The 72,089-nt window shown below is 39.6% G+C and overlaps 2 protein-coding genes across 2 annotated transcripts; both read left to right on the top strand.

Moving 5' to 3' along the window:
- Nucleotides 1-733: 733 nt before the first annotated feature.
- POC1B (POC1 centriolar protein B) lies at nucleotides 734-50,105 on the top strand (the record flags this gene model as incomplete). The annotated part of the gene is given in 16 exon segments (XM_080612932.1): nucleotides 734-790; nucleotides 793-852; nucleotides 1,046-1,130; nucleotides 8,431-8,602; nucleotides 8,992-9,171; nucleotides 10,470-10,577; nucleotides 11,540-11,655; nucleotides 12,006-12,139; nucleotides 12,854-12,922; nucleotides 16,820-16,972; nucleotides 23,529-23,612; nucleotides 25,073-25,133; nucleotides 25,136-25,185; nucleotides 25,187-25,204; nucleotides 48,607-48,789; nucleotides 49,985-50,105. Coding segments are annotated over 16 exon segments (1,635 nt in total). The 3' UTR covers nucleotides 50,090-50,105.
- On the top strand, nucleotides 1,632-3,383 carry GALNT4 (polypeptide N-acetylgalactosaminyltransferase 4; the record flags this gene model as incomplete). Its single annotated transcript, XM_080612919.1, has 1 exon — nucleotides 1,632-3,383. The coding sequence occupies one exon, from the start codon at nucleotides 1,632-1,634 to the stop codon at nucleotides 3,381-3,383; it is 1,752 nt and encodes a 583-aa protein (XP_080469045.1).
- Nucleotides 50,106-72,089: the final 21,984 nt, after the last annotated feature.

The raw sequence follows: 72,089 nt of genomic DNA on the forward strand, positions 1-72,089 counted from the left end.
GACTGGCTTTTCTGTTGTTGCTGTTGTTTGGGTTTTTTGAACAGCTCGTTGCAGTTTACTAGAGCATTAAAGGAGTGATTAAAGACAACTCTGTAGGATACAAACGTGAATGCTGACTTGGAAACCTAGAAAGTATTAATGGGCAAAGAAACAACAGGCAAAAAAAGACAAAGAGGCAAACTACCTAAGCTGGTTTAATACACAATCAGTCTGAGGTGCTAGAGCTATCCTGCATCCATTTCACAGAACCACAGCATCATTAGGGCAGGAAGGGACCTCTGGAGATCATCTGGTCCAACCCCTTGCCAAGGCAGGGCCGCCTACAGCAGGCTACGCAGGAACTCATCCAGGCAGGTTTTCAACGGCTCCAGAGAGGGAGACTCCACAACTCCCCCGGGCAGCCTGTTCCAGTGCTCACGGAAGTTCCTCCTCATGATGAAGTGAAGCCTCTCGTAAGTCACAAAACCGAGGTAACACGGGCCAGACCACCACTAGCTTTGAAAGCTTTGCTTCTTCATGTTTGCCTCCAGCTAAGCCGCAGTAAGAGGCCGCAAGCACAACGCACACCACCATGGCCGGGGCAGCGCCTCAAGCAGCCCTGCCCCGCGGAGGTCATGCCGCGGCCCTACGCCTTTAAGAGGGAGCCGAGCACCTACCCCGCGATGTGCGGCCCCGCCCCGAGCGGGGCGCCCTGCGAATGGGCGGCTCGAAGGACGCGGCATTGGCGGGGCGGATGAACTCGGGGCTCTGCCGGCCGCGCCTGGAGCGCGGGGCGTTTGACGGGTTGCCGTGCCGCTAGCGCCGGCACTGCCGTTGCGGCGGCGCCCCACTCCGCTCATGGCCTCCGCACTGGTAAGGGCTCGGTCCCGGGCACGGGCGGTCCTCGGGTGTCGCCCGGCGCCCCTCGCCCCGGCGGTGGGAGCGCTGAGGGCTCGGGGTCAGCTCGCCGCCCCGCTTTTGCTGCATGCGCGACTCTAACGGCTCCCGAGGGGGTGGTCTATGTCATTCCCCTCCCGGAGGCTGACAGTACGCACCCTCTCCCCAGGAGGACCCCGTCTTGATCCGGCCCCTCCGAGGCCACGGAGCGGCGGTGACGGGCGTCGCCTTCAACGCGGACGCCGCGGGGCTGGGTGAGTGCGGGGACCGGGCGCTGTTTAGCTTTCAGAGCGGAGCGGTTCGCTCTCTCCTTCCTCCTTCTCCCCCTCCTTCCAGCACGGAGCCGCCGGGCAGTTCCGGGCGGGGAGGCGGGGCGGGCTCCCGCGCCGGCCGGGCGGGCCGAGGAGTCTCTGCCCCTTCCTTAAGCGACAAGTTTTAGAGCAAACCACAAGGCGGGAGGAGGGGTTTGTCCCGCGGCGAGAGAGGAGGAGGAGGAGGAAGTAAGTGAGGGGAGGGCCGAGCCCGAGCCCGGAGGGGCGGGGGGTTGCTTCGTGCCGCTGCAGCAGCTGCTATCCCGCTCCCGCCGGGGTCCGCCGGGAAAGCTGTGGGCCCGGCAGCGGAGGGACGGTCTGCGAAGGAGGGAGGAGCGCGGAGCTGCAGGAGCCTGCAGCCTGCTCCGTCCTGGGGGCGCGGCGGGGAGCCGGCGCTAGTTCACGGAGCTCCTCTCTGCTAGGAGCTGCTGTTAATCACCTACCATGAGGATCCGTCTGGCGAGAAGATGGACGTGGGTCCACAAAAGCTGCGTGTTTTTCGGCTTCTTGATGATCGCTTACTTTGTGGTGGAGCTGTCGGTTTCTTCCTTCGGTGCTTCTCTCGCCGGGGAGAGCATCACCAAAGGGAAATGGGAGAGGCGCTTTTCTGACAGAGCAGAAGAAGCTGTGGATTTGGCTCGCCCGGTTTATGACAAATCCGCGCCTGAGCCTTATGCCCCAGGAGAATGGGGCAAGCCTTCTCGCCTGCAGCTGAGTCCTGAGGAAAAGAAACAGGAAGACGATCTGATTGAGAAGTATGCAATTAATATTTATTTGAGCGATAAAATCTCTCTCCACCGGCACATTGAAGATAATCGGCTGAGTGGGTGTAAAACCAAGTTTTACAACTACAGAAAACTGCCCACAACATCTGTTATAATCGCTTTTTACAATGAAGCCTGGTCAACGTTGCTGCGGACAATACATAGTGTTCTTGAAACGTCACCTTCAGTGCTTCTAAAAGAGATTATACTGGTGGATGACTTGAGTGATAAGGTGTATTTGAAGACTGAACTTGAAAAATACATAAGCACTCTGAAAAGAGTCCGTTTAATAAGAACTAACAAACGAGAAGGATTGGTTCGTGCACGCTTAATTGGCGCTACCTTTGCAACTGGTGATGTCCTCACGTTTCTAGACTGTCACTGTGAATGTGTGTCCGGCTGGCTGGAACCACTGCTCGAGAGGATTGCTGAGAACGAGACTGTTATTGTTTGTCCTGTCATTGACACCATTGACTGGAAAACATTTGAATACTACATGCAGACGGCAGAGCCCATGATTGGGGGGTTTGACTGGCGGCTGACATTCCAGTGGCACTCAGTACCTAAACATGAGCGTCTCAGGCGCAAATCTGAAACTGACCCAATCAGATCCCCAACTATGGCTGGTGGTTTGTTTGCTGTCAGCAAGAAGTATTTTGAGTACCTGGGTACCTACGATACAGGAATGGATGTTTGGGGAGGGGAGAACTTAGAATTGTCATTTAGGGTTTGGCAGTGTGGGGGCATGTTGGAAATTCATCCGTGCTCCCACGTAGGTCATGTGTTTCCAAAGCGTGCACCCTATGCTAGACCAAATTTCCTTCAGAACACAGCACGTGCTGCTGAGGTGTGGATGGATGAGTACAAAGAGCACTTCTACAACAGAAACCCTTCAGCAAGAAAAGAAAACTATGGGGATATTTCTGAAAGAAAGATACTAAGAGAGCGTTTGAAATGCAAGAGTTTTAACTGGTATTTAAAGAACGTATTTGCTGAGTTGCATGTACCAGAAGATCGTCCTGGCTGGCATGGTGCTATCCGCAGCACGGGAATAGCTTCAGAATGCCTTGACTATGTCTTACCAGAACATAATCCTACTGGGGCTCACCTTTCTCTCTTTGGATGTCATGGTCAGGGAGGCAATCAATTTTTTGAATACACATCAAATAAGGAGATTAGATTTAACTCTGTAACTGAGCTATGTGCTGAAGTCCCTGAGCATGAAGACTTCATAGGCATGAGAAACTGCCCAAAAGATGGATCTCCTGTCCCAGAAATTATTATATGGCATTTCAAAGAAGATGGGACTATTTATCATCCTCATTCAGGAAAGTGCCTTACTGCTTATCGTACGACTGAGGGGCGTGCTGATGTGCAAATGAGAACTTGTAATGCTGCAGATAAAAATCAGATTTGGAAATTTGAGAAATAATCACTGCTGGGAGTACAAATTGAATGGACTGTAATCTCCAGGGGTTTTATGTGTGTGAGCAGATAGCAATTTTGGTTGTATTCCAAGGTATACAGTTATGACTTCATAACTGAACTTCACATCTGAATGTCTTCAGATGCATTTGTAGTGGTGTAGAAACTGTATTTTTTGTGGTGAACGGTATGGAAAGCAGAAGTAAATACTGGGGTTTAGTTTCTAAATCACTGAATACAGATCTAATGCCTTTTGTTTTTGTGAAATTTTGATCTATTATTTTCTTACTTTGATCTGGCTTGATTATGGTAAAACAAAGGCTTTTGAGTGGACTGAGGAGGGATTTTAATTCTTAAAAAAAATTATGCACATTACCTTGTAGGTTTAATGTTACATGAAAGTAAAGAATCTTTACTTACCAGAAGTAAAAGTTCAGGTTTTTGCGGTGGAATTAACTGACCTATGTTGCAGATACATGATAATATATGTGTCTAACACCCTAAGTAATGCTACAGTAGCATGTGATTGAACCAACATTGATGTGGAAAGTTGACTCTTGAGCCTTTTTTGTATCCTGCAGTTTTCTGTGAATCTACATACTCTTAAGGGTTTCAGAGTGACCGCTAGCTATATTGCAATGAAGAAAAGGAAGGCTTTTTTAGTAGATGGGCTTTGACATTGCTTTGCAGTCGTGTGCCTATTCTGGAAAACATATAGAGAAAAGTGTGGTAGCAGCGGAACCAAGGACATGCTGGTGGTACTACAAATGGGAAGAAATAGGGATGACTGCAAAGAAGAATTCTGTCTAAAGGTAACAAAAGAAAACAAGCACAGAATTGCATTAGCTACTGCTGTTTCTTGGCTATATATTTAACATTTATGGTGCCTCTGTGTAAGCTTTCCTGTGTTAAGCCTGGCATCCTAGGGACACATAGCTTATGTGACTAAGATTGGACTGGGCTTTGAGCAACCTGGTCTAGTGGAAGGTGTCCCTGCCCATGGCAGGGGGGTTGAAACTAGATGTTCTTTAAGGTCCTTTTAAATCCTTAATTATTTTATGATTCTATTACTGTACCATGTATACTTTTTTTGTCTGTTAGTGGGGTAGAGGAAGGAGACAGAGGAAAACTTGGGTGTTTTTGTTTTATGTTGTGTATTTTGGCATCAGCCTTAGGTGGAGTTTTGAAATAATGCAGCATATGCCACCTCTTTCTAATTGCAATAGTACCATGGAAGACCTTGGGTGAGGTTGGGAAGCTGGAGTTCCTGAAATGAGGGGAGTTGAAAAGACAAAGGGCAGCTTGAAGCAGACCAAGATTTGTCAGTTCGGTGGTTCAAAGAACAACTTATTTAGAATGTTTTCTGTATCCTGTTACGCTGACTTTTGAGGAATGTTGGTTCTTGAATTGTGTCACTAATCTGTTTTGAGTGATTATAGTCAGTAGATGGAATTGATATGTTGTGTACTTCGAGAAAAAAAAATCTTGTGTTAGTATCTGTTTTAGCTTTATGTGATTCAAGTTGAACATCTTAATATTTTGGGCATTCCAGCTTTTTTGATTAGTTTTCACTGAAGTGATTAATGTTCTTCAGTAGCCACAGTGTAACAGCTCTTGACATAGGACTGGTAGGTAGGAACTTGAGCTAGTAAGCATAAAGAATCTGAATACTCAAGGAAGGTAGTAGGTGTGCATTTGCTGCAGATCTTAGTAGGTAGAAGGGTTAAAAGGGAGAAGTGAGACATAGAATAAGTGAAAATTTTCCAAAAAGAGTAAAGCAGGAGTAAATTCAGATGGTTTTAAAGAGTTGAGAGGTTTGGGTGAAAGCAGGCTAAGGTAGAAGGAGAACAAGAAGAAAATTTAGAGGTGGGGATGTAGCATTGAATCTTGGTAAAAAAAATGCTCTCCACTGTGTGGCATGAGCTTTTTAAGTTGATAACTTATTTTTAGGAGGTTACTTGCAGTCTTTTTTTTTTTTTTTTTTTTCTTTTTTTAAGGGAATCTCTTTGCTGTATAAGGGAGACATTCCTGAAAGATTCCATTCCGCTCTGTAGCAAGGAATTCTTTTGTGGACCTACAAGATACGAACCATTTATCAAATTTTAAAAGGCCGCCAGTCATTATGTACTGGGGGCAATAAATGACATAAACTATGCGCTTTTGTGAAAAGCTTGCTGTAGACTGTTACACTCATGATAGAGTGTACACTCATGATAGACATCACAGGAAAAAGGCCCGGGTTCTCCTACATGGTAGAGCATAAGTCGTATGTGCAGTCCATGTTTCCTCAGATGAAAGTAATTAAATGGTGTGAATATAAACTATGCAATGTTTATACAATTAACTTTTTTAGCACTTGGCAAAAACTACATTTCATATGAAGAGCTACTTTCATGTAACAACTGACATTCAAAGTGTTCCTTAACTATTTAAGCAATAATTCTAAGTAAATCTGCCTTTTGACCTTAACATTTCAAGTTCCATTAGTTCTGAACTGAGCTTCAGCAATTCTACAGAAATGCTCTGATCCAATTGTTTTACATGTGTACAGATTTCTGGAAAATCTGAAACTGTGAAAGATTTTCTATTCTGTTAGACTTTTAAAATTTGGGAAACACTTGTATATATTTTAAACTACTGATTTTAAGTGACTTAAAAGAAATTGAATGTAAACTTAACACTGAATAAATATGGGAGGGGTTTGGAGTTTCTTTTGAAAAAAATAAATAAAACTCAGAATGATAATTAAATGTTGGCTAGCATGCTGACTCTTTTCAGTTCTCTTCCACCTGTGTAAGTACATTCAGCATACAATAGAAATTGCCATGAACTTGAAGTTATAGGAGTTATTAAAAGTTCCTTGTAATTAGTCCACTGTGCTTAGTATTCCAGATTGACTCCTTTGACAGAGGTTCAATTAGTAATTGTTTTCCTCCAAGTAGGAAATCTTGCAAATTTCTTATAAATGTGTTTGTACTGGGATGTTACACCTTATCACACTGAGATTTGCGGAGTTCCTGTTAAATGTGTGTTTTGGATTGGTGGTGGTGGTGGTTGAATATTCACACACATACATCATGTACACAGTCCTGTACTGCATCTGACCTGTAATTCTTGCACCGAGTTAATTAAATTGGGGTGTCTCAGTATTTTGGTATGAAAAAAGGAGACCAAGAGGTATATTTAGCTGTTAAAGCCTGGCTGAGTATGTCTCTTCTGATCTGTGCACAACTTTCCTATAGTCAATACTGTGGCATTGTGAGGAATGGGAGTGTAATGGTAATTCCGTATTGTGGCAACTTGAGTCTTCATATGTACATGTGTACATGTCAAAGTGTATGCCATCAATATTCACAACTTATAAATTGAACTTTGTTTCACTGCAAATACCATAATTTTTTTTTTTTTTCATGGCATATACAAAGCCCAGATATCTGTTTAGAGAACTGCGGCAAAGCCATGTGTAAACTTGGCCTTTGCATAAGGCTAAGGCTATTCTTTGGTGTTCAATTCTGTTATGACTCATCACCAGAAAAGCAAATTAGCTACTGGTGTGTCAGCTATACTTGGGTGTGTACAGAAAGAGCTGACTTTAAGAAAGGGGGGCGGGGAGAAAGGCACTTAATTTATAAACTAGATTACATTTTAAATTGGAGTCAGCTCAGTGTGAATTTTCAGCTTGCTTTCTAGTTATGTTTTGGAGTTGATCAAATATTTTCATTACTACAGCAAAGACAAATTTTGTTTTTCACCTCTAAACTTGGTTCTGGTTATGTTGTGGTTTCTCCGAGGAGCAAGTGCAACAGACCTATTTGTGGTACGGCCCATCCTAATGAAATTCTTCTGAACCGGTGTTCCTTTTGTTTCAATTCCAGTACTTTAAATTAGCCCTGGAGATCTGCTGTGGACCATTTACTGGTGGTCTGGTAATTGAAAGTCGGACTGTAGGTTGGTGGCATACTTAGCAGGCACTGGCAGCTCATCAACTGAGTCTGATCTGCATTGCTGTAAGACCTCATGTGTAATCTGCTCTGGATGGTCCTTGTTCTACTCCTTTTGAACATTTAAATGCATGGACAACATGAACTCAAAGGGAGAAAGATGCATAAAGGGTTGGTGCCTGAAAGAGGGTGGGAAGAGAAAAAGCCATCATTTTAACGTCCTCTTCAACTTCCTGGAGGTTACTGTTCTTCTTCTGCATCCATTTCTGTACTAGGTGTAGGGATTTTATAACAGGGGTAGGAGTGAGAATCCCATGTTTTCCCTTGTCCTGCATGCTAGCACTTAGCACAGATGAAGATAATAGGGGTGTAGAAATATCACACTTGTCAGTTTAATTGAGCTGCTCATTGTTATTGCTGCTTATAGTTTCCTGAAAATGATCAAGTTCTGGTAAAAGCTATGCCTGCCTTCTCAAATGCAGATGGCATGGTCCACCTCTACAATGACTGAAAAATTTCTATTATTAGACTGACAACTTTATATTGTGTTTTGAAATAGACAAATGTTACTATAAAAAATTGATACTAAAATAGGATTATAGAATTTGGATATTCATTTCTGTATAGAAATCTGTAGCGTTAGAAATGATATCTTGAATTTAAGTTGGCTTGTCTTTTCAAAGTTAAATGTTTGATGCTTGAAACAAATTCCATTTTGGAGATCAAAGGGAGATCACTGAAGAATTTGTTCTTAATATTTAGTAATGCTAAATCTGGATTCATACTTAATGACATGTGCATGATGTTCTGCTTTGTATTTTTTTTGTTCTATATCTTTAGAGTACTTGTAAGCCAGTTTGCCTAATATATGGGAGAGTTACTTGTTCAGGATTGTCGTTTACTCCTCCCTGTCTTCTGATATCCCTCCAAAAGCCTGGTGTTGGCATTGCTGGCTGCCTGGCTGCTACTTTGGACAACTATCTATTACAACACAATAACTGCTTCCTCCCTTAATACCCAGTCAGTTCACTGGGTATTCCAAATCCATAGGCATTAGCCCTGATTTTTCTATTAAGAGTGAGTAGACTTATAGTATCTTTAATTTCTTGCCAGCTACCTCCTCTTTGGATAGGTTTCTTATGGTGTGGAAGCTGAAGGCACAATGCAGAGCTTACAAATTTGTAGGCCATGCAGAAGCAGTGACCAGCGTACAGTACTCGCCAGATGGGCAGCTACTTGCTTCCGCTTCTCGGGATCGTACTGTCAGACTATGGATTCCTTGCATGTGAGTATAACTAGGCAATGCTGGCTATGTGTTTCATTAATGTGCGATATGAATAATTGACTCTTTACCCAAGAAAAGTTTCTATCTCCTTCCCGCATCCTTGGGCTTTGATGGAAACAGACATTAGGGAGCATAAGCAAGTATGGAGGTTAATGTTGCTAGTGAATTGCACCGTTCTCCAAAATTGGTCATACAATTACTTTGTCTGTTATTCTAATAATTAATATTCAAATAAGGCAAAAATATGGGCAGAACTAAGATTAAAGCTGTATACATTGGTTTTCATTTGCATAAGATGCCAATGTGTTAACTTTGGGTTTTATGGGGTTTCAGTCAGTTCAGTATAATTGTGTTTTGTGTCTTGGGTTTTGTTTTTTTTCCCCCACTAGTCATGGAGAATCATCAGTACTGAAAGGTCATACAGCATCTGTTCGCAGTGTGAGCTTCTCTCAGGATGGCCACTTTCTAGTTTCAGCATCCAATGATAAATCAATAAAAATATGGAGTGTTCGCCATCCATGCCTTTTGTTTTCTCTATTCCAACACACTCACTGGGTTTGCTGTGCCAAGTAAGTGTTGTTTTTATCCTCTTTGTAGAGAAGCAGAACTACTAGCAAAGGGGTTTTATTTCCAAGGACAGAACTAAGAGAAGAAAAATCTGTGAATGATAAATGATGATTTATCCCTAATAATGACATTTAAATAAGTCAACTGTAGGCACACATGTGTTAGATTTATATCTCCTGGTTGAAGTCTGAAAGCTTGCTGTATGTGTTAATATGTCTACATATTAAATCTGTTGCTGGGTGTTAATTCTTTCACTTTAATGGACAAATAAGGTCTTCCATATTCATTTTTAGTCTGTATCCTGTCTTTCTGCAGTCTTGTATGCTTCTGTGCTGTACTAACTCATTTCACAGATTCACTTGTTTTTAGATGTATTATGCACAGTAGGGGTTTTCTCAACTTTTCTTGGAACATAGCAGTATAAAGGAATGGTCATGAGTCAAAATGAGTTAAGCTTACGTAATTGGAAAAGGTAAAATAAATGGCCTTTGTACTGCAAGTTGAGATTTGCACTCTGTTTAAAGGCAGGGCAGCTCTTCAAAGACAAGAAAAGATTGTTCTTTGAATTTGATTTCTTTTCCCCTCCATATTAGTGGAAAATCTGCAGCTAGGAGAGGCCTGATTTGAGCATCTTGAGAAATGTAACACTAGTGAAGTGCAGAGCCCTACGAAGTTCTGAAGTATCAGATTGTTTAAAATTAAAATAAAAGTGCTAGGAAATTGGATGTAAAAGTTCTTGAACTGTATTGTAATGTCCTTGTGCAGTTGCTGTCTATAAGAAATAATAATGGTTGGTGAAATTAATACAAATTGATTTTCTTGTTTAAAGACCTAGTCTGCTAGTCTAGGAATAATCATGAATGTTTTGCTGATAGTTTGTAAGACCAGAGAGAACTCACAGGGGAATGTGTATGTAGGTTAAAATTGGAACACAAGGTTCTACTGTGTCCTCTTTGTCTTTTTGCCTTTGGTTTTCTATAATAATCTCTTTGCATCTGAAGTAAGATTCTTAGGCTGCTGTTACCCACTCCCCTCTACAGCCCACCCACCCCTCCCTGCTTATGGCTCTGTTTTTAACTGTAGTTGATTGTGAAATGAAGGGGGGAGGAGTAAGGGAGGGAAGCTTTTGTTTTCGGTTTTTTTACTCCATGCGAAATATGAGAAATTCAAATGTCCTTTAAATGTTGCACATTTTGATTCCAAATGGGCTTTCTTGATTCTGGTGTTCTGGAACTTATGTCTCTAATTCTAATCTAGGTTGTATCAGTTGTGTAGTAATGTACACGCTTGTATGCTCCAGATTTTCACCTGATGGAAGACTAATAGCATCTTGCAGTGAGGACAAATCTGTTAAGATCTGGGATACAAGAAATAAAACTTGCATTGAGAGCCTCTTAGATTATGAAGGGTAAGTGTTACTAGCAAAAAGGAGAAATGAAAGGGTGTAATTTTCATGGGATTTAGTTCATGTTTTGTGATGTCAACATCTATATATGTTATGTCTGAAAATAGATCAAATTTCTGCCACTCATGTAAACTAAAATAATTCATATCACATTTTTCTAAAGAGTTTAACTGGTTGCATTTCCCCAGCTGTTTTCCAATAGTCAAGAAATAAGCCAGAGAGAAGTCAGATTGTTCTTGGATTTTTGAAGGTTTTCATGGTTTTGCTTTGTTTTCATAATGCTTTTTGATACTGGGTGCATCAACAAGAAGAGAAGTTTAGAATTCTTCACTTGTTGATGGAAACAGTGTTAGATTAGCTTCAGTGACCTGCCTTATTTAGGTTTAGAAAATAATTGCTTTTACTTATCTGTAGTTTTCTTAAGCATCTTGGAGCCAGAGTTTTAATTAACAAAGGCAATGGAATATAAGTCTTTTATATTTACTTCTCTATTTCATGGCTGCCTTCTCATGAACAAAGAGCTGCAGAAAATTGTCTATCTTTTTTTCTAGTCTAAAAGATTATTATAGCTAGATATTCTGTTCTTAGGCAAAATTATTTTCCTTTTTGCTTACAAACCCTTTGCAGCACTTCCTTCTAGGAGCTTTGTACTCCAACACAATCTGTGAAAATTTGAGTCAGAATGGTTATACTATCTTTTTAACAAAAGCCAGATTATACAGTCTGATTTATCATGCACATCTTGTTTCCTTATGCTTATTTCAGTTGCTTAAAATACCTTATTTGATTCCACACAAATCTGTGGCAACCAGTGTTAATACTGTGGGGGGTGTGTATGCGTGTGTGTGTATATATATATAAATAAAAGTTATATATGTATGTGTGCATATGTATATACACCGTTCCCCCCCCACAATATTTCTATGGAAACATGCAATTAATCTGTTTTTGTTAATTGTATTTAGATTTGCAAATTTTGTGGATTTCAACCCAAGTGGTACGTGTATAGCTTCTGCTGGTTCCAATCATGCGGTGAGACTGTGGGATATTCGAATGAACAAGCTCCTGCAGCATTATAAAGGTAAAAACAATGGAGCTCTGTGCAATTAAATTTGATTTATTTACATTATACAATCTCATTCCTTAATGGGGAACGTAGAGAAACAAGTCATATTGTAAATAATCTTTTTGTAGTCTGGCAACCCTAAAAATCCAGTTTGAATTGTGATTATTCCTTTGTAGTGATTCTCTTAATTCTTAGAACAGAACTAATCAATTACTTTGGAGAGTGCTATGCCCCAGCACTTTGGTTGTTTTTCCCTTAAATTAACTAGTTTCCTCTTTGGGAAGTAGAAAAGAGCAAAGAAATAAAGTCTACATTTCCTGTTAGTAGGCATCTACAGTCTTTGAATATTGTCTTCTGTAAATTAGTTCACAGAGCAGGAGTTAACTGTGTATCATTCCATCCTTCTGGTAACTATCTCGTCACTGCTTCTGATGATGGTACCCTTAAGATTTTGGACGTGTTAGAAGGGAGACTTATTTACACTCTTCATGGACACAAGGTATACTCAATAATCCTATTTAAATGGAGACCTTAATAGATTATTTGGTAACTTTTCAAAGGGAAGGTAACACTTATGCCATGGTGTCTTGTATCCTGCACTTTGCAGATAAGCTTCAGTGGACAGCGTAGAGTTGTATTAATACGCCTTAATCACAAGTGCATAAGGAAATGCATCGGTTTTACCTATGACTGTGCAGTTAATCTGTCAATATTTTATGCATGCTTAATGTTAAGGAATATATTGCATTCTGAATTCTTGATTGTCAAAATCAATTATTTGGCACAGTAGTTGTTGTCTATTGAAAAACAGCGCTAAGAACAGGGAGACTTATCGAAAAAAGTTTTATGAAGAATAGCAGATGTTTTCTCCCTTTCTTCTTAATGCAAAACTCTACTTTTGATACGGAAACACATTGAGTAATATATAGTTGATAACTCATTGCAGAGTTAAAGCATAAAATCTAAGGAAAATGCCACTATTTTCTTAGTATTGATTGTAGTAATTGTAATACAGCATCTTTCAAAGGTAGGCAATAGCAACTCTTCGGTCAAGTTGTTTTGCAAAAATTTCACTCCAATTAGATTGCTCCTTTATTAAAATTGAAAAATTTATTTATATTAGATAATGGCATAAATCTTTTTCTCATTGCATCAAAATACCATGATTACAGAAATAGCATAACTTTACTGTGTACGGATTTTTTTTTTTCAGGGACCTGTACTTTCTGTGGCTTTTTCAAAAAAAGGTGAAAAATTTGCCTCAGGTGGAGCAGATGCTCAGGTTTGTGGTATTGTCTCTTTAATTGTTGTAATGTTTGTTATGGTGGGTGAGAGTTAAATGTAGTATGTCACAGTACCATGCTAATTACAGCATGCTGACCTGTATTCTGTCTAGCAGTGTGTTATATAGACTTCCAAGTGGATGTTATGATGAGATGACCATAATACTGAATAGTTCTATATATTAAAATAAAGGAGTGATTTTTAAACAGAAATATTTGAAGTGTCACAATTCAGTGTCAGCAAAGTAGTTGTGTTGCAACTAGTATTAAAACCTACTCTCTCCATTAGGTTTTTACTTCTTTTAAAGTCACTACTCTGTAATTGTAAGTATTAAGTTGTACTACCAGAAAAACTGTGCTAGAATTCGGAAAACTGTTGGCTTTGTGGTTTCACTAATGCAAATTAGCAAAGTATTTGATTTCATACAGGGAAGAGTTGTTTGAGTATTTAAAACAAAAGTTAAACAGCAAATCATACAACTAATCTTCATCTGCCGTGATAAATTTCATAATTACAAAGATACTATCAAGCTTGAAATCATCTCAGGTCTTTACAGTCCCCAAAGAGAAAAAACTTTTGTAGCCAAAGGCTTAGAGTTTCAGTCTGAAATGTTTTTTAATATTAGTTATCTTTTTCATTGTTTCCTGTTACAAAAAGCTAAAAGCCACACTGTAGAAATGAAAATCTTCTGAATTTACCATACGTCATGTTTATATTCTGTTTTGTGGAGTTTGAAATATGTTTCAGCTAGTGACAGAGACAGTCTTGAGATATAATAAATACTTTTCAACTAAAAACTTTATTATCATTAGAATACAGTCTGTTTCTGGTTTTTACTTGTCGTTTCAGGCAGCACACTTTCTAGAATGACCTGAAAGCACTCAAATAAAAAAAAAATAAAATTGCTTTCTATCACAAAGTGTTAGTAAGAAGCAGTGCCAAAACTTGCAGTTATTGAAAAAGCGAAAACATTAGCAAACTTCCAATATTAATTTTACAAGCAGAAAAAAATACCAAGAATGGAGGAAAGGTATTTACTCCTTGAGCCGCTAGTCTGATCTTTTTATTTTCTGTACCAAAGGGTTTTGGTTGGTTTTTTGGTGGGTTTTTTGGTTTTAATGAGAATTTTTCAGTTTCAGAAAGAAGCTTTGATTCCTAGGTAATCTTGAATTGCTTACCTTACTTCTCATGAATACTCATGTTTGAGTTTTATGACAATTAGTATTATGACAATTATACTTGGGAGGAAGGTAAGTGCGTGTATTAAACTTAGGCCACATGACAGAAGATCCATTTGAGAAGCTATGATGATGGAAGGGACCTACAGTATTAAGCCTTACTCAATCTCTGAAATAAATGCCAATGTACCCTAGGAGTGCCTGTCTTACTGCAAGGTTCCTTTGAATTTGGAATCCCCTGAATGACATGCATGTTCAGTGGAGTCATGTCATTGCTTTTCTCCTGCTCTGACTCCATGCTGTAAAGCTGGTGGCATGGGTGGTATGTGGGATCTTGGGGTGAGTGGGTATTATAGCGCAAAATCTGTAAGATGACTTGCATTTCTCAGCAGTTCAGTATAATGGTTTCATGCTGAATGCATGAGAGGGAAGATCTAGTTTCATCAGGAAGTGCTTTATTAAAGTAAATGTTGAATTAAAAAAGTAGCCAGGTCTAGAAGGTCTAATAATGGATCTTGGTTTTATTTACCTTACAGAAAGGCATGTTTTTATCTGTTGAAGTTTTGCCTCATTTTCCTGTGAACGTTCCAGTGGGAGAGGGCTGCTTATTTTGCTGTAACTGTTGTCGTAATTTTGTATTGTAAGTTTTAAAATGTGCAGTGCTAGCCGTTATGTGGTAACTATCTACGTGTATATTTTTATATATAGTAAACATAAGTACTTTATTCCTCAGTGTCAATTTTCTATTGGTGTATGCACATGTGTACTCCACAAACATACTTCTTTTGCCAACCCATGCACAGTCCTCTCCCAAGTCTGCCAAGAAAATAGTTATGGGATTTTTTTCTCAACTCGCTGTGATAGAATTGAGCTATTATTTGAAGACTGTTACATTTTCAAACAACAGATAAAATCTGTTGTTACTCATGAAAGAAGGAAAACCAGTATCTCTGCTTCTAGTTTCAAGTTTTCTTTCTGGTTGGTGCAGAGCCAGCTGAAAGCTTTGCTCAGAAGCATGTTAAGTATTTGAAACAAGCACTGTTTCTTCCTGTTTGCTTCTTTCCTCAATCAGAAAAACTCAAACATGTAGAGCTCTGAAGTTCATGTTCATCACACTTCTTGGCTGTATGTGCACAAAACAAATTATTTCATTTACCTGCTCCCATGGAAGGCATAAAACCTTTTACTTTTAAGTTAAAGAGCAAAGTTACACCTATTCCTTTGGAAGGTAGTAGCCTGTGCTGTTAATTCAGCTCTTACTATATAGAAGAGGCAACTTACTGTGTCTGATGACTGCCTTTACATAAAGGGAAATACTTCCTTATGGGATAGCTATTTTTGTAGGGTTGTGCACAGTTACTTTTACACTGTTTATGTTGCACTTGAGATACTCAAGGTACATACAGATGTTTCTGTGCAGTTTTTACTCCTGCTAATTTTGTTATCTGTAATGATGAAGCTGCAATGGCATGGTCTTCCACTTTAGAGCAAAATGAAACATTTAGAGCTCTAGCAGCTCAACTGTTCCCCACTGATGAAAGTTCCTACCTGCCTATAGCTGCCTATACCCTTGTTTACAGTCAGTGCTGAGGAAAGTTCTAATTGCTAAACCAGCAGAAAGTTAGCCTGAAAAAAATGGGGTAAATCCACATAAAAATGTGAATAACTTTATGGTGGACTGGGTGATGGAGGTAGTGGAACTACACAGCTGAGGAGTGAGAGAAGCTGGGACCTCTCTTACAGCACAGTGAGCTGCTGTGAATGAACTAACCTAACACCTAACTGTTCCAGGCTCTGAGGCAGGTTTGAATAGTTTGTACTGAGATCCATGCATCCTACTTTCACTGGTGCTAATGTCTGAGATAGTTTGGGCCAATTTTTATAGGTGCACTGCATCTCGCAGTGCATATTTAGGGTCCTCCACTCAAGAGTCATGAAAATGTTGAACCTGAAATGAACTTGTAACAATGGAACTACTTAGGAATATATTAAGAATATGATTTAGTCACTTGGAATTTCTGTGACAAATCTGTGATTTTTGTTGCTTATGTCTAGTTTATTAATTTTTGAAAAATATTTGTAATGATTGTCAAAAATATTTTTGGATGGACAGTTTTAAGTCTCATTATGGTCCCGCATTTGTCCCCTGTAATTTAGGGAGTAGCTATAAAAATCAACACTTTTGTAAACTGCCATCTTTTAAGTGTTTTGAACTGCACTGGACATATCTGACTGCTGTATGTTGTTTCTACCTTGAATGTAATTGGACAACATTGAGAAAACAGATTCCTTTTGCTAGAACACTGGAACCAAGTGCTTTAGAGTTGTATGGAACTCTATCATTTCTCTTACGCCCTCAAACTTTCTTGTTTGACATGCAATTCTTTAAAGTGGAAAGAAAATTGATAGTCTATGATCCCTTGATTTGGCAAAAAAAAATAACTTGTACAGTTCTGTGGGACAGAAGTTTGCTTTGTTTTGTGAGCATTGAGACATCTTTTAGATATATATATTTAAATAAATTAAACTAAATTTGTTAGACTTGAAGCACAGGATACTCTGGAGAGCTGCCTGTGTTGTAGTAAAGATAGACTACATGATGATAGCAGGCTCATTCTGATGTTGTCATCTATCAGTAATAACAGACTTCACTGAATAGTTATGTTTTGGTCATTGAATAGGTTTCAAGTAGTTACTAATATGACGGCTCCTTACAGGTATTACTATGGAAAACCAACTTTGACTCTTGGGATTATAAAGAAGTTCTTAAACATCATATTAGAAGGACAAATCTTGATGATCCTCCTCATCTTCTTGATATTTACCCAAGGTCACCTCATCTCCATGGTGAAAAAATTCTGTCAGTTGAGGTAAGTGCAATAAGTACTCAAATACAGGAAACCAGAAGCTTTTGTAAACACTATCTAAATAAACATATTTATAGTTAAATATGTTCTGTGTATACCAGAGAGCTTTTTGTTGTTATGGTTGCCTCCAAAGTATTACACATAACCTTAATGTGGATACATAAGTTACTAGGCTAGCTGATGCTGTCAGATTTATCCTGGTGAATTCCTTTCATGCTTCTTGTGTAAGTCTGTACTCTGCATCTAATTTAAACGAAACATAGCTGATAGTCTGGTTCCTGAAGTAACATGGCAACTGTTGTAGAAGATACCCGTGAAGATACCTGAATTTTTGAGCCTCTAAGATACTACTCGAAATACAAGCGGGACAAGGTGGTATTATTACTGAAAGTCAAATACTTGATTATCAGAAGTTGGCTCTCTTACCAAGACCTTTATGTATTGTGAGAAGATCTTGATATCTATGTAAAAGTTTAGAAGGCCTTTCTCTGCTAGTAGTGTTATGTTATGTCACTGTATAGTCTGATTCCTTATAATTTAATTCTTTGGCTACTTTACTGTCAAACCTCCTACCAGTAACCCTTGAAAGTATCGGGAATTGGGAAACCAAAGTGAAATGTCAAATATTCTGTGTCAGTATTTGGAAAATCCTGTGTTTGTTGGGTTGCCTGGAAGCTGTACTAAGTAGGTAAACAGTAGTGTGCCTTAGGTAATACCATTGTTTGTGCTAAAACCCCAGGGATGAACTTGTGACTGTTCTTAGTAGATCTGGCTAGCTTCTGCATGGTGATTACCTATACTTTTACCTCTTCTTTGATATTTGCCAGGTGCCTCTGATGTTCAAGAGCTGTGTCTGATATAAATCTAGGAACTGTTGGGGTTTTGTCATACATCAAGAGAGTACTACAGACATTCACAATTACCTGGATTTGTTCACATAAAATGCAGATATTTCTGCAATGGCATTTTGTTTCCTGCTCAGACTTAAAACATTGAGATTTGAGGATACTGAGCTTTTTTCTTTATTTCTTGTCTGTGTGCAATATGAATATATGCAATACGAGTAGTATAAAGTTTGAAAATATTTCTGTGGAGGAGGGGAACCCTGATAGATTCTATCACTTAACTATTCTCATGTGTCTGATTCTGTTGTCAAGTTGGATGTGAAGCTTTCTGATGATTAGCATTTTGGTCAGAAGAAGAGCAGGACAACTGCATGTATGACAAGCTTCATGAACCTCTGTGTCAGACCGTTGTAAGGTCAATGAATGAAGTTAAGTTTACTGGTTAGCAGCCTTCAGTATAGGTGATCACTGCTAGAACAGACTTAATCTGCCAGCAGATTTAAACTACTCTTGCTACATCAACAGTTTGCTTCACGACATGTTCAAACTGCAACCACTTACAACACATGCTAAAAAACGACAGTAGTTTGTAGCTGCAGGGTTTGTTGCTTTCTTTTCAGATCAGCTTTTCCAGACCTCTGGTGTTCAGATGATTGCCAAAGATACGAATGTTTTCTAAGCAATTTTCCAGATATTTTCTGTTCTTGTCCCTGGTCCCAGGTTAATTGAGAAGCTCTGGAAAAGCATTAATGAATTCTGGCTAAAGTTAAACTAAGGCTAGGAAGCACCTCATTACCAATACTGAAAGGGCACATAAAGAAAACTTGATAGTTGAAGGTCAAGAAATTATTTATCAGTGAGCTTTAACAGATTTCACTTTAATGTCTGTGTTTCTTCATGGCTGTAACCTTTGTAGCAGTTTATAGGCTTCAGAATTAGCTGCTGTAGTAGTGAAAGGGCTTCCTGGTTTTGTCACTTGTCATAGCAAAGTTTTGGACACTTGTGGTATATTTTCAAGTCTGATTTCAGGATTTTTTAAAAAAGGCTGCTGTGTTTAGTTTTCTATTAACATCACATTTCCTGTAGGGTATCTTGGTCTCAAATAAGCATGTCTAGTTAGGGTGCCTTGAAGAGGGATGCAGATTCCCCAGTCGCTCTGGGTGATCTATTCCATTACAGTGCAGCAACTGAAATGACACAGTTTTTCCTGTTATCTTCTCTACACTTCAGAGAAAATGCAGGACTGCTTGCTTTCTGTTTATTCTCTTTTTCATGACGAACAGGGGAAGATGGTTGATCTTAACTAAACTGAAGTAACTGTTTTAAGAGACTCAGTAACATATGCAAGAGTTACAGGCAGGCAGAGGAGGCGTTTCAAATATGGCATATTTGAAAGTATATGTGACCTTTTAAAGTTTGCTACAAGCCATTACAATGTCATCGAGACACTTGAGGTTTGCTATAATACATTGCCCTGAGTTATGCTGAGCTGGTTAAGCTCAATCACCTTTATAGCAGGAATGAAGATGGATTGCCTTAGGAAAAAATTCAGAGTGGTAGAATGAAAGAGGTTCAGCAGATGTACAGGCAGAACTCGAGGGAAGTGATTCTGTCTATGCTTTTTTAATTCCTAATGTTTCATGCCTCTTCAGGTTTCTTACTGCTTTTGGATAGTTACTGATTCTCTACACCTGCTTGCCTAAATGTGGCAAGGTCCCTGCTATTCCAGGTCTTGATTCTGGGAAAACAGTATACACAAAATGGAGCCGGCTTTGCTCAGACTTTATTCAGCTGGGTTCAGAGAGACAGTAGTAGTGCTTTCACATATTGCCAATTGGAAATGTTGCTTTGAACAAAACAGCTTGCAAAAGGGCAGTAAGAATTACAGATATAACGAAGAAATTCTTTACTGTGAGGGTGGTGAGGCACTGGAATGGGTTATCCAGGGAGGCTGTGAGTGCTCCATCCTTGGCAGTGTTCAAGGCCAGGTTGGATGAGGCCTTGGGTGGCATGGTTTAGTGTGAGATGTCCCTGCCCATGGCAGGAGGGTTGGAACTAGATGATCTTAAGGTCCTTTCCAACCCTAACTGTTCTATGATTCTATGATTCTATCACCTGGTATTTTGTCTTCAGGGCTGTGACTGAAGCATGGAGCTTCAGTGTACTCTCACCTTTTCTCAAAACTTCTCCTGTTCATTCTTCAAAGCTATACACAGAGCCAGTAATATTTCAGATACCTTCTCTGTTTTTTTTTCTCTCTCCCTGTCTGCATTTTGAAGCATAATTAACTTTTATAAGAAATTCCTTACTTGTATCTCCTCCTCGTGAGACCAGCTGTAGCCTGAATTTTAACTCACTGTCATGTTCTTGACTTATGAATCTTTACAGGTGTTCCCCAGTTGCACTGATCAATGTGATTCTTGAGTATTCAACTAAGTACAGGTTTAAAGCTTAAAATTATTACAATTATTCAGACAGTTTAGAAATATAAGTAAGTGACTTGTTCTCTTAAGGTGCCTACTTTTTTTCATTGACCATAGAGTTAATCTTAGGTGACCAGCTCAGAAAAGGTGTTTGGCAGTATGTCTAAATTTAGCTGAAATAAATCCCAGTCATTGTCTGCCTTTGAAACAGGGAGTTTTAGGAGGTATTTGAAAATAATGTATGTATTTATTCAGTAATGCGGTTTTAGTGCAGTATACCAAAAGAAATGCATTCCACTTCATGCCAGCTGTATTTCTGTATTTCCTGTGTTTGTACATCTTTCATCCGCTAGAGACATCTTTAAAGCTGATGGAAGGTAGAAATAAGTTTCCTTTAAAAACATAGCATTGATGTTTGAACATATAAAGATGTGTAGAGTTTCTATCTTGAGCACGAAAAGCTACTTTTGATTTAGTTTCATCTTAAAATCGTGATTTCAGTTGTAAATATTTTTTTAGAGGAAGGAAATCCAAATATACACTAGGTGGCAGTAGAAATAAGAGTATACGGCTTGCTTGTCTTGAAGGCCCCTGTCTAGCACAAGGAATGGTGTTTAATCAAATTAAAAGCTAAATTTATCTTGATATGTTTGGAAAGACTATTTCACAGCAAGATACATCACTTTCCTAGGAAATACTTTGTGTGAATCATTTAAAACTTCATTTTTTAATTTTATTAGTTCTTAGGTTTTTGATCTAACTGCAACGTTTTATGAAATACGTTATAAAAGTAAAGTGAAGGGGGTGTGTGAGGTTGGATATACTTTATTAAAATCAATAGAGGTATATCTGTAGGGGCATAAAAATTTACTTAAAGCCTGTTGCTGAGAATCACATCCTTGCTTGGGCCTGCTTCTTTTGTTCCTCCCCTAGTTTTCTGTCCTAAGCAGGGATCCTAATTCCTGCCTCTCACTTTTTCTTTAAATGATACATTTTGATTTTGCTCTACTTCAGTCTTTAGAAAGCTGTAATTCCTTACATGAAAGGATCTGTAGAAACCTTTCTTCAAATGTATTTTCTTGTGTGTATCAAAATGTGCTAATTATAGCATCATATTGGAAGAAGATAACAAAAATACTTATATATAAGTTTACTAGGTAATTAAAGGAATGCTTTGAAAGAGTGTTTCCAAAAGCCTTTAATACGTGACAATTCCCTCTACCTTGCCTATTAGTGTTCTGTGTTTTCTTTCTTGTTTTTTAAAGTTAAGTTTCCAAGTATGTTTGGTGTATGAACCTTAGCATCAGGGATTTTTGCTTGTGGAAATAGCACTGAAGCTGTTACTGAGTGAGCAGCTTTGGCTGAGCCAGAGTTTTGACAGTCTTCAGCTGAAGTGGTAGGTACCTTCTCTTTGAAATTACAAAATAAAACAGCTCTTGTATCCAGTGAACTTTCAGCAACTCAAATATAGCCCTGTCACTAGGTAAGTGACAATAAAGGTAAGCTTTATTTTTTTCACTTTCAAGGTTGGAATTAATGCTGTCTGGTAAGGCCACTGTTGGATTACTGATAAAAGGTTGAAAAGAGAAAAGTTCATTTCTTTTTACTACACCAAACTTCTTGGTTATTTGAAAGTCATCTAGTCCCTCTGTCAATTTTGTCAGTTCGTAAAATAACAAGAATAAAATTTCCATACTGAGAAATATTCCTCAAATTCCTCATCATGCTGAGAGGGCAAATGTATTAGGCTGCGATACACCTAGATAATACTATGGTAGTGATGTACATAAAAAAAATTTATAGGGGTGATATTCTGATACTTTAGTGAAATCATCAGATAAATGAAAGCAGCAGCTTTCTCAAACTTTATTGTCTCCTATGTTAATGTTTCACTTTCAGGAAAGGACATTAACAAAATATGGCTAAAGTTATAGATTAACTCCTATAACCAGCAATAAGTGAGTAGTCCAACTGTGATAGAAGGATGTCAAAATGGCAGATGTTGTGATGACATATCTGATTGATCAGCCTCTGACACTATCACAGTATAAAGCAGTTTTTCCTGTGTTTTTAGGAACAGCATGATTTGTGTTTGGCCCGTTAACTTATCACAGATTTCAGTGTTACCTTCTACCTGTTTTCCGCAACAGGGTTTTTTTTCAAGCTATTTTGGCAATCGGAGCTGGCACATAAGAAATAAGCATGTCAACAATCTGTTTGGTTGTGATAGATGATTTGTGGAACTTGAGTGTGAGTTGGAAACTGATTGATCTGGGCTGCTTAGTGTGTGCTCAGCTCACTTTCAGCTTTGGTGCTGATGATATACCCACACCAGTAAGGCAACTCAGGCTCTTGGGCTGGCTTGGTGCACACCTTCCTATGTGCTACTGAGCCAGAGTGGCTGCAACCACATTGACCATAGCTCAGGCTGAATGGTAGTGGGATTTATAAGCTACAGTATGAGACCATGAGTGAGGATGTGCCCTAAATAAACTACAGCAGGCAGAGGACCACTATAACAAAGAAAGGAGTGCTGCATAGCTGTATATAGCAGCCTCCACAAGCAGAGGGCTTCGTCTGTCCTTGGATTGTAACAAGCTAATTGAGCATCATTGCTAGAAGGCAACTCTCAGGTCATTACCCAGGGCAGTACATCACTTCGCTGAGAACAGTCCTGGTGGTTGGAAGGGATAAGAAAGACAGCCTGTAACTATACCCGCAAGTGATTGATACTGGAAAGTAAAACTCAAAGGTGACTTTCAGGAGCCCTTATAGTTGTTGTGCATGTGGAAAAAGCTTTCAGAAACATCTGGAAGTGACAGAGTTGGGAATTTGAATACTTCCTGTTGTTCAGTATTTCAGCAGCATCATTGACCACTCTGTTAATTGCATGGCTTCAGCCTTGGGCAGGTTTTTGCTTAGTTGTCTTAGTAAATCCACTTCAAACTGGTATTTGTCACTTCATTTTTATTGATTTGTCATACAACTAAACTTCTTAATGCTCGTACCTCTTGCGGTAGGAGTCTCCTGAGTTAGTTTTGGGTGATGGATGCTTATGAAGTATAAATTATATTTCTTTAATAAATGTGCATCTGAGTTATCTTTATTATATGAGGGTATTTTACATAGCTTGAGGGAAAACCTTTAGTTTTACAAATTTTAAAGCCTGTTTCCAGTCCTTAGTGAACAGTGGTGCCTTAATGTAACAAGTAGTCCTTTTTATTTCAGTCTTATTTCCCTTTATCTACAAGTGCTGAAATAATAACAATGTTTGTAACTCGTTTTCAACAGGTCAACCCTACCTTTGTGAGTAATACACAAGCAGTTGATCCGCCTGTCATCGAGATTAGTTCCTCTTCATCTTTCAGTACCCCGGTAAGTTGCTTTCTGGAGGAGGGGGAAGATATGGTATAGCTTAAACTAAAATGTTATTGGATGTGTGCTCTTCCTATCTGTATAAACAAAATACATTTTTTAACAATTGTCAACTCTTCAGAGCTCAGTATCCTAACTTCTCAGTTTAAGCTTTCTGTCACAGTTCCCAAGGCTGACCAGAAGATGGTGTAATAGCAAAGGTTTCATGTTATACTAGTCATTTTACCCATAAAATAAGCAGAAATTCTAATTATAAACCCATGCTAATTATATCTAGGCATTACTGTTAAAATTTGTGGCTTATTCTCAAACACTTTTTGCAATTCTGTCTCTCTTCCCATTATCTTCAAATAATGGGAAACCTAAAGAATAGTTGTCTCATTGATAATAATATTCCAAAGATGATGTTTTATTTTTTCTCCTTTTAAGGTATCTAGTAGTTTTTCAGGAGAGAAAAAAACATTTTTAAGACAGAATCAAAGGATTAGATCCTTCTAGTGTTAGCTCTTCATATGACATTGGTATGGCATGTGGGAGGAAAAGAAGGCAATGTTTTAACGGTAGTTTCGTAGGAGGAGAAATATGTTCTCCTGGTATGAAATCTGAAAGATGCACTGTTCTAGAATTAGGTTAAAATGAGAATTTTTCTTCTAGCTTTGAGTCTGTTCCTGTGAAGATATAAATTGTATCTTGAGCAATTTTAGTTACCATAAACAAGAGTTTGTGTGGCTGAAGGGTTAATACATATGAATAGGCAGCAGGCATAGATTCTGCAATTCTATTTTGTCGTGAATGCTTTATGAAAATGTATGTTGTGAAGGTACTTCATAAAATTCTCAAAGATTATGATGCAGAGGTTGCTGTCTATGAGAAAGCTTTTCTTCAACACAAATAATTATATAATCACTTTTATTTGAGAGATAACTTCATGTATTTTGAGGTTTAGCAGTTGTCATGTCGTGTTTGCACAATGAAAATGTGGTTCCTTGCAAATTTCTTTTGAGAGAATTTTCTTAGACTTACAGAAATCTCTTTAGTAGGCTTGACAGATAGTGGATTGCAGGGGATATAATTTATTGGCTACTTATCATGTTAAAATACTTCCTGATCTTAATACTGATGACAGAATTAAATGTACGGTTATCCTGTAATTCTCTATTACATATCTATAAATTTGCCAGTCATTTTTATCTCCTTCATTAATTCTTTTGTTAAGAGAGCAATTTATAAAACTTTGTGTCCAGAACTTGTAGTACAAATAACTTGACCCACAAGAGACAACATCCTTTTGATGGCTGGCTGGCTTTGCAGTTTTCATTACAAGAATGTTGCTTCAAAATTCATGCCTTTTGACTGTGTCAGTAATTGCTACCTCCTTTTTCTTTCATTATCTTCTGTTCTCCATTGATTCTTACCTTTCTGCAGCTCAACATTCACCATCTGCATCTTTTTCCATCTAGCAACATTCCTGTGTACTTGTTACTCAGACCACAGCCTTAAGGACTATGGCTCTGTCTGACGCACCACCATTGACACAAATCCAGAAAACATTTGCATGTTTTCTCTGCTATTAGCATCCTTCCTCTCCCATAGTAAATAACAGGTACATCAACTTTGCCAACCTATCTGCCAGATTTCCTCTTGATGCTTTCTCTGCACTTGATTGGTACTATGTTTGTGCATTATTTGTCTGAGTGTTTGTTCTGTTCAATCCTCCTCTAACTTGAGTTTACCAACTTCTATTCTAATTCCTTTTCCTTCCCCATCCCTCTCCCTGATTCCAGACCCCTTGGGTTGCTCTTTTTATACTGGTTATCAAAGACAATATCATTCTATGCTTCCCCCTACACCCCCTCCCAAATTGTCAAGACTCATCTTAAAGCTGCCTACAGCTTTTTGGTCTTCTACTGGAAGAGCACTGTTCAAATGACTAAAAATCTTTCTTTAATCAGGTTGCCAGGTTAATTTACAAATGTTCTATCTATACCTACTTACTCTTTTTGAAGTGTTTTCCTCAAGCTTAAGCCGTTCTTCTGTCCTTCTGATACGTGCAGAGAGAAAAATGCACTCTGGTATCTTTCAGGGTTCTTTATCTATCACAACTGTGACAGAGCAGGGCCCATAGGGTTATTTACAAAACACTTTGGCAAGTCCCTGGACCACTGGAAGCAGCTAATAAACATATTTAATTTTTCTGCTGACGAAGAGAGATACAGCCTTTCTCAGATCACTGTCTCAAGCACTCAAAGACCAGCTTCTCTGGGACAAGTAACTACAGTGAAGCTTTTGAGCATCTGTGATGAGTTCCCTAAAGCTCCCTGAAATATCTTCAGGGAGATTGAAAGTCAGTACAAAACCTGTATAAAGTTTTGTTGAATGACTATCAAAATTCCTAATGGTAAGTGTGCAAACTCCCGTAGATCTCAAGCTACTCTTGGGAATGGGAGAAAGTGTGCTCCCTATTGAGAATATCTTCTTCAGCTATTGAACTGTGTCCTGTACTACTGGTCATAGGAAATATGCTATTACTGCCCTTAAGATGACTTGTGACAGAGCAGAAAGGTATTCCTTTTTCTTCCCTTCTGTAAAGATTTGTTAATAAAAATGATAGAGCAGTATAGGTTGAGTGGGATTTCTGGAGTGATTTCATCTAATCCCCCCCTTAAAGCAAAGACAGCTTGGATCAGGTTCCTAAAGGCCTTGTCAAGTTCATTTGCTAATATGTGTAAGAATGGAGATTCTACCACCTCTCTTCGCAGTTTGCTCTAGTGTTTGACTGGTGAAAATATATATTTCTTTTTTTCATAATATGTAGCTAGAATTTCCTATGTTCCAGCATGGCTGTTGCCTCTAATTCTATCACAGTGGTCCTCTAACAAGTGTCTGGTTCTGCCTTCTCTCTATGCACCCATTAGATGTTTGAGATGGCAGTAAGATCTCTTTGTATTCTTCTTTCTTAAGGCTGAATAAACCCGATTCTCTGCTTTTTCTTGTATATCCTGTGTTCCAGCCCCCTCACCATCTTGTTCACCCTTTGCTGGACTCACTCCAGGATGTCAGTGTCTCCTGCATTGAGAAGCCCAAAACAAATCTGCCACAACTGCAGATAATTAGGGTGCAGCTCAGTATCACTGTCATCTCTTCTTGATAACAGTCTGCCTGCAGATTTAAAAAACAAATATTTAAACATTCAACAGTCTTGATTCTTTATTGTGAATTTAAAATATATGTTTAGATATTTTCTTAGCAAATCATTTTTATTTTGAGCTTTATCTGTATGAGGAAATACTGGTATTATCTCTTCCTTCCACTCCTCCTCTTCTTTTCAAGGAATTTTAATTTGTTGCTTCATCAAACCCAACAGTCCATGACAACTTCCACATTTAAAAAGCCTAGTTATGTGAGTTTTTTTAATTTACTTGCATTTTCTTGCTTCAAAGATTAAGCCAAGACATGCAGGTATGAATGTTCTCATAAGGATTTTGCTAGAAAACCCTTAAATTATTAAACTCCCTGAACTCTAAACACCTTATCTTTCCAGCTTGTGTTCTAACTTAAAGCTGTAAGGCCAGTTCTGTTTGAACATGGTGAAAACCCCATTTTCATGTAATATTCACACTGATGCACCTTCCTTTGTAAACTTAGTGAAGCAAATGTGGTAATTGTGTTGGTGGAAAACCTTCAGTGCAATCGCCAGTATGGAGCTGCTTTCTTCTGGACTGTAATATAAAAGCGTTAAGAATTACTGTCTGTATTTTTACTGTCAGGAAAATAGCTTTGAACATGATTCATTTATTTAGTTCTTGTATGTGTTACAGAAACCAGTACAATCTATATATGCTTAACTAACAGGTATTTGTGTAATGCCCTGACTTTTCTAATGGTCAGAGCCTTCGTATGTGTTGCAGTTATTAAAAATGAAGTGTTTTGTAGCCTTTTACACTCTGAAAATGTTCACTGAATTGGGGTCAAGGTTTGGGGGCTGGGGGTTGTATTTCTTTCTCTTTTCTGTCTCACTGGTAACTCTGAAAGCTTTACTGCCTCTCTTCCGCCCCTTCTCTCTGTGTGTCAAGCAGCTTAATATTGCCTTTGTTTTCTGAACTATTGAAAAGGAAAAATTGGAACTCTTGTTTCCCTTTAGGACTATTTCCTCCTGTTTCATTCTCTGATTTTACTTTTACTTTTGTGTGAGGTTGGGCTTTTTCAAGTCTGTACGGCAGTACATTGGTAACTTCTGGTCCCTGATAAGCTGTTGGTAACAAGGGAAAGTTGATGATGTCTCAGTAGTTTTTACTGACAGCAGCAGGAAATCACTGTAGAGGCTCTCTAATGTTCCATCCCCTGACCTTGCTCATGTAAACAGGATTTGGAGGAAGCAAAGCAACGTACTGTAATCTGGAAGTCAGAATGTCTGCACTTGGTGTGAGATGTTTGCTGTTCTTTCTCTTCCAACGCTAGTTAACACTGAAAACAAGACGTGTTTATTGTTCATTTACAGTACGATTTCTACAAAGTTAAGACTGGATTAATTATTGGAAGGGGAAAGATAAGGATTGTTCCTGTTTGGAGCCAAAGGACCGTGCTATGTTTTAAAACAGAATAAATCTCCTCTCCACCCTCAACTTGTAAAATATGTTAAAGCAAATAAGAGCGTGTGCAACTTTTGTTTCTCAGTGTAATACATTGTTAGTTTACTGCATTTGTAGTGGTGTCTTGATACAAAAAAAGTAGATACTCTCAATTTATCCTATACACACTGCTTCACCAGTATGTATTTCAGGGTTTAGGTATTTCTGACACCAGTTTTTCTGCCTTCAATTTGAGTACAACCAAAAAACCCCAAAACCCCCAACCTAAAAAGCACCTTATATATTTTGCAAAGACAGCAATCATGAATGCAAAATATGCATCTGTTCTTCCATTTCTGTATATATGAAGTCTTACACAACTACTGATTTACATCCTTTCTTGGCTCCAGCCTTACATGGAAATAAATACCAACTGTCTTCAGTGAAGTTAAGGGGAGGGGAAAAGGAAGAAAGGAAAGAATAGGAATATTATACACAGATCATCTCCTCTGGGGCCCAAGTCTTAATTCAGAAGAGAACAGCCAGTAGAATAAAAGTCATATGGCACTTCACTGTGCACAATGGCTGCACTTACTGCTTGTCACAGTTCATCCAAAAGCACAACAGCTTTCTGTAGTTCATGGATATCAGGTTTTCCTGGGACCTTGGACATTTAGCCTTTCACTTCAGCTCTGCTTGCTGCATGATATTCATGCATTTTTCTCTACCAGAGGAAAGTTCTGGCACTATCTCTTTGAGAGGAAGACTGGAATCATTGTCCTCCAAGAAAAAGAGAAAAATGTCCTGCTTGTGTTCCTTGTCCAAAACTCAGTTGCCAGTTAGAGTGAGCTCTGTATTGAGAAGTGATTGCACCAGTAGAAGAGCTTTGATAAAAATTGACAGGTCCCAGCCTTTCCCATCGCCTCACCTTCCTTGCTCCCAGACAGAGAAGTAAGAAAGGCCACTCCCTGAATAGCTATAGACTTTTTTTCCATATACTGCGATTCTTCTGATTACAAGTAAATGCATATTTGAATGAACTGCAGTTCCATGAGCTGAACTCCAGATCACAAACGTGGAATGAAATTAGGGAATAATGTGTAGATGTCCTGTTTCTCCAAAGTATTTGAGATAAAACTGTCTGCACCTTTTCCATCGATTAGCAAAACTCTCGAACAGGCTCTGAAGCTCTGATGCTAGGTCTTGTAAAAACACAGAATAAATGCTATAATAGAGGAACTCAGAAGTGTTCAGTGCAGCAGAAGGAAAAGAATTTGTCAACTCTGCTTTTTTGTGTTTATGAATGAATCCTTCTCTCTGTCCAGTCTTACTCTTAGGCAAGCAATTTCTGATGTTATCTTGGCTGACAGCCCACTCCAGACAGATCTTCCCCACTTCTTGCAAGCTTTGTGTGGACAGTGTGTGGGTCTGGGTAAAGAAGATAGGCTGCCTTCTCCCCACAGCTTTGCAGGTAAATGTTTAGCTGATCTCAGGGGAGGAAAGTCTCCCATGTCTCCTAAAGGCTACACCATGAGGCAGTAGAGACAGCATTTCTGTTGCCTAGTTATGGACCTTCCAAAAAATATACGGTGTATGGAAACAAAATAGCTCATTTTCTGTCACAAGTGCCAAAAGGGTTTGGTATATTGAACAGTGAATTTTGAAACTTGCATTTTGACCCTCTGTGGAGGTGCAGGCATGTTTAAAAAGATTTGTGTACTTAATTTTAAAAGCAATATGCTTTGACACCACTAGCATCAAATAACACTTAAAGATCAGATACATGAAGGTGAACACAACATTTATAATAAAAGAAGAATACGATCCAAACGGCCCTTGTGTTTTGCAGTGACGCTATTCTAACACAGCGTGTAACTGCTGGTTTACAAGGAGAGAACAGGAAATGTGTTGTGCCGCTACATAATTGGGTAATAATACATGTCTTGATGTTCCTTAATAGGCTTCATTATCTTCTTTGAGTGAACTGGAGCTTGAGAGAGAGTCAAGTTTTCACTGGAGACAGAATTCTGAATTTGGGCACTAGAGAGTGCAAGAATATAATATTTCCTATACTATTTTTAGCCTGCTTTCCTGAGGAAATGTACCTTATGAGATTGTACTGTTTGTCTGTCTCTATCCTATCTCCCTAATAATTTTTTAATCAAATTGCTTGCGGGATTTTTTTTTTTTTCCTCTTTTGTAACCAAGTTTGGAAATGAGTTAGTAGGATAAGGAAATGTAGTGCTGCACTAAAGAAAAAGCTAGTGGGATTTGACACTAAATTCACTGATATAGGACTAGGCACAGACTAGTCATGTAAGAGTGTCAGAGCACATACAGAGAAAGCTTGAGCTGGTATGGGACAGGAAACTCAGGTGAGGGACCTAACAGGAAACTAAATCTACACACACAGTGCCAGTTTAGTTATATTGCTGTAGCCTATATTGACACTGTGGGCAACTATCCTATGAAAATAGGCTGAGAGAGTTGGGCTTGTTCAGCCTGGAGAAGAGAAGGCTCTGGGGAGACCTCATAGCAGCTTCCAGTACCTAAAGGGGGTCTACAGGAAAACTGGAGAGGGACTTTTTACAAGGGCATGTAGTGACAGGACAAGGGCAGATGGCTTTAAACTGTAAGAGAGTACATTAGTAGATTTTAAATACTATGAGGGTGATAAGACACTGGCACAGGTTGCCCAGAGAAGTTGTGGCTGTCCCATCCCTGGCAGTGTTCAAGGCCAGGTTGGACGGGGCTTGGAGCAACCTGGTGTAATGGAAGGTGTCCCTGCCCACGGCAGGGGGTTTGGAACTGGGTGATCTTTAAGGTCCTTTCCAACCAAACCATTCTGTGATTCAATCAACACTATTGACAGATGCCACCCCTAGACTACTGGTACTGTTTTGCAAGATAACTGGCTCTTGTAGCTGACTTTCAGAACTGGCAGTATTTTACTTTGCTAGGGTCTTAGTCGTGGCAACAGTGCAGCACTTCAGGAATGCTTTTCAAGTTGATCCATGTCTGTATATTTTCCTTTATCAAATCAGCACATTTCTAGGAACTAGAGGGATGGAAGTTCCAGGTATTATTTCTCTTTCAACTTCCTGAGATACTGTACGAGTATGCTCTGACCTTGTCTGCCCAAGCAGTGTTTTCCCCTACTCCGGCTGGGAATCTAAGCTGTATTCACAGTTCTCACAGCTGATTCTGTGGCATGCAGAAAATGCCCGACAGCTATCAGCCCACACATCCAATAACAACTGGTTCCTTCCTCTTCCTGGGGAAGAGTAACATCCTCTGAGAAGAAACGTCCCCCGAGGAATGCAGGAACAGCAGCAAGCCTTTCACACAGGAAATTACTAATATAGCACTTGTAGAAAAGTGTTTCTGTCACTTGGATTGTCAGCCTGTAATGAGCTTCCTGCTGACCTAGATGATGATTTACTACTGATCTAAATGCCATTTGTGAGTCATTTAGCTTAATGGAAGTTAATGAAGTTAGCATTCGGTAGCTCTGTTACCCTGTAAGCACCTGTCTTAACTTTTTTCCTGCAGTAGAGCAAGTTAAGTTTTGCACTTCTTAGTGTTCACAGGACTTTAATAATAATTCTGAGACTGCAGGAACAAGGGAATGTTTCGTTCATAGTGTGTGACTCTATCAGGGAAGGTTGCAAGGCTTTATTTTTGTTTATCTTAAGTTGGATAATAAAGCTGAGCTACAGATCAAGCATGTCAGAAAACAAGATGCTAAAGCAAAAATAATGCCCTTCAATTACCCTTTGTTCTTAAATACTACTGGAGCCTAAGTTTAGCGCAGCATGCTTGCAACTCTGTGGTAGAGCCCTGAATATAGAGTGAAATATAGATATATATATCTAAGCCATATGTTACTCAAAATGGTTAATGAGAGTTTGTTAGGAAAGCAAACACTTTAATACTGTTTAAATCTTTTCTTATTTTTCCTAAATGACAGTGCTTGAACAAGGACTAGCAAATTCTGTTTATCACTTAGATTAAAGTGATCTCTAAACCTAGAGGGTGCTTTCTGCCTAAAAGCTTGTTTGAGCATTTTCCAAATACATCAACTGTTCTAATACAGCACATCTCTCCTTGCAAACCTTGCTGCATTACTTTCTAGTTTGCTGTTAGAGATGCAGTTACTTGCTTCATGTGAGATAATGGAAACACTGAGTCAGATCCAAAAATGACATAGGTTGCTTCAAGCAACACTGAGAGACTGAGACTTTTCAAATAAAATTTGGCACCAAGGGCAAAAATGTTCCTTCATCAGATAGATGTTTGATAGAGAAAAACTTGGAAAGCATCTTGTGTCATATCTTCCACCAGTGTAGTTTTGAGGAAGAAGCAGAAATTAGGGAGGACAGGATGATTTCACAGTCATTTTAACTTAATGACTGTTCTTGTCTGGTTAATTCCATCCAATTCCCTGATCTGCTCAGCTATTCAAACACTAATTCTAGCACAAAAGAAATAATGAGAAAAAAATATTTGGAGATTAAGTAGGAGATTAGTGTTGTCTGTAACCTAACTGAGGTTGAGCCATGTCTATGGAGCCATCTATCCAATGTGATTGTGCTGTAACATATACAGGTGTGTTACATATACAGGTGTGTTACATGCATGACACGTCTGACCGTCATCTTTCTAAGATGCAGTGAAAAAATGTGAGCAAAGGAGGTGGTACTAATGGTTTCTTTTTGTTCAGGCAGTTGGTATGTTGGATTCAGTTATTTTTTCAACCTAAGAGGGATTCAGCTTGCTTTATTCTGTTTGCATGGCTAAACAGCAGGTAGCTGAGACAGAGGCTGAATGCAGGCAGCTCCATCCTTCATGCTTGAGTTTGAAGCACTGTAAAGTAACAGCTTAAAGTATATAGTGTCAGAGGAAAGCAAGTGAGAAGCAGTCTGTGGCTAGTGATTAAAGGTGTTCTGGGAGAAAAACGCTGGATTCCATTGCTGTTATGCATTTTGCAATAAATAGTATTTAGGGGAAAAAGGAAGAAAAGAAAAATAGAAGCTTGGGTTAATGGGAGGAAGAGAGGTGGACAGAGACACATGAAGAAACGCTAGCTAGAAAATTGACTTTATACTGCATTGCAACCTAAAATGTGTTAATTAAAATTGTAGCATACATATTATGGATTAAAAAAAGAAAATGCTTCTGTTAGGAACAGTTTGACTAAATACTAGGGAGGTCTTTGCTTTGACAATTTCTTTTCTCAACTGTATTGATTTGCTTGACATTAGGCCTTAAATCTTTGCTATATATGTCCTAAATCAACTTTTCAGTGTTTTTCTCTGACACAATTCTCAAGCTGACTGTGACCTATGACCACACAGTTATCCTGTTTATCCTTCCTAACTACTGATGAAATGTCAGCTTCCCCACTCCCCCTGGTATTTCTCCATTATTCCAGGATATATTAAAAATCAACATCATTAGCTTACTTGTTATTTCAGAACTATTGAGTTCAAACTATGTAAGCCAGGATTTAAAAATATTTATATGCAGTGTAAATTGTTTAACAGTCTTTTTTGCTATGGTTGGAATAGAAGGTATTTTGCCAGAAATACATTTACATTATTATCTTCCAAAATGGAAGATAAAAATACTTCATTAACAACTTAAAAAAATTCTGCATCACTCTTTAACACCTCTAGCTAATAAACGTGCCATTGCTAGGACTTTTGTTCATGATACTTGTATAGTACAAATAATGCTTGAGTGACAGGAATTACCTAGCCTTTCTTCCTACAAATCCATGTTTCATAGCTGGCTGTAAAGTTTTATTTGAAGCTTTTCTCTTGCTTTGAGGTAATTCTAAATTGTTTCTCTCATATGCATCCTCTTGTCTCCAGTAATGTGTAAACTGATGTCGGAGCCCTTTTCCCAGTGGGAGTACTTACTGATTTCTCTCCTTGAGCTAGCAATCTGTTCTCAGAAAACTTGTATGAAATCAGCTCCATCTAGAATATCGCCTTCTCCATCAGGCACCCCTAAATCTGCAACAAGTTCAAAACGTAAAAGTGAAGTGTGGGGACAAGCAGACAGAAATTGTCTCAGCATTGTTTCCTTAGGAATGTGGGGTAAAATGTCCACTTTATTGCTTCTTATTCTAATGGCTATAGGGTTTTTGCTGAGGTCTTCAATTATCCTGATCAGAAGTGTTTCACCACTTCTAATTTATGGTCATTTATATTATTTTGCCTTTTACAGCTGTAAAAAGCAACAGTGTATTTTATCTGTGAAGGCTCTAAATCCCCAACAGGAATTTGGCATTTAGGACTGGAATGCCAGCTGTTGATCTGGGATTATAGTGCCACTGCTTTCATTTTTATTGTCATTTTAACATCAAGTGTGGAGTGTGGCACACAGTAGGGATATGCCTTCCTCCATATCCCAGTGTGTGGCATCTTCACTTCTTGAGTAGACCACTACCTGTCGTAACTGATATTGTACAATTGATTACATGTTGTTTAGCTCCTCTCTGCAGTTGCAAGCACAGAATCAGCCTTAATAAAATGAAACTTATAAAGAAGACATACAGTATGATATTCTGGTTTACATGTCTTTTAGCATAGTTGCATTCATATTTCTTACCTGTACCAGAGTGGATAGTATTTAATGCAGTTTTCATTAATGTAAATTAGTGAAGTATTTAAATATTATTTATATCTTTATCTTTCTTTCAATTCAGTTAAACCTCTAATCCAACTCTAACCCATACAACAAACTATTTAGAGAAATGTGCTTTACTTTCAAAGAAAGTACCATGTGGCCATGGGCACAAGGGAACTCAAGCACATTTCAGAATCTGAGTTCCTGTTCTTAGCAGGAGTATCTTATATGTAAGTGTTAATGTGCTTAACTTTATTGGTCTCTAGAAAAGATTTTTGTTAATGTTGTCTGTTATTATTAGAAATTGTTATCCTTAAGATGCAGGGACATAGGTGACATGGGACTACCATTGATGCTGTGTTTTTAACAGAGTATGGAAAATGGTACATCCTCTTGTACCCTGCATGGGGACACAGTTCCACAAATTCTCGCTATCACTAGGCTGCTGCTGGTGATAATAAATTCTCAAAGTAATGTTCTTTCAGAAGTTTTAGAAGATCATAGTATTAGTACAAATAAGGGACTTTTTCCTATAAGCAGAAATGTTATAGAAAGAGTGCAACTTAGTCATCATTACAAAATAAGAGGGCTTTAAGTTGAACCCATGGGGATTCTTATAATTTCTGTTACGTTGCTTGGTAAGGAAATGGCAAGCAGGAATAGAATAAAAGTTTTCAGTTTCTCTTGGTCTTCTGATTACACCAGGTCAGGATTTCCAGAACAGACACGCAGTATTTTAGTGAGATATAGTGATAAAATCAAGTTCTAGTCTTGTGCTTCAGCTCCAAATTGTACATGCATTGTGGTTTTCCCGCATAGAGAATACTAAAGTTAATCAATGCTTTAAGTTTGGCTGTTCAAAACAAACAAAACACTCCCAAACATGCTACAAGTGCTAGAAATGTAGCAGCAAACATAACTAAATATGGAATGTGTGCAGAAGAATTGTGTGGAAATTTAACAAATTAATTTAAATCTGGGAGGATGTATGAATAAAATAATACACTGTGACCTGTTAACATTAACTTCAAATGGTAAACCCTTTATTTAGTGTTTTCCATTTACTTTCCTAATCTATATATACACAGAGTTTTAAAGCCTTGCATGTTACAGAGGACAGAGCTGTCCTCTATTCTAAGGTAATAAGACCCTGTAAGGTGTTTCACATAAGTGTGTGTATGTATATATATATATATATGGAATATATCCATGTAGGTATACAGACACATAGAAAAATGTTATATGTAAAAATACATATATAAAATATAGATGTAGCCTTTTATATATATCTTTATATTCTGAGGAGTTATTTCTTTGTGTATGCATTTTTTTTTACTGCCATATGTGATGGTACGCTTTTTTAATGAAAAAATCATAAATTACATTATTTTTTACTTTTATACATTAAATAGGGAGATGTGCCAATCCACAGGTCCTCAGAACCTCTTCCATGCAAAAGATGCTACTCCTTGCTGAACGAAGGAGTACTGGTCTTGTTTCTTTTGTGTTGTGTGTGTATCTGCTTGTAGTAGTTCAGCTTTTCTGGTCACATAAGCATCACCACAGAGACAGAAACTGTAAGTCAATATTTTTCTTGTACCAAGAAAGAGTAATAAGGTGTGACTGCAGGAACACAAAGTTGTGGATTGTCATGGACACTAGACCAGGTTACTTCCCTTCTGCTGTGTTTGCCTCTGCAGCTTGGTGGCAAAGGAATCCTTTAAGAATCATGAGACAGAGCTTCCTCATGTTGTCGTTACAGCATTTTGCTGCTAAGAGAAGAATGAGTTTTTACTAGATTTATTTTAAGTCCCTCTTCTTTTTTGGTTTGACAGGGAGGAAGAGCTGATGGCAAAGCTGTATCATGTCACTAATTAATCAGGATCTTAACCCACAAGGCATTCTCTCACAAAGAACTAAGGAAAAAGGGGGCTTTCTCCCAGCATCATTTGTGAAAGTGGAGAACAAACACCTACATTTTAGCTGACTATAATTTTTCTATATTTATCCATATTTATTTTAACTAAAGTCAACAGGATTGTGGATGTGACCATTGTGATATAACAGCATCTACTGAGGCAGAAATGGAAAGGATTTATGCTTTTACGTGGCTAGAACATAATCATAAACTAAGTTTTGTCTATATTTATGCTATTTAAAATAAAAATAAATAGTTATAAAAGGAATTCATCATAGGAGATGTTGTCAGTTCTAAAAGAAGAGATTACTCAATGAGTATGGTATAGATGCAAACTCCTTTTACCCGAGGAATGGATTCAGTGATCAATACCTCTTCTAGTAGTATGTTCCCATGAAATCTAAGACTAACATGTTCTTGGAAGTGTAATTCACAGAGTGGGCCACCATTCCTACCTTTTCCCCTTGCCACGACCACCCAAATTCATTCAGAGTGGTTTTGCCATTTATGTCATGCTGACAGTTAGTCACGTCCAATGATATGTTAATTTTTGTCACTTTAGGAAAGGATTGGCTAAAATACAAACACTAAGTGTCAAATAGGAAGAAGATAGGTCTTAAGAGCCTGAGAGTAGCTACTGAATTGCTTGAGCAATGAAGCCCACTGTCCTGGCTTAATACAGAGAGACATTTTATTCTTTTTTTTAATTGAATTCTGATTTTAATGAACTGGCAGAGCTGCAGAACATGTTCTTAAATCAGCAAGGTGTTTATTTTGGTTTTCTCAAAGTTTCAACTGTCACAGCTCAACAGTGGGAAAAAATTATGAAGCATTTCAAAGTAAAGCTATTATTGGCAACCTTAATGCTCTAACTGTAATTTTTATCATTGCGAATTCCTTTTTTGTTTTTTTTTAATACAGCTAAGCAGAACCTTTCTACCTACCAGTCTTATGTGCCAACACATTTAGCATTTTAATTGGCACTGAATAATGTGTGTATTTTGACAGAAATTTGTAATAGAACACTAATTAAAATAAATGATTTTTCGAGACTATGCCAGGCCACTCCAAAGTTAACAGTTCTTGGATATTTGTATGTGATTCTCAAATTTCTCAGTTTCTGCAGTTCCCTACTGTGATTTCTATCACAGTAAATTGTAAAACTCAACTGAAGTACAAAGTTATGCTAGTGCTGCTAAAGCAATTTTTGAAAATCCCACCTCTGAGCTAAGCTCAGCAGCACCCAGTATTGTGTTCACCTGGACAAATTGGACAGCTTGTACTAATAGTAAGCATTGAAATAGCTCAGTGTAGGCTTTTGCTGCTTTTTCCAGGTATTACATGAAACCTAACAAAAGCACATACATTTGATTTTTCAAGGAAAATTTTGAAGCTTCATTTTCTCCTTATGGGATTTTCTATGACACTGTTGTTCAAACCTTTGTTCATCATCCGCTATAGATGTAATATTTTATTAACAAAAAAATTGGTCAAATGCTGAGGAACAGTATTCCTGTATTACATAATAAAATACTTTTTTCCTGGCTATGTATATATTTTTTTTTTCTCCTCCCTAATAGTAGCATCTGGCTCTCAGGCAAAGTCTTCAAGCAGTTGCGCTGGCCTTGTTGCATACAACTTTGGACTCAGTAGAGCTGTATTGCTAACTTTGTTTCTAATGCTTTTTACACTGTAATATTTTCTTGTAAATAATTTGGATGAGATTGCTTGCTCCATAGAAGTATGAGTAAAACCCCAATGGTATTGTCAATAGCCACCCAGTCAAGCGATATACCTTCCTGTTGTTACCTCTGCTCTGAAGGGAAGTCAAAGCTGCTAGATCTCAGCTAAAAAGAGAAGATTTCATAGAATCATAGAATAGTTAGGGTTGGAAAGGACCTTAAAGACCATCTAGTTCCACCCCCCTGCCACAGGCAGGAGACTGTCTACACGACCAGGTTGCTCCAAGCCCCGTCCAACCTGGCCTTGAACACTGCCAAGGATGGGGCAGCCACAGCTTCTCTGGGCAACCTGTTCCAGTGCCCCACCACCCTCACAGTGAAGAACTTTTTCCTAATGTCTAATCTAAGCCTACCTTCTTTCAGTTTAAAATTATTCCACCTTGTCCTGTCACTACAGGCCCTTATAAAAAGTCACTCTCCAAATTTCTTGTACATCCCTGAAGGTATTGGAAGACAAAGTCTCCCCTGAGCTTTCTTTTCTCCAGGCTGGGCAAGTCCAACTTCCTCAGCCTGTCCTCGTGGGAGAGGTGCTACAACCTTCTCATCCTCCTATAGACTCGGTCCAACAGGTCCACATCCTTCAGATGTTGGGAGCCCCAGAGTTGAAGTACTCCAGATGAGGTCTCACAAGAGCAGAGCAGAGGGGCAGGATCACCTCCTTCAACCTGCTTGTCACGCTCCTTTTGATGCAACCCAGGATATGGTTGGCTTTCTGGGCTGCAAGCACACGCTGAAGCCGGCTCATGTTCAGTTTCTCATTGACCAACACCCCCAAGACCTTCTCCATAGGGCTGTTCTCAATCCATTCGCCCCCCAGTCGGTATTTGTGCTTGGAATTGCCCTGACCCAGGTGCAGGACCTTGCACTTGGCCTTGTTGAACTTCATGTGATTTGCACTTGCCCACCTCTCAAGCCTGTCCAGGTCCCTCTGGGTGGCGATTTCACTGTGAAATCTTTGTGTAATGGGAGGCAAGCTAGGTTTGTCTATGCAATAAAGTTTTGTTGGCATGAGTTACGTTGGTATAAAGTACCCCAAAAAATAATTCAAACCATAGCACTGACACTGTTACCCTGACAAAACCCATCGGTACAGGTGTGGCTGTGCCAACAGAAACAAGCTTCTCTTGGTTTTGATTATAACTTTTAAAGAAGGTTGTTTGTAGATAATGTATGAGTATATACTTATGTATGGGCTGTCAAACAGATCTTCTGTGCTACTTCTACACCAGGGGGCTCTGCTAACATAGTATGTATGTGCATGAAGGGAGGCTCTGCAGTGTAGGGACTGCACCAGTTCTGTGCAGCTGTCTCCCACCCTTGTGAAGCATCAGGCCCTTGGGCTGTGGAGACTGGAGCACAGAGACCACAGCTCTTGTTGGCTTTCTGCAGGGTTTAGGAGGTAGTTACTCATATACTTCAATCCTTTTCTTTGTCCTGGCAGAGTCTGTCCTTTCAGGATTTTGTCTTCAGTAGTTTTTTGTTCATTCTTATTGAGAGATAGGGTTTAAGACAAAGTGTGTTCCTTTACCTCTTATCATTACGTACAGTGTAACTTGATCAAGATCAGTTTTGCCCCAACAGGTTAAGTAGAAGAGATGCTTGTCTAAGATAAATCAATCACATATTGTAAAGTATATGATCTTTTTTTTCCCTAGGTGTAAACATGCCTTAAAGAATGAGAAATTCCTTTGTGTTTGTTGAATGATCTCTTTTCATTGTAAATTCATTTTGAACAATACCAATGAATATACTAGGTGACTTTGTCAGCTGTTTGAAGGAGATATATGAGGTACTAACCTTTATATATAATTTAAGACTCTGCATGATAAATCATACTGTTACCAGCTATTGTTTCTTTGTGAAGTTCAGTTAGACTTGCTCAGCTAGCTGTTGGTCTAAAGAAGAGACTTTCAGTCAGTTTCTTAAGGAGGGGAAAGAGAACAGAAAGAAGTCAAGAGCAGCCAATCCAGAAGAACAGCTGGCATTTCTGTGAGTAGATGTGTTCTGGTGAGGATGCTCTGCTCTCACTCACACTCTGAGGTAACTGCCTCCTGCCCTCCACATTTTTGATGCCCTCTGTAAACCTCCACAATCTACTACTTGGAGGACAGGGAGTTTGCCAACATGCTAGGAAAGTCCTAGGAATTTTTACTTCTCTTTCACTTGTAGTATCAAAAATAGCAGAACATTTTATTTATAGTATTAGAAAGGAGGCCTTGTCCATATCAGGTTATTCATTTGCTGTCATTATTTCACTTCTAGTATCTAATTCATTATGTTTCCAGTTAATGCTACAAGTATTCTTCCAGTCCTCCTTCAGTTTTTCCCTGCCATAGTATGGATAAGAAGATCAAGCACAATACGTAATAAAATTTGTATTCAGACTCTATATAAGTAAAAAGAAGTTATCACTTGAAACTTTAGTGTTGATTTTAGCTATAAAATGTTCCCTTGCATGTGCACACATGCAATTTAAAGTGATTTGTCTAAATTAAGATTGGCTACTTTATTTTGCAATTGCGAATAGTGGAAATATTTCTGTGTTTTCATGTTATCTGTCTTCAGCTTTACAAAGTTTCTTCCTGAAGCTACACTGAAGATCATTTATCACCTTCCTTTACCTTTACTCCATAGTGTACATAGTGTTATTTTTAATGCCCGTGGAGCAAGTATTTCTATAATTTATGAAAATGTTTGAATATGGCCAATCTGAACTGTTCCATTTAGAACTGACTTCCTGGCAGGGAAATTCTCACCTGTCGAAATTGAACCTCTAATGGTTTCTATCCAGTTTGTGTTGCATGTTCATGACATTTATTTTTTTTATTTATTAACATTTCAGCAATATTGCTTGTTTTGTGGGGGAAGTCCTTAGTTTTCTCTGAGGGTAGTGGTTTAATTAGAACATTTGAGGGCTCTGTGTTTTTTTTTCTTAACTTGCAGGCTGTAGAGCTACTGTGTTTAGCTGAGAATGCCTGTTTTGCTGAGGAATGCAGTCTGATAGTCTAGCCTGGTTTGTTGGCTATGAGTTTGTATCCTAATACCACTACTCATGGTCAGGATCTAAACTGAAGTATGTACTGCCTTCAGCGATGATGCCAGTTCCACAGAGGAGGAGACCAAGTATTTCCTTGTCAGATTAGATGAGGTGCACTTTCATTAAGTACTTTCAGTTTTTGGTTTTAGCTTGGACATTCTTTTAAGAGCTAGAGAAGACTGAGGTGCTTGAGAAGCCATGAAGGACTGAATTAAGTATGAAATTCTGTGTTAGGAGTTGCTCTGAAAGAGGTTTGCTCAAGCTAGAAATGCTTGGTAGAGCTTTGTTTTAGATGCACTACATAGTTTATCTGTATTTTACTGCTTGAATGCAAAACTTTAATTAAACTTTGCAAATAAATTATAACACAACTACCATGTCAGCGAGCAAGGAGCAGAAGGTTTCAGAGCCTGGCACATGGCAGGTTTTTGCTGTGCTGATCATGTGCGTGCAAGAGGAGAGGAAATGAAGAATGCTGTCATCAGCTGAAACTACAGGGAAGTTTTCTACAGTAGAAACTGATAAAACAGATTGTGATTTAACATACTCAGTGTTAGCCTAATAGATCAGAGAGTTCTGTTTTATGTGGATCACTTACTGACTAGAAAAAAAAAACATTTCAAAGCAGTAGAAATGATCTGTGAATAATTATGGCCTAGAAAAAAAAAAAAGAGGGGAAAAAGATCTTCCAAATGATTCAATTTAGCTTATCCACAGTGAACCATTTTTGTTCCGGGGTAGGTTCACAAGATGGAGGAAAAAGCAGTGATAATGATAGTACTGTTACTTCTCCTGAGAAACTTCCCATGATTTCGTATAGCCAAAACCCACAGGAAATCAAGGTCTGGTAGAGTGGGAGAGTACTCTGTTATGCCTCTGATCTTTGGTCTGTTTGAGCCTAATGCCCTACTTGTGACTAATTGTTTGTAGTTGTTTTAATCACAGTATCAGAAATGTTTAGTATTAGTAGGCAAATGTACCATGTGTTCAAAATTTAAAGGATTATTTTTAAAAAGCAGACCCTGCCAATTTTTGTGATTCATTAGGAATCTCACCAATATCACTTTTTCATATGAGCCCATCTTAATTATAAGATCATTAAGATACTCGTTTGGAAGCTGTTGTCTAAATTTTCTGAATTCAAAGTGCTTAGAAGACTGAAGACAAATGATTTTCAGTTGAGTGACAGAGACTTGTATTTTTTTCATATCTTTTGAATATGAACAGGAGATTCTTTTTCTCTATAAATAAAGCTGCTCAGGCATCTTTATAAATGGATGCATTTTACTCAGATTCTACTCTTAAACATCATGAAGTGAAGGGATACTAGGGTCCAGTGTTTTTTTCTATCTGATCTGTGAATGCTTCATGGAAAAACATTTGGGAATAGGCAGGGGTGATAAGGTTATGTGTAAGGATTTTTCACAAATTGATTAAGCACCACCCACAGAGTTTTGGCTATTTTGCTTGACAGAAAACAAAGATGAGCAATTATGGCTTGCTGTTTGTGACATCATTTATAAGCTAAATTTAATTTTCTACTGAACATCCGCTGGTAATGTCATGGTAATAACTTCCTATTGATTAATTAAATCTGTTTCTTCTCCTCCTTATTTGTAACTCGCGTGAAGTTGCCCAAATATGAGTCCATTTTATTACTAACGGGCTGTGAATGGAAATACTGTACACATTTTAATTTTCTTCTTAACTTTGATCAGAAGTAACAATTTAAAATTGATTGCCTTTTTCAAATTTATTCTCTCAAAATAAGCTATATCTTCGAAGTCCCTCAGAAGAATAGTTTGGTTTTTTTAATTATAAGGCATATTTACTACATTACTGGCAACATACAGAATTGTTGTTTATGAATTGGTAGTATTTAAAATACTTCAGAAAAGGGCTAATTTGAAGGAAAGGGAACATCTAGTTCTTGAAACGCGGTGTAAAATAGGCTGTGGGGTAGAGTGAGTTTTCTTAAAAAGAACTTTCTTGTAAAAGGTTATGCTGAATGAAAGTGGTGGACATGAACGGATGGGTATCCAAAAGTAAAGGAAATCTAGTGACACTGGTGTCACTCCTTTATAACAAGGATTTGGCATTTGAGCGTTGCAATAGACTTCAGCAGGTCTGGACTCTTCACTGAGCTGGGGAAGACTGTAAATTTAGATACTAGGAAAGGTTAAAATACAAAGCAGGCACCTCAAGGATATAGCAGCATACTTGATGTCTGACAACATTAAAAATCTCTAGAAACTTCCATAAGATGATAAAATAACAACCATTTTGGCACAACTTAGATTTCAAAATTTGAAACAGTCTCATTTGATTTCTCTCTTACTAATTTTGAAAGTTATTTGCTTATCTGTATTTGATCCTTTCAGACTTGACAAACATCAAGGCGTTTGCCTTATTTATATTAGCACTTTCGTGTCGTGTTGTCCCTGTAAGCCTTTGAGTATATAACAGAAGAATTTCAGTTTCCTGCTTAACCCACTAAATTACAAGATGACTTTTCCAGTACTCTGACTTTGGCAATGTTGGTGGCAGTTTACTGAGCTACAAAGCATTTTTCACGGCCTGTTTGTCTGATATATTGAGTTTTGGATCAATTTTACTGCAAGAAAAAAATATTAGGTGAGATTTTTAGTACCTTAGTGTTTGCTCTGTTTACCTGAGTTGACAGCTTTCCTCCTTGGGCTGGAAGAATCTGTTTAGGTTGGCTTTAATAGCACAATTTGTAATCACTTTGTGGGAGCTTGAACTGAAATCTCAACTTTATTTTCACTGTGAAGTACAGCAGGCTTGTTTAAAAAGGAATCGAGAAATACCAACCTCAGAGTAGAATTGTTTTTAGAAGAACCTGTCAATGTCTAATAACCACAGATTGTTTTCCTCTCTTGCTCGATTAATTTTTTTTTTAAACCCTAATACTTCAAATCACAGACAGCAACTTTTTAATCTGAGTGCCACTGAATGTTAAATCTATTTTTCATGATTTTTAAGTACTTGACAGTTAATAGATTATCCTTAGGACACTGCAAATGCCAAGCAGAATGCCTTTAAGTAAAATCAGTATCAGCTGAAGTTTACAGATACATCCGTTTTGGCTGTGTTACTTAGTTACTTGTGTCATTCAAAGGGCAAGAAAATTAATGTATTTCTCAAAACATTAGTACAAGTATCTTTTCTGATATTAGACAAACTACATTATGTCTGTTTCCACTGAGCTTATTGATAATGGTGTCTAGGAAAACATGGGTTCCAGCCTGGGTCTTTCTTGCGCTTCTGGAACTCGCATCCATACTCCCCTTCAGAGCAAAGGGGTATGAACTTACAGAGCAGCATTAACCTCAGGTGTGAAACTGGAAAATGGTTTCCTGAAGCTGTGAGGAGCTAACTTACTTCTGAGACCCCTACCTCTTCATTAGGATTGATTGAAATCAGCAGAGTGCCAACATTTTCAGAGGACACATACAGGTGTCTACAAAGAATAATTACATAAGCTTTACAAGTTGTTCCTGCACCAACTGGCTTTTCATTGACACTTCCCTCATCAGCTGCCTGTGTTTCATAAAGTATGTGATAAATGGGCAGGTTTACTGCTGCCATGCAGAATATATAACTCTTGAGTTCTACTTGTCTTCCCTGCAATGTGTCCCATCTACCCTGCCTCCAGTTTCCCTGAAGTTTGTCACAGCTTAATCAGTGAGGCCGCTATCTCGCTGTCAGGTTTAGCTAATGCTGGTTGAGGTTTGGAAGCTTCTGGGCAAGCAGTCAAGATCTGCAGGCAGAAGCAAGGTTTTATAATCTCACCATCTTTCTATAGAAAGCTCATTAAGAAGTCTATTCTAATGGACTCTTCTGTCGTAATTGAATACAAGGATGTTCTTCACAGTATGATTGGTTATAAGGCAGGAATTCTCTAATGTGTTGCAAGACTCTTTTCTTTAATATTTGAATGCCAAATTGAGCTTAATCTTTTCTGTGTTAATCAGCATTTGAGACTATATCCATCTTGTGATTTACTAAGTGTGCCAAAAAGCTTCCATTAATCCTGTTTCACAAGGACCTCAGGTATAACTTGGTAAATCAGAAATAACACAGGGAATCTGAGCTCTTCTAGATTCTAGGGTTGAACTAATGGTATCTCATATAATGAAATCTGCAAAGGGAAGATACGGACAGTCTTTAAGATGCAGTAATCCTATATACGTCATGCTCATCTAAAAGTACCTAGGATGCATTGTGAGATAGAATATTCTGAGATACTTGGAACACTTTCCTTTGCAGACTTCTAACACTTTAAAGCAAGGAGCTAAAGCAATGTAAAATTAAATGGGTATTTCTTTTTCTGCCTACCTTGTCCAAATATCAAACCATTTGTATTCTATTTCATGTTGTGCTAACATAACAAGTGAGCCCTTCACAATGTACAATTCTTTGGAATAATTTCAAGTTGACATCACAAGATTTTTCATATTGAGAAGAAATTGAAATTCATGGTACTGGAAAGAAAGATGTAATTAAACCATCTAGTTAAAAGTGGGGAAGTTCTGGTTCCAATCCTTTCTCCTATTGAGTTTTTATTAATTTTATCCCCTTATGCATAAAATAAAACACCTCTTATGGGAACAGGGCTTACCTGCTCCTGACTGAACATCATAACCACTGAACTAAAACTGCTTTCTGTTGACCAGTAGCAAAACTCCAACAGATGGCTGGAGACAGTACCCTTTCTACCACAGTTTCACACCTTTAAAAGGCAACAGCCTGACTGACAAAGCATCACACTGTGAGCCATGAATTTAAATAGCTTTAGACCTAGAAGGCCAGTTCTCTGTAGTCCAATGCAAATGTTGTAAGCTTTGGGGCATTCTGTAGAACAGCCTCAGTTGTTTAATGTTTGAAATCTGTAGTTTGATGTCTAGCACACTTTTATTTTTTGACACAACCCAGTATGAGTACAAATCACTGATGGATTTCAGTAGTGGTTGCATCAGCCCTTTATTACTTGACATGCTTAGTTCGTTTGCATAAATCGGTCAGCAAGCACAGAAAAGAGTGCTGAAAGGGAATTGGAGGTTTCTTCTAGTTCATTTAGCTGTTTCTTTCATCATAATGAAATCAATGAAAATGACATATCATCAAATACCATGGTGCTTTAAAATCTTGAGAAGGATTTCATGTGGCCTTGTAGTGTTGTAAGTTAAGTATAGTATAGAAGTATATGCATGGGTATCTCCCCCTATCCTTATCAGTCCCACACTCTGCACACCATGGGCTCTTGCTTGGTGGCTGACTCCTGTCTTTGCAGTAATGCACAATGGTACTTTTAACCTTTTTCTTTGCCCTCCTCTTCCTAAGATACAAAATCCTCTTACCGCACCACAATCTCTGCTATCAGCTATTCTCATCCCTAAACCCATGGTCTTCTACTGTCTCTGTGTGTGTCGCATTTGGGGTTTGCTCTTGTGCTTTGCTTGTAAAATGAGAAGCCCTTTCAAGACAGATGGTGGACACCACTCGTCTGTCACTTAGTTCTCTTTCATTGACATAGATACCACAACCCCAGCACTTAGGGAAGAAAATATTTTGGAGAATCAGCAACAGTGAGTTCGGGGAACAGAGCTTGTTAGTTGGTCAGGACTGTGTAGGATGGCACTGAGGACACAGGAATAGTATTGTGAATAATCCAGCACTATGAGTTCCTGATAATATTGATATAATTTGGAATTACTTATATTTGAAATCATTACATTATTGTAGTAGCAGTATTCACCCACCATTCTATGATCCTACCTGATTCAAAAGGGGGGTCGACTACACATAAATCTTTCTTGACAGAAGCTCATCAACATGCCTAGGTAATCTTGTAAAGGTTTGTCACTAATTCTGCCTAGCACTTTACATTCTGCAAGGTTATTTTATAGACTTAGGAGATTTATTTTTTTTTAATGGCTGACAATGATTTCTAGACTCTTTCTTTTGAAAATCTGTTCAGCTTTACAACATAAATATATTCCAGGTACACCATAAAAATTGTGTATTTTAAATATGTCAGATAAGACTGAAACTTCCCCTTTGCGTAGCTTAATGGGTATTCTTATCAGTTGTCATTAAGTTTCAGGGAAGCAGTTAAATTGTAACCATTTATAAGTTTCATAAATGTTGTGTATATTGAAAATATAATTAGAGATAATAAAACTTGACTACCTCAGTTCATTTTAGTATAAAATTAATTAAAATTATCTAAAGGCATAAGAAGTTTTCAGGTACATCTGAAAAAGTCATTAAGTCAGGCGAAGTTGTTATAAAGGACCTTCTAATGAATTAGTGATTATTTAACCTTTCGTGACTCAAAAGGTCCATTAAGAACTTCAAGGTACAAAGAGAACCGCAAGTGATTGGGAAGATCGTGCTGTCTCACTTACCCATGAGCAAAGTTTATACATCAAAGTTATTTCCCTCTTAACTTCGCATTGTGTGGGTCTTTTCTGTTGTTTTGTCCTCCCTTTTTCTGAAGGAATCAGTTTCTCAAAAAGTAATGTCACTGAGTAAACAGCTAAAAACTACTTAATTCTTTTATGCTGAAAGAGGAAGTTAATTCATATTAAACAAAGGTTTCATATTATGAAGCTGGATGGAACTCTTGTGATCATCTAATCATATGTGGATTTTTTCATCCATATGACTGCTGTGAATGAATTCCTTTGTGAACTAAAGTTACCTTTTTGAAGAAAACACCAGTCAGCAGTAGTACTCATTGTAGCTTTAATTCAAGCTCTATAGTACAGCATGTAGTTCCTCAACCATATGTACCTAAAACATGTACCTAAAGACTGCTGAGATTTCTCTTGTTGCCTCATCCACCACAGCTGAAATTCTCTCTTAGGTCCAAATGAATTGAAGTGCTAAGAACTGGACCTGGTACAAGACGCAGATCTGAAAACCCTTGTGTGTGTGCATCTATGTGTAAATAGATTTTTTTTTCTTTTTTTTTCATTGAAAGCCAGACTTTCCTATCTTGTTGTATGGTTCCAATTAAATGAAGACAAAAGAAACTAAATCTTCAAATGGTGTTTCTGTATTCAAGGATTATGTCAGCAATGAAGATGCGCAGAATCCCCCTGATTCAGTCTTGGCAACAAGTTCAAAAAGGAAGTCAGAGAATGAGAGTGAATCAGCTGTGCCTAATGTGGGCAAGCAAACAGGCATCTCCCCCTCCCTGGGTAACACTTTGGAGCACATTGTAGAGCAGCTGGATGTTTTAACTCTAGTAAGTATGCAATAACAGATAACACTTGCAGTGGGAAAATGGTAATGCAAAAAATCCCATGAACCATGTTCCTAAACCAGAATATTAAAGGCTATGGGGTTATTTTTAATAGTTGTCTAGTCAAGTGACTGTTCTGGTTTTTTCCTTTCAGCAAATATTGATCACATTGTGTTTGCTAAAGTAAGAGCTTCCTGCTACATAATCATAAATATTATTGTTGTATTTTTAACTCAGGAAGAAAAGACTCACTGTTTTTTAGTAGTGAGATCTAGCATTGATTTGCCAGAAGCCAGTTCTTTAGCAGACTCCAGCTTGAACAATCATGTGTTAGCAGGGCATGAACAAAACAAATTTGTAATGTACCATTAAATATTTTTTCAAACTTATGTTCAAGGTGTTGGATAGGAATCTAAGCAGTGGAATAATTCCTAGTGTCAATGAAACTGCCCAAATACTAGTCTCCAGCAGTGACTCTGAGTCACTTGTTTGCAAATGCTCAATACTTCCTTTTTAGTAGTCCAGATTTAGCCAATCTGTGTTTTAAGATAGTACTCTGCGGTCTGTCATATATTAACATTAAACCAAATGAAAAGGGAGTGACTCTTGCAAAACTGTGTTGTTTTGCAATGCAGAATAAGAAATACAGAATAAGAAATAAGTTTTGGGAAGTACAAAGTCAAGTCATCAATTGAAAATCATTTCTGTTGTAAGTTGGATTAAAAAGAAACTGCTAGCCTGTGTCCAGAAACCTTTTCTGACAAGGGCAATCTCTTGGAGAATGCCTTTTAATAGTATTTTTTTTTTCTTACTTCCTGGGTTTGGGGATGCATTAGAAGTTTTTATTAGGTTTTTGGAAGATATCATTTGGGGTCAGCACTGATGGCTGTTTTTCTGTTGAAATATGGATGCAACTTTCACATAGTATTTCAGAGTAATTTATACAAGCACAGATATATTGCACGCTCTCAGAGAAAATATTTTGTGAGCACAATTTTAAACCTTTAGACAATCTCCAGAGATACAAACCCATTATTTTTAAATAGAGTTGTAAATAGTGGAGTAGCTAAGGAAAAGCCATTTTAGGATATTTTTTCCTGTTGAGTTAGAATGATTCTTCTTATGTTACTGTGTTGCACACTTATAATAATGTGTGAGTAATACCAAACCAATTGAAATTATTGCCCTCTTCATGCAGACTGTTTCAATCCTGGAACAACGTCTGACTTTGACCGAAGATAAATTGAAAGAATGTTTAGAAAATCAGCAAAAAATGTTACTTGAAGAAAGACAGGAAGCATAAAAGATGAAAACGGAGTGTACTGATTAATATGTTTCATATATTCACAAGGAAATAATAATTGTTACTTCGCTGGGTTTTGCTGTAAGCAAAAAAATATAAATCCTCCTTTTCTAACAAGTCAATGTAATAACTGAAATAAAAAAAGTATGCAAAACATTTTAAACATTGGTAGCAGTAGATAGTCTGTGTATTTAATAAAGTGTAGCCCAGCCAAAACTAGTGTTTTCTGAAATCATTCCCATTGAGCATTGCAGGACTCTTATTTCAACTTACTAAGATCTTTGAATACAACTAAGCAACAAACTACATAGTTTTAGATTAATAGCAATTTATTATGGAAGTGCACTATGCTGTTTTTTTCGCTCAGGTAAGGATTGTGAAAGTAATGCTCCTTGTGCTAAGGCAGCATTACTCAAGCACCTAAATTAATTAAGACCTAATTAGCCCTAATTCCAAAAATGCCAGAGGTTTACTTTGTACCTTACATACTCTCAAATATTTTACCAAAAAGTAGTGACAGTTACTCTCTATCTTCTAAATGTTTTAGTGACAATTGCAAGATGTGGTGTAAAAACTTTGAGTTACAACTATGAAAATGAAATCACTTAAACTTTGAAACTATAACTACATGTGTGAATTCAGCTGCAAGACTGATGGAGTCGAACACTTTCACTTATCTCACCCCATCAAAATTCATGTTTCATATTTAGAAAAATAAAAATCAGCTTCATACTTCTGAATAATATATTTGAACCAAACACAAAATGATGCAAAATCTATATCATAAATACAAAAGAATCTCATCGCTAAAGGACTTTCACAGGTGCTCAAGTCATTAATCAGGAAAGATTTTGCAATGTATGATGATTTTGTTTTTATTTTTAATAAAAATGCAATTTTTAGAAAGACGATTGTAGGTCTTCTTTTTTAATAGAAAACATCTATGCTTCTTTATGTCTACCTATTATTATTTAAATGGCAACTGCAGAAAACTTGTTGAAAATCCACAGTCGAAACTAGGCAGTCATCCATTGCTGCAACTTCACATTTTGTATGCCAAAAAATAGGACACTTGAAATGGGGGGAGCATTTTAATCCAATTCTGCAACTGACCGTATATAGATAAAGCCCATTTCCCAGGCTGAACCTCATTAACATCAATAGAGTTCAGCTTAAGTCCAGAAGCAAACTATGCAAATACTATAGTGGTTCGAGCCAAAGCAATGAGCAATCCATTTTTCTTTTATAGCTTTTCATTTTCTGTCATAGTAATCACCTTCAGGTAGCCAGACATCATCTCCCTTGGTAAATTCTGGGTTTTACCAGTGCGTACTACATAGTTTCAGCTCAGTTTGAAGTAGCCCTATTTGTCACAGTGAAGAAGTCTTCTCTTTTAAAAATTTTAGATGCAACTGTTTAGATGCAACCTTCTAGCCACAGATTTTTATTTCTATATATGCCAGTGTAAACAGCCTGACCTTTGATTATGCAATTGTTTATAATGGTATATAAGGCATAGTTATGTAAATACTGTCTTTTAGGTCAGATGTACTTTGCTTTATGCATTTGCAAATTCTGGTCTTTGCCTTTTCGTGACTCCATTAGAAGACACAAAACCATGTACCTTTTGAAATCTTCTTGCTTGTTTCTTGTTTTCTCCAAGTGAACTCTCCCTACATATGCTTTAAACCTGTACAGAGGTTTGTTGTTGTTGTTGTTGTTGTTAAGCTTTTCAGGATTATTTATCAACTAGATTTGGAAATTTCTTTTGGGTTTTTTTAGTAAAATCTCTGCTGAAATTTTCCTTTCTGCCTTAGCTCCTACCGCTAATCCTTCCTTTTCAGCACCTATTATCTGGAGCATTTACTACTTAATCCAGTTTATTCCTCTTCTGTTTGTGAATCTGGTGAACTAATGTAACATTTCCAAATCAAGATATGTTCTTCTTATTCCATCAGGTGATTTCTTATATTGAAATTCCACATGCATGACACGTGGGGTGTGTGTAAAACTAGAAGTGGTTGTTTCAGATCAGGACGGAGGCATTTTCCTCAAGCTAAATGTCTTTTAGCTAAATTTTTGGCTTAAAGCCAAATTTTTTCAATTCTAAAACCTAAATTTTTGGCTCCCCTAAAACACAACCACAACCAGCTACATTATATTTCTTTTAGAGGAACAGTGATGTGGGCTAGTTATCTAATTCTCTTGATTCATATAATTTCAAATAAAGCTATGGAATAGAAAAGCTTCCTTTAAAAGCACCTTAAGAGGCTGGTTAAACTCAGAAGCATTTACTTTAGAGTTTGTGCTCTGGCAGATAACTCGTGACTTGACTGATTTGAATTATGTTATAGAGCTGGAGGAAAATAACCGCTGTTAGCCTTAGTTGTGGAATGTGTATGTGGAAACATAATTGTACAGGTCTTTAAATGACTATGTAAAGTATATTTGTATTGCAGGCTGCAGTGAGGTACTGAAAATCCATATGTGTTCTAAACAAGCTCAACCAGGTACTTGATGCAGTGCAACTTTCCTCAAGCAAAGTTATCCCTCTGATAGTAAATGTACATAGGCCACGCTGATGAAGAAAGAGCACTTTCAGTGCCCAGGCCAGCTACTGCAAAACTGGCTCAATTACTTATTAAAAGTAGTAACACCAATGTCTGAATGATGTGCAGTAGATCCTCCTGGGGTTTGGGTGGGGAGAGAAGGTGGCATCTGGAATAACCTCTCCTGCTGGCATCACTGGGGATTGTCTCTGGAGGAACCCAGCTTCAGATTCAAGTGTCAAAGCATTATGCAGTAGCTCAGCCACTTATTGTACGTGCTCCTGCAAGCATTTCAAAGCAGAAGTGCTCTTCCAATGGAAAGAAATAATGCCAGTTACTACTGTGCCTTAACTTTTATTTGTAATTCCCATTAAAGTTTAGTGGAATTTTAATGGCGTTTTTATCTTGGCCATTACATAAAGCATGATATTGAGGTAATAAGGGTATTTTTCTCAGGTTTTCATTTTGGATGGCAATATGCACTTGCTTTAGGAGCACCCTTATTGGTTCTTAATAATCACCATGGGGGCAGACACTGAATGGCTACACCTTGCAATGTTGGACTGTAAGGCACTTCACTTCTTTACTTTTGATCAGAACTCTGAGATTTTCAAATACCATGGCAAAATCTGACCGAGGCATCAGTTTATGCCAATAACCCATTGTGCTTTACGGACCAACCTGGCAACTCAAACTGTATTCTGAGTTTTTTTCTATTTTTGGGGGGTTGTTTCATTCATTTTATTATTTTTATTTTTTTAACACCCCACTACATTCTCCACATTCTCCATTACTTTTTACTACTGCTGATACATTCTCTGTAGAATTATGGGTTTGGAAAACTAGTTCCTGGGGAATAATGCATCTGAACATCTCTCTTGTCTCTGAGGGATTATTTCCTGCTTTTACATATGTAAGATTATAATTCATTGCTGCATTATCTTTGTGGCAAGAAACTTCAACTGTACTTTAAAATTTTGATTCAATTAATCTGGCTGGAGAAATTGTGGCCGCAAAGGTTCTACTCACCATTTAAGGATGGCCTGAACAGATCCCTGTGGCATGAGGGATTTGAGAAATACAACTTCCCACCTTTATTTGTGTTTATTTAGATGAATAAATCTGCTGTACTATTTTTAGGGCAAGCAGGGTGTTTTGTTTTTTCTTCCTTAAAGCCATATTACAGTGTTGCTGAATTATTTTCACCGCCATATCACAGCACAAAACTACTCTCAAGTCTTCTACTGAGTGACTAGCTGGGATTGAATGTTTTTCCAGGGACATAGCTTTATATAACCTGTTTACCTTGTAAGACTTGTAAAAATCATAAACTCTGTACTCCTTGCCCCAAACAATTGATGAATATGTATGTTCACGTTGGATCCAGGAACAGTATGTTCTTGTCACAGTGCCCCCTCAGGGACTTTTGCACGCTTCGGATGCATAATACAATTGAAGCTGTTTCTTTGTGAGAAAATAGGTTAATGACTTGCCAAAAGGCAGAGATGTTAATTGGAAAGAGTGCATACAAGTCGTTTTCTTTACAATGTATATGGGTTGCATTTGTTATGACTTGCGTCCAAGAACAGGTGCAATTTCAATTGACTCAGCTAACAGGATGTGCTGAGTACACTCTTCACCAATTTCACCCCAAATTTTACACTCAAGAGAAAAAAAATAGTTTCTAGCTCAGTCAGTGACCAATCAACTGCATTTATTACCTGTTACAGAACTTATTTATAACTCAGGGTTGTACTTAAACATTTTCATAATAAGAAGATAAGTTCTTTGAGTACTGAAGAATTGAATATTGGTACTGAAGAATTTTACTGGTACCTTATACAAGACAAAATGTGTCATCCCAAAATATTTCTTTTGGGAGAGAGTCAGCAGTTCTAGACAAGGTGCCACCAGTGTATTTGTAAATGCAACCCAGAGCAGGAAAATTGCTTATTTTCACTAATGTGTTTCCTGCTGCAAAGCTACACAATCAGATTCGGGTCTTCACCTTGCCTCACTTAATTTTCCCTGTCATCAGAAGTAAAAACTAATAAGTGAAAAAAAAAAAAACACATCTTGGTGTATCAGGGTCAGAAGAGCTGTTTGATAGTTTAATAGTTTGATTCTAAGGGTCTCTTGAGAGTTTCTAGGCTACTTATGAGTCCACTGGAGCATACGAGTGGGAGACTTCAGTTTGGATCCATGTGTCTAACCTAACCTCATCCTTCAAAAATCCCTCTCTCTCACATGAAAAGGGCTGAGTGTAAAATTCAGCTGTCTGGGAAGCAGCAGTTGTGTACACCAGTGTAGGAACATCTAGTTCAGGAATCCTCTGGGAGTTCTGACATTAATGGGGTACTGAGTTGGCTGGCGACTGGGGTTACATGATTTTCCCACGTGTATAGCAGGGGCCTGAGCTTCAGAGGGCTCAGTGCACTTGCAGAGGAAGGAGTGGGATGAAAAGAAATTCTGAGGGTCTCAATGCCACCTAAATGGAGGATTCTTCACTCAGAGTAGTAGTTAGAGTTATAAGTTCCTTTATGTCATCTTGTGCCCTTACAGACCTGGCACAGAGGGACCCAACTGCTCTTCAAAGCCGCCAAAGAGGAAGCAATTGTCAGAAGAGAAGAAGAAAAATCAGCCATTAGCTATCATCTTTTTCATCCTTTTGTGCTTTGTATTGTAATGAAATAGTGCATCTGTCTCAAGTTTTTTTCCTCCTCCTAATCCCCAGAGGAAATCCCTGCTCCTTTTACAGAGATAAAACCTTAGGACAAAGTGAAAGTAGCAAGAACTGTAAGTCTGTGCTAGAGGCTGCTCACTGGAGCCTTGCCTGGCCGCAGTGGCTGATGTCAAAGGCTTACAATGCTTATTCCAACACCTGTATTGAACATCAATTCTCTCATAAGATTCAGAATGAATTTTTTAAGATTCATGAGTAAAGCATGCTTGCAGCAGTTTGTTGTTTACGGGGACTTTATGAACATGTGTCATAGAGACAGTAGTCTGGGAAGGACAAAGCACCAAAATCCCTTCTCTGATTTCCTCTAAGGAAGATTCAGGTGAGCCAAGTGCAATGGATTCTGCTGCTTCATGCTACTTTCATCTTGGACATCTCATAAAGAAACATTTAAGACGCATTGCATTTGGGTGATGAAAAGGACAGGATGCTCCCAGCAGCAATTCTTCCTCTTCAGAGCACTTTGTTGAACATTTTTTAATCATTCTTTTTATTAATATTTTCACCCTATGATATGTGCTGGGAGCACAAGACCCAGGTTGTTTGCTAAAAAGAGCAGTTTGAAAGAGAAAGATGATATGGTTGGTGATGGCTTCTGACTATGTCCAAGTTCTGCACTGATTACTGGGAGTATTCTGTTAAAATTAAGTGATGCTATGCCTAAAACTCAATGTTGTGAGGAACAGCAAAGCTTAGCTCTTAATCTGTAAGTCTTGAAAATTTTTGTATTCCATAAGACCAGCTTTCCCTTCTCAGAAAATTTCGTAAATGTAATAAAATGCCATTAACTTTTCAGTTAAGCAGCGAGTGTAATCAGGCAAAGCATAGCAGATTATGATATTTGATTGTATGTAACTGTGCTGAGTGGTTTTGGTCTGCACTGTTGTTTCTCTACAGCTTCACTGCTGAAACACTATGAGCTTTTGTGCAGCTTCTGCAATCTATTCAGTATAGACTTAGCCTATAAATAGCTGCATTATTGAAAGACTGTGAGAGGTTCATTAGAGCAGTTGTGACAGCCTCACTCGAGCCAGGGCTGATACAGTACCACTCCAAGTTACCAAAGAGCTTCAGCATGAAGCATGAAGCTGGGCTTTTGGCCATGCAGCAGAGTTGATGCCCCTCCAGTTGTCCCCTCAGTCGCCCCGGCTGCAGACTCTCACAAAGTACATGGCATTTCTTGCTGTCTCTTGGGACTTCTTTCCAAATGAAAGCACAGCATAGGGGAGCCTGTGTTCATGCCAACCTTATCCCAGCACAGAGCCAGGATGCAGCCAGGGCGTATGCCGGGGGCTGGGGCCGCAGGACATCCTGCCCAATGCACCTACCCAGCAGTGCAGACGCAGCCAGGGAGATTAGTCATCTTAAAATCACACGCAGGCATAAGTACTTTGCTGACTCAATAGGAAGTCGCTGGCTGAAACCAGTGGGACTTCTCACGTGATTGAAGTTACATGCTGAAAAATGTCTTAATTTTGTGCACTGCATTCCCATGACTGGGGGGCAAAGAAAGAAAATCTGAACGGCAGCTGTTGGTTGTTTTCCTTTAAAGGTACGTGGAAAACAAATATAGTTATTGTAACTTGAGTTTCTGGTTAGTTTAAATGGGCACTTTGCTATTTATTTCACAGATACCTGAATTAAAGCCTCCCACCTCTGGCTCCGGCAGTCAGGTAAATGAACAGTATTCAGGACTAGTCCCCAGTTTGTATGCAGGCCATATCCTACAGCCTTTTGGGTACTCCTGTGGAGGGGATGATAGAATGAGAGATGTTTCCAGTATCATTCAAAACCATAAAAAAGGAAATATCCTTCTTACAAAGAAAGAAGCTCTCCTCAGCTATTCCAAGCTGTGTCTGTGTTTTCCACATTTTTCTTTCTCTAAGCACTCAAGTTAGTACGTTCAAATGAGAGAGTTATGCCCTTGTTACATAATCTGAGTATTGGGAGGAAATTATCCATATTTTTCTGTCTAATGGATTTGGAAGGAAAAGGGAGGAACAACAGTCTGTAATATCTGAAAAATGCTATTCAGAATGAAAACAAAAATGATGGGTACAATAAAATTGCTCTATCCCCATCCAGCATCTCACCATTACTTTTACATTTGGATACGCTGCAGGCTAACAAAGCTGAGCCTTCAGCACTCATCCTGAAGAACCAGACTGAAATGCCTGAGGTCTCATTTTCAAGATGTCACTTCGGAAGCGATGTGTGATGTAGCCCATTAACGTTAGCTGTGACACACCCAGTTTCTTTATTATTATTATTATTATTATTATTATTATTATTAAAGGGATGGCTATGCCATAAGAAGCACTGGCTGGGAGATTTCCAACAGCACAGGTTTTTGTCAGAGAACACCGATTTGTCATGGGCAAAATGTTTCGCAGCAGCGTCTCTGTTTGGATGAACTTCCGATGAAACACAGGCAGGTTTCCATCACAAGCCTGCCTGATTTCCTGCCAGCTTGCCTGGCAGCTCTCCAGGCTCCATGGCTCCGGGACGGCTCTGAACTGAACCTGGGATTCTTCCTGACTTCTTTTTTTGATTATTTTTTTTTCCTTAATTACAGGGAAAAGGTCTTGGGAGAAACACACATTGGCTGCTTCTGATTGTTCACATTTAGCTATTTTGATAATAAGGACGTCACATAGCCCAGTCCCTTGGTTTGTGAGATGGGAGACCCAGATCAGCCTTTCTCCCTCCCAGAGAAGCTGCTCAGGTTAAACTGCCCTGCAAGTGAAATACTTTTCATACCACATAAAGCTTCATTCTGGGTGTTTTCAGCAGCCGTTCTGGTGCCAATACTGTCTGCTCCTCTCTACTTTCTAAAACGCCTAATTGCAGTGCAGTTTCCCTATACTAGCAATGCCCTTCAGCACTGGCTTCTTCACCCACTTCTCCCAGGCCAGTTTCTGGTACAGAGGCTGCATCAACCCCTCTAGTGTCTTCTGGGTACTTGTGGCTGCTGGAATTGTGGGTATGCAGTAGTTTATTGGGACCTTAGGCACAGAGATGTACTCTACACAGCCGCCTCGGTGGGCAGCTACTTGTGCTTTGGCTGCTGCTCCCTGGTTTGTCTGCTCCATCTTCCCTTGGAGCCAGAGATATTTCTCTGTACTTCAGTCTGAGTCACCTGGGGGTGCTGGTTGTTTCATTTTTCCCCTTTAATGTGGGGTTACCTGAGGGCAGGACCTTGTGCAGGCATCTGCCCAGGATCCTGAGGGCTCAGTAGGTGAAGCAAGCTGGGAAAGGCAGATAACTTCTCTTTTACATCAGGGCTTATGCTGTAGGCAGTCAACTTTATCTGCCTTTCTACTCCAGATTCTCAACCTCAAACAACCTCCTATATATGGGGTTTTTCCCTTTCGCCCATCAGTTTCATCGGCATGTTAATTGTGTTTGTGTACTGGGTTAACTTGGCTTTGAAAAGAATCTGGCTGAGAAGAAGCATTTGGCCAATATTGAGATCTGGTAATTTAAACTCTGACTTGATCTTGGTGTTACCAAACAACAGAATCCAGCTGCATGCATCACTTTAATATTCTCTTTAAGCATTAGAGTATCTCATTTTTTCCAGGCCTCTCAGTTACGATGACATTTTCCCAAAACCCATTACATCTGAAAGTGGGTTGTCCAAGAGGTTAACACAGCCCACAGGATCAGACTATTGCTGTCACAGCATGGCGAGAAGCTATAGAAAGAATGGCGAAAGAAAGTTGTGTGCCCCAGTGTGATTTTCTTGGTGATGTTATAAGCCCTGCCAGACCTGAAACCTCCAAAGAGACTTGAAGTGGAAGAGGCAATGCCAGCAGAAGCTGAATGTAGGCAGAGATGTAGATAGAAGACAAACATGAACCCTGTTCTGCTTAAGTACAGCCTCTGATAATTAGGTTGAACAGTCTTCCCAAATGTACCCGCAGTCTCTGCCTCCTTCAGCACTAATACTTTATCCAGCCTATATTGTTCGTCTTACTGTAGCCCATCAGTTCTTTGCTTATCTCTTCCTTTCTGTGTTTTCACCCTCTCTTCTCTCCCATCCTTTTCCTCTGACAAAATATTTTGCAGGCTACAATTAGTGCACTTGGCTGAAGTCTTGTTGGGCATAGCAGGAAGTTTTCTGGATCACTCATGGGTGGAGTTTCCCAAAATCATCAATTTGTTATTAATGCTGTATAAACAATGGGCCTGCCAAACCCTGAATAGCATGAGGCAACCTCAAAATGTTGTGCCTCCTCACAGATTTCTCTCATGGGTTACCTAGCACAGCACAGACACCAAGACCTCCCCAGTCACACAGCAAAAATGAGCATGGGCATAACCTCAGCATATGCTGGGAGGAATCTGCCTCATGTTCACTTGTTTCTTTTGCTCAGCCTGAAGCACTGGTACTGACACTGTCTGGTAGATGCCTGTCCAAGTAGCCATGAAGAGCCATGATGGATAACACAGAAGTGCAGGCGCATTTTCCGAGTTGCTCATTTCTGCCAGCTGTAGTGGGATAAGGAGCTGTGTAATAACAACATTGTTTGCAGCAGCTATGGGATCGAGTTTGAATCAGTACATTGTCTGCAAGAGGATTTTAAATAAATAATACAATTGAACAGCACTAACATAGCTTGATATACAGAATCACCTCACTCATTTGGGAGCACTTGCTCCTGGTTAGGAAAGCAGTGGGCAAGAGTTCCTATAATTATTTCAGCCACAGAGCAGGAGTGCCACAAAGAGCCCTCATTTCCTGCATTTCTTTTTCAAAGAGTCCGTTCCCACAAATTTCACAACATCTGAATGGAATTGTCAATGCTAGGTATCCTTCCAGGATTTGAAGAACCAGATGAAACGTGACTTCCTCCCCACTGCCCTTTGGATATTTGCTGGAGACCTTCTGGCACCAGAAAGCATACAGACAGCTGATGGGAGCAAACCAGTGTAGAAGACATTTCTTCTGAGGACACAGGCAGGCCACTCAGTGAAAGCTGTAACAGAGAATGACCCAGGCCAGAAGAAATGTCGATGCAGTGGGACCAAGACTAGCTCAGCATGGGCACTGAGACTGGGGTGAGAGACAGAAGAGAAACACTGAGTGGATGGGGAGGGTATAACACAACAAGGAGTTTGAAGCAGGACTGAGGAGATTTGTAATGCTGGAAAAAGTCAAGCTTGGGACAACAGGAAGAAATTACCCTTGTCCATTAGGCCCTGTTTCCTACCAGTTTGCAGAGCAGCCTCTTGCTCAATTAAATGACTGTTGAGCCACTTGCTTGATATCTTCCCCAACTGTGCACTTTCCCTATGGCACAAGTGATAACACCCTGCTAGTGCAGTTGGTTGCTCCACCTGCTCCAGAGGCAAACATCAATGTGGTTAACCTGGAAAACACCAAGAAAATGCACAGAGAAAACTATCTGGAGGTATGAGTTAAATTCATTTTACTAAGGCAGCTCTTGAGAATTGAATTTTATCTCTGCATCTGTATCATCAGCCTGGCAGCTGTACTCTGTGTAGGAAGCAGTGGGATGGAGATCTGAAAAAGGCTGGCAAGGAGGGGGTGTAAAACCCAAAACCTGGAGACTGTGAAGTTATAAGCAAATGGTTTGAATTCTTGGTTGAGATGTGAGAGATGCTACAGGGGAGAAAGCAACAGAATTAGAAACAAGAGACAGTGAAAAGCAGTGCTATGGTTATAGATCCAGTCAATAGCATTTATGTCAATAGGAAGATGAAGAGGTGAGGGAACAGCCTTTAGAGGGAAGGAATTAGTTCTGCATTAAAACTCTGAGAAGTAGAAATGTGAAAAACTGCAGATGAAGTTGCCTGCTATCCTGCCTGAGAAAAGGGTTCTGCTGTCTATCTAACCATGGGTTTATGAACCAAAGCCCATGTTTATTTGTTGCTCTTCGTATTCGATTTTATGGTGGTGAGTGCATCCTTTTGCATTTTTTAAATCAATGTGATGCTTGGAGATTGATTTGCCACACTAACATCCTCTCTTGATTCATTCAGGCTCTAATGAACAGCTCATGCTGACTTCCTCTCATGTGTTCATGACCCCGCTGACTCCAAGGCATTTTTCAGCCTCTTGAACACCCTGCGGCACTTTTCCCTTCCTCTCTTCTTGCTGGTGGCTCTGAGCAGGTATCACTTTGGCTGCCGTGCCTGCTGCTCTGGGCCTGTTGAAAGCAGGAGGTCGCACTCACCAGCTAGATGCTTCCCCACGTGTATCCATCAAGCACTGGAGGCTCAGTGACATGGAAAGGTGGCGAGCTAAGCACAGCGTCATCAGGGAGCCCAAAACGTTTGATCTCCAGCAAAGCCCAGCACTGCCACTGAGAACACTTTACTTCAAGCTGTGTCTGCTGCTTCCCCAGTTTGCTTTCTCCTGAAATCCCTGGCTGTATGGCGAGGGGAGACGGGGCTTGCTTTGCAGTGTACAGCGAGGGTTTGGAGCAGCAGCCTCAGGTAGGTGCAGGGGCAGAAATAAAGGAAACCTGCTCAGTGAACTAGAAATTCCCACACTCTGTTGTCAAACATGCTTGTTCACTGGTGTGGAAAAGGGAAGCTGAGGAGAAAAGAAATGAATTAGAAAGCATTTTAATTGGGATTACAGGCATGTGGTGTGCTGCCATTTGTTTTCCCCTTCCTGCTCTACAGTGGGGCTCTAATACCTTCACACGTTTGCCTTTATTTGTCATGTCAAAAGGGGAGACAGCAAGCGTCTTTTTTCTCCCCCCTCCCTGGGGCCATGCTAACAGCACTCCTTTCGCCCCGAGCTTTGCCAAAGGGACAGTTGTGATTCTCAGCAAAGGTGTGGCTAGGTTGCAACAGCAGATTAAGCAGCTCCAATTTACTGTCATTATTTACAGCTGTTGTTTGAGGGCCTTTGCTATTTTCCAGGAGCAGAAAGGGATGGATTCAAGGGGAGAGAGGGGACGTGATGTCCACAGTACCACATGCACATAATTCACCAGCAGCTGGATTGTTAGGTTTTATTGTTATGATAGTATATTTAATGTTTTGTAAAAAGCTACTTAGGGAGCTGTTTCCCTTGTTGTACAGCAGTTTGTTAGCTGTAGGATTCAGACATAAGCCTTTAATTATGCCTAGCATCTCCGCAAAAGCAATTTCAGTTCTCTCCCCTGCCTCACGCAGCATCTTGGGATGCTCTGCATTTGAATGTGAGCAAGCTATTGTTTAACATGGCTTTAAATCATTACAGAAATGTTCTGTAGCATCCACTGGGAAAGCCTGCTCCCATCTGCCCTCTTCATTTCTCACAGTTGCTTTGGGAACCAGGGCCAGTAATCACAGAAATTCTGTTTAAAGGTTAAGTACAGAGTAGCGTTATCTTCACACAGTGTGCAAGCTAATAACAGGTGAAGGTGTTGCTCAGAAACATTTAAAGAGGAATGTAAAGCTTAAGTACCTTTCACAGCCTTCACATAAGCCGCTTTCCATTCATTTCCCAAAACTGTATATGACACAGTATAGGCCTTGCAGGCGACTTAGAAGTTAATGCCCACTTAAAATGTCTCTGCACAGTTAAGCCAAACTGAATGTCTCCTGCCTCACCTGACATAAAGGCTCTCGGTAGCCTTCAGCCAGCTCAGTGCCACAGCATCCCAGCCTGACCTTAACTCTGAGTCTGCAGCTCCTGAATAAAAGTACAGACTTCTATTTTTCTTCTGAGAAATACATATTTTTTATTATGGCTTAGACTTGCAGGAGAAGTATAAAACATTGCCTAATGTTATGCAGTATATCCTATATTTGATGCTCCTTCTGTCCCAGAGTTTCTGTTTCAAATAATGATGAAAAAAGTTGTATTAAATTTACATCAAAGGAAAGTTGGGGAAGCAGAAACATGAATAACAAACACATGCATAATGTGATTCTGAACAAAGAAACCTGTGCTGTCAGTGCAGGGATAGGCCGCATGGGAACACATGTATGTCATTGCAGCATATTGCTAACACGTGTGGGGGTCATCCAGATACATCTGGGGGTGGCTGAGATCCCTGTTTGAAGGTAAATTTGATAGAATCTGGTTCGTAGGTACTGTGGCAATGACCACAGTTTACATCTTTATAGAGTGGCTACCACAGTCCTTTACGTGTTATCATGTACAGGTTTCCATAATCAGGGTGTACCAAAGGGAAGGTTTAAAGAATATGTAAATAGTCAGTGTAAAGATTCACTGGGACAAAAAATTACAGATGACAATGATGTTCTGAAAGTAGTTCATACTCCGCTTTAAAATGAAACAAAACAACAATAAAATCATGAAATTGTAAGGAATTTTGCCCACCCAGACCTCAGAGTTCCAAAGCAGGTTTTTAGCAGCTTGCTATATTACCAGCTTCTCCAGTGGAACACAGAGCAGAGCCAAGGGGCCACAGGTTTGCACGGAAGTGAGGATGCATTTGGCCAGAGCAACTGTAAGGCTCTGGATTCAGGATCTTAGTTCAGAGTTCTTCAGCAGGAGCTGAGGACATGCTAGTCTTTTGCAAAGGTAATTCAGACTGTTCTGGAAGTGATTTAGCATTTTATACTTGTTACACAGAAGTAGATATTCTTGACATTTGTTAGCAATACTCCTGGTTTGGTTTCACCAGGTATTTGTAATCTTGAGCAGACAGTGTCTATTATTCTGAATGCATTCCTGCTTTCCTTTATTAGCAGCTCTGGCCGCTGTTCTGCTGTCCTTCATGTCACCCTGGAACTGAGGCAGCACTCCACTGACTGGCTGGTCTTTATCACCAGATTTTCCAAATGCTCAGCACCCTTAACACTGCAGCGGATTTTCAGGAGCAGGCAGCCATCAGCTATGGTAATTACAGTGAGGGACAAATTCTCAACAGCACTTGGCATATTGCCCCAAATCTGGTCCCAGGCGTGGACACACAGTGCTTTCCTGCAGGAATCACAGCCCTGAGTTTGGGAGTCACCTAATTCTGTGCCCCACAAAGGAGTCCCAGCTGGGAGGTGTGTGGTCAGGATGAAGGTGGGAGGTAGGTGCCTTTCACACATGGTGATGCTGGTTTGTGACACATGGGGTACCACAGAAGGGCAGAAAAAATGGGAATCCAGCTATTACAAAATGATAGTTATGAACAGGAGGAATCCATAAATACAATATGCATTTTATGTTAATAAAATCATATGAGCAGCCCAATGTATACAGGATTTGATCTGAAATAGCCACTTAAGTTTTGGCACATTATAGCTAAACATACTGGAGCAGGTCTTTAAACCTCGGGCCCCTAAATTACTTTTAATGGATCTCCAAAAAGTACCTAAGGAAACCAAGATTTAGATTCATTATGCGAAGATCTTAAATTTCCATCTATATTACTACTGAAAGATGCTTAGAGCTGCACAAATTCAAAACAGTTGGGAAAAAAAAAATCACTGAAACAGAATTATAATCAACCTTAAAATAGTAGTTTTCAAGACAGTAATGAATAAAGTCAGTTGTAGAAGTAGGTTTCTTGAACTTCTGCCTCACCAAAGGCAAAGCCAAGGGTAAAATAATGAAATCAACGAATGTAGGATTAGGGTTATCTAAGGGCCTCTGTCCCTTCTAATTGACCCTTGAAAGCTATCCTACCTATTTTGGGGGCAGAGTAAATGAAGGCAGTTCACCAGTTTTTAGACTAATCCAAACAAATGTTAAACAGACGAAGAAAAAAACCCAAGGGAGCAAACAAAGAAAAAGTCCCCGAGCCAAAACCAAACAAAGCAACCAAAGACCCCTGCCAGTCCCTCGAGGTAGGCAAGGTCACTCATGACTGACAGGCAGGTGAAGCTGCTCCAGCTCAGATGTGATGTGGAAAGCCATGACAACACGGTGACGGACCACTCTGGCGTGTGAGGCTTGGCTTGAGGACGAGCCCTTACTCCCCAGCTGTATTTCAGTGCTTTGCTAGCATGACCCGGGCTGCCATCCCCCAGCTGTACAGGAACTGTGCTCGCAGTGTACCTGAACGCTTGCACAGCACCCCACCACATGCACAGGCAGTTGCTGGAGCCCTGCCCTGCCAAGGTCAGTGGGAATTTCTGTCATTGACTTTGGTGCAGGCAGGATTTCCGCCCATGGACACACACACCTCCTCCCGGATGCATGTGCATGTGAGTGTTTGTGTATATACATAAGCTTTACAGTACAAAGTACTTACAGGAAGGCATCTTCTCTCTTTAAACATTTTACTTCATGTTGCATGAAGTCAGACCCTAACTGTCACAGCCACAGTTTCTCACAGCTTAATGGCGTTACAGAACCCTTCTTGCTCCAGACTGCTGCAATAACAATCAGGCTGGGAGGAAGGGGAAATGAGCAGCGTAGCACACGCTGTACCTTCCAGCCACCAGCTATTGTTAAGAGCACGCTGCTCCAGACAGAGTGGCAGCGAGGCACAGGGTGGGAAGCAGGTGTAACCTGCCAGGAACACCAGTCTAGCAGCAGTCGACTTAATTCAGACAAGTACCCCTACTTCTGAACTGCCTCTTGCCACCAAGCTGAAAGAGGTTTTAAATTCCTGTTGCTCAACACTTGAAAGTTTAACAAATGCCTTCATGGCAAACCAAGAGGTCATTTTCTCATGTCGGCACTTTGGTCATTCATATGCAGCGTCACCAACCATGACATAGCGTTTCACCTGCAACAGTTTGCTCTAGGAGGCATCTTTCCAGATGCTTTGCTATGGTTTGGGTTCTTTATAGAACTGCAATCTCTCCTCCTTGCTTGTCCTGCTTGTGCAGCTTGTTTTAATTCCATTCTCTTCAAAAAGTCCCACTAGCAAAGGCTGCCCAGGCCCGATGGAGTACTTTGCTCAAGCCAGTTCTACACAGGCACAACTGGCCAGGTTTGGACTGCTGCTGAATGGTCCATGCCCAATTCAATTACCTCATCCGCTAAATTCAATTGCAGTGTGTTGTTGGAGAACTAGTCTGCACCTGCTGAGCACCTGTGCTGTTCTGGGACACCCTCTAGGATGGTTTATAAACATCAGTGTGATGGTCCTTGCCAATGTGCATGAAGCCAGTGGCTCATGTTCAACCCCCTTCTTTGCCTTAGTGAGAGTTACTGTCCTGCACTGCAATATGAAAGCCTATTTGTGATCAGGTTTAGTTCACTGTGCTCTTGATCTGCAGCCTTTATTAATACCTTGTTTTCAGATACCTACCTCTGTTTGCTGAGCACTCACTCACTGTGCAATGCAATATAAATGAGCGTGTTCTACCCTGCTGCCATACCATAAACAAGCGTGATCAAAGAACATCACATCTATGCCTGGTACTATCCATTAGGACGTTACCTCTGCTCCTTTTCCTCCCCTGAGGTCTGGAAATGAAGCACTGCCTCATATACACCCCACTCATGAAATACCTTCCCTAGCTAGCTGTTCCCTGTCCATCAGCTTGAATTACCTTGCTTGGCAAGGTAATGACTGGACCATAAGAAAGCCTGGCATTTTCTGTCCCTTACTAAGCATCCTTTCTACTTGTGCCTTATATTTCTTTTCTTCTTATAGTTATTGGTGCTCTTTTACCACAGGATCATTTTTGGGGAAGAGAATCCACCCCTGTCTTCTCCTCCCCCTCATGCAGCAGCTTTTGACTCCAGTTGGGCTCTGCTTGGTTTTCTTCAGGAGTTAGCTGCTAGCTTCCTCAGCTGCCCCTGCATCACATCCGAACAGGGTAACGCTGCCCAGCTCCTGGTAACTTGGTTTATTTGGCTGATGCTGGAAAAAAAAAATGGAAAAAAACCCTCAGAAATAGTGTTTCCCCCAAGGAAAATTCTTCTCTTTATATAGTCCATTTGCATTTGGGAGAAAAAATACAATTTTAATCTCATTAACATACGATTCCCCAGTCATCTGCACTTCTGAGCTCTGTAGCTATTTTATGTTTGTTCCTAATACATGTGATTTAACCTGGAGCTATGATGTATAGATTCAGACTATGAGAAAAGGAGTGGAGACTCTGTCTCCAGTTCGGCTTTATTTCACTCAGCAGCAACACTGGACAACAACAACTTAGAAGCAGTTTTGGACTGAACAAAATACATCTGTCCCTGCACTGCAGTGGAGACATCTGTCTGTGCCCCGAGAGCTGCTGTTGTCTCTGCATTTTTCACTTCCCACTTGTGACATCACTGCATCTAGTCAACAGTAACTTGCCAAGCACTGCCAAGAAGCTTTGCAAACATTCTGAATTTCACACCAGGAAAGGCCATAAGATGCATTTTGTATGTCAAATGCCTCAGAAACTGTTTCTGTGCTACTGTAAACCAAAATACATGCAGATAACAATTCTATGTTGTTTGTTGTGTTTCTTTTTGCTGCGTTGTTTTTGAGTACTGCTATAATGTAGCCCAATAAATCATTTCACATTTTGCTTTGCACCTTTCAGCATTGCATTGCTTATGTCTGATTAAGAAATGAAATGGGAAGGGGTAAGAAGCCATCCCCATATGGGACTGGGCTGGCACAGTCCAGGCCAGCGCATGTAAACTCAGTGATGTAAAATCCAGTCTCCCCTGTACTGTAAGTGTGCTCGTAAGAATAACAAACTTGCCTAATTCTTACAGAGGTATAATGACACCAGCCAGTCTCCCCAAGTCTTCTTCTATCCCAGTGTCGGGTCTGCTGAGCCATCTAGGGGACATTGGAACGATGGCTCAAACCAGCCAGGATTCCTGGCTCCGGAGAAGCAAGCGCCACACAGACATGCCTGTACTGCTTCCCCAGAGCCTGAAGAGGCAAGAAGTAAAATGGCTGTGTCCCTGTGGAGCTAAGCCCAAACCCAGCAGCTCTACACAGAGCTGGCTATGACACAAGTGCCTGACCTTCCAACAGGGAAACAGCTGGGACATGGGGCAGAGAAACCCAAGCTATCTCCACTGTGGCTGTGTTGGAGCATGAACCCTACACTTGGAGCCAGCTCTTCTTCAAGCCAGTGAAGGGTCAGCGCACTGCACTACTAGCCCAGCTACTGGAGGATTTATTATCTGGAGCGGAGGACCTGCCTGGGTAGCAGTGGCTCACTGTCACTGCAGGCAACACAACCCTTCAGATACCAGCGTGCTGGGAAGATAACATGGTGATACCTTACACCCTCTGTGAGAATTAGGAGAGGTTGTTCCTGCCTTGTCCGTTTTCTTTCCATTACCAGGAGTAGCCAACCTCCAGTGAAGGAAATCCACTTCATTTTGTAATGTTAGGAAAACAGACACTTATTATAATAACCCCTGCAGTGGCTACTCCACCATCATGCCCTGCAACTCAGGTATATCTGATCATAGATGACACGTATCACTGGAGAGATGCTTGCCCACAGCTCTCATCTTCACAGTATTTCTTTTCCAACTCCTTGTGCTAAATAGGATTCTTCAGCATTGGGCTTACTAAAAGCACTCATGTCTTTGTTGTGTTCTGTTTCCAGAAGTCAATGATGACTTCAGAGGGAGCAGTGATTCCGATGCTGACTGTCTCTGGCAGCCCTTCCTCACGGAATATTTTAAGAACCTAGATGGCCAAAAAGATCAAATTTGACTTTTAAAAAATCAAATTATCTAAAATAATAAAAGGAAGTTATCAATGAACATCTTGCTCTGAAGCACTGTTTATAAAGATTAATAATACATTTACATATTTCACAAATGAATTTCTGATGGGATTTCTAATTTGTAGGAAAACTTGTCACTGGTATGGCTTGTCTAAATTGAAAGGAAAATTAATTTCAACATACTGAAAATCCCCCCAAAGTGGAAATTCCCAGTTCTAATCTACTCTGAAGAACACTAACAACATTTCATATTTTTATGGCAGCAGATCAGAACGGCAGCATTCCATTCTTCCATATGGCATGGATGATGCAAAATAATATCTGGAGTAAGATGAAAAAATAATCTGTGACTAGCTGGAATACAATGAAAAGAGCTTTGTTGAAACGGTCTTTTCAGAGCATCATCCCTTGTAGCTCAGAACCCCACGGCACAAGTTTGGCATAAGCTGTGCTATGCCAAACTTCTGCCTTCAAAGCTTCAAACTTCAGGCTTGCTTCTGCACTGCTGTCAGCCAGAGGCGCAGAATTTGCCCCTGGGCAACCTGCTCTGGCTGACCTTGTTCTTAGCAAGGAGCTTGGACTGGATAGTCTCCAGAGGTCCCTGTCAGCTTTGGCCTATTGCTTAAATAGCCTCTTTTCTCCAAGCCTTAATCACAGCTTATTTCCCTTTGCTCTCTTCCCCGCTGCCTTCTCTCCAGGATCCACTTCCCTGCAGCCAGCTCAGGGAATGGTGTCCCCTGACAGGGATGACAGCATCGGGCTGCACCTCTCCATGCCCAGCATGACCTTCATGCTACCTGGCTGGTGCTCGCAAAAGGCAGCATCCCCCTGCAGAGGGGGCGGTGTTGTGCAGAGGCTGTGATTGCACTCCCCAAACAGTGAGCTTTTTGCAGCAAAATGGCAAGCACGGCAGCCACTGAGGGAGCACTACTGTACCAAGCCACAGGCCCAACTGAGCAGCACCAGAATAGCCAGTTACTTCATGGCCTGTGAAAGAGGGAATGGCCTAAAAGGTACCCTGCACTATTGGCATCAGACCTCCATGAGTCCCTTCCAAGAGGCTGAGGTGAAAATTCATTTGCGAGAGGATTTTCGCATTAAAATGTCCTGAAATACAAATGCAAAAGAAAAAAGGCTCATGAGATCCACCATTCAAATAGTGGCAAACAGCAGTCACTGCCTCTGAAGACAGAACTATGTAAAAAAAATATTTGCACAAATCTAAGCAGCTGCCCTGAGCTCACCATTTTTAACACAATTGAGACATTTTTTTGCCATGTTAAACCTCCAGCGATGCTGCTTCTGCTGTGCTCCTTTGTCAATTTGTGAGATGAATCTGGGACCTGGGACATCTTACCCAATCTGTATTCATTTTATGGCTGAGTTTAAAGCATCTCTTGCTTATGGAGAAGGAATTAACTTCTTATTTTTCTCCCAATGATGTATTTAAGTATCCTGCACACCTACGTTACCATCTTTTTTAACTCAAGCTGTCACCGCCTTGACTTGGCTACTTAGAATTAATTTTTCTTAGACCAATATAAACGATATCTTGTCTTTGCTAGTCCAAGGAGGGCAAGAACATCTTGTAAGCATAAAATTCCCAAGATCCTTCCACAGACATGCTTATCTACACCCTACAAGAAGTTTTTTGTGTTCTGCATTCACAGTGGGTTTGGAAGTTATAGAGGCAAACCAAAGTGTGCAGCAATAGCTGTTTGTCTCCCTGTAAGCACGCATGTGAGGATCAGATAATTAGGTAACCAGTGGACTAAGCAGCTGGTATTTCTATCCATCTTGATGAGATAAAAGAATAATTCAGTTTGAATTCCATTTCTGGGAAATTAGAGACTTCTCTGATCACAGTGTCTACTATGTAGTTCGTACGTTCAGGTTTTACAGTGCTGAAGGGTGCTGCAGGCCACAGAGAAGTATTTGATCTATGGGGCAGTTACATACTTAAACAGTAGGAAATCACCTTCCATTTATACTAAAGCAAAGAAAAAATGCCATATGCATTATGTAATAAAAAAGTGAATGAATAAAAGCCCATACCCAAAATACTGGGCTACCTGAGAAAGCAGTTTCAAAACCGAGTGGTGCAGGTAAACTGATCACAAATCAAAGCTCCTGAGTGGGAAGTGTTCTGCTTCAGATGCAGGGACTGAAAAGACATGCAGGGGTAGCTGTCACCCCTGTGACCGGCTGCAGAGCTGGACTCCCAGTCTGAGATGCGCAGCTTCAGGGCAGCACTCAGCACTCCCAGCACTCATCCTGCTCCTGGGCTAAGCTGTGCTTTGTCAGCCTTAAAGCCATACCCATAAGAGGGTGGAGACTAATGTCTTTTCCATTACCTGAAGAGCTCACAAACAAGTTTTCCTTCCCTGCTCTCCCACACTCAACAAGGCTGGAGGCTGTCTGGAAGGCAGCCTGGTATGGAGGGACACAGCAGCACTCCCAGGCCAGGGCTGGTAAACACCCGCAGAGAGATGAAGGAGCGCCGGTGCACCGGATGTGCATCACTGGGGATTCAGGGTTGCATCCAGGGGAGGTGATCCAAGAGCCTCTGTAACCCCCGTCAGTGCCTGTAAGGCCATGGGTGTTTGTCTGAAGAGCAGCGCTTTCCACAGGACCCACCAAAGCAGAGAAGCTGTGCTCTTTGGGCTAGGGCAGGAGCCATCACTGCTGTGGCAGAACTGACTGCGCAGAGATGTCTGGTGCACAGGGGGAAGCAACCTCCATGCCAAAAGCCCCAGCATGAAGCCAAACCACTGACAGCAACCCAAACCACTCGCCTGCCATTTGCGCAGGGCCAGCCCCTACATTTGAGAGGATGAATCTTTTACAGTCAGTGAATTTTATGGCCTGCTGAATCGTTTCTGGCCACATGTGAACACAAGTTGCACTGCCTTGTTATTTCAGCTCTGAGAAAGTGTTTGACTTTGGAGCAGCACCGAGGAGAAACCTGCTGTAAAGGGTTTTACTATCCCTGCACCTGGTGCTGCATACATATCCCACCACATTTATCACTACAGGTGATTGACAATATGGAGGTTGCAACTGGAAACTCACATAGTATTTGAGCCTGCAAATTCTGCCAACAAGTAGAAGTTCTCAATGTGATCAAGCCCAAGTACCA

The sequence above is a fragment of the Psittacula echo genome, assembly GCF_963264785.1.
Source record: "Psittacula echo genome assembly, chromosome: 1".
Taxonomy (NCBI): domain Eukaryota; kingdom Metazoa; phylum Chordata; class Aves; order Psittaciformes; family Psittacidae; genus Psittacula; species Psittacula echo.